The sequence below is a fragment of the Clytia hemisphaerica genome, unplaced genomic scaffold, assembly GCF_902728285.1.
Source record: "Clytia hemisphaerica strain Z4C2 unplaced genomic scaffold, Clytia hemisphaerica genome assembly, whole genome shotgun sequence".
In the NCBI taxonomy this organism is placed as follows: domain Eukaryota; kingdom Metazoa; phylum Cnidaria; class Hydrozoa; order Leptothecata; family Clytiidae; genus Clytia; species Clytia hemisphaerica.
In genome coordinates, this window is record NW_027103334.1 from 77319 (window position 1) to 138266 (window position 60948).

The 60948-nt window shown below is 35.4% G+C and overlaps 3 protein-coding genes across 5 annotated transcripts in view; 2 read left to right on the top strand and 1 right to left on the bottom strand.

Moving 5' to 3' along the window:
- LOC136816466 (multidrug resistance-associated protein 1-like) overlaps positions 1-13278 on the bottom strand; it is a 40359-nt gene extending 27081 nt beyond the window's left edge. For all 3 annotated transcript variants that reach the window (XM_067072815.1, XM_067072807.1, XM_067072798.1), the window contains exons 1-5: positions 12970-13278; positions 12550-12607; positions 12076-12137; positions 11612-11743; positions 1570-1875 (exon numbers count right to left, since the gene is read on the bottom strand). In XM_067072815.1, the coding sequence (XP_066928916.1) occupies positions 1570-1875; positions 11612-11743; positions 12076-12137; positions 12550-12607; positions 12970-13253 (842 nt within the window). In that variant the 5' untranslated portion in view covers positions 13254-13278. The remainder of the gene's footprint in view (positions 1-1569; positions 1876-11611; positions 11744-12075; positions 12138-12549; positions 12608-12969) is intronic.
- LOC136816487 (uncharacterized) lies at positions 6403-10462 on the top strand. Its single transcript, XM_067072827.1, has 4 exons — positions 6403-6572; positions 7373-8174; positions 8903-9138; positions 9262-10462. Exons 2-4 carry the CDS (start codon positions 7388-7390, stop codon positions 10363-10365), a joined length of 2127 nt encoding a protein of 708 aa, XP_066928928.1. The 5' UTR covers positions 6403-6572; positions 7373-7387; the 3' UTR covers positions 10366-10462.
- A 9636-nt stretch (positions 13279-22914) lies between the features above and the next one.
- Positions 22915-60729, top strand: LOC136816513 (centrosomal protein of 164 kDa-like). Its single transcript, XM_067072857.1, has 30 exons — positions 22915-23003; positions 41063-41160; positions 41389-41500; positions 41806-42001; positions 42239-42379; positions 42513-42632; positions 42911-42982; positions 43530-43619; positions 44519-44775; positions 45259-45291; positions 45512-45699; positions 46179-46231; positions 46558-46851; positions 47156-47335; positions 47906-48034; positions 48299-48442; positions 48706-49093; positions 49719-50011; positions 50311-50347; positions 51730-51798; positions 53526-53607; positions 53855-53948; positions 54194-54244; positions 54627-54689; positions 55134-55253; positions 55739-55992; positions 56186-56271; positions 56516-56582; positions 57338-57484; positions 59254-60729. The coding sequence occupies exons 2-30, from the start codon at positions 41091-41093 to the stop codon at positions 59366-59368; spliced, it is 3945 nt and encodes a 1314-aa protein (XP_066928958.1). The 5' UTR covers positions 22915-23003; positions 41063-41090; the 3' UTR covers positions 59369-60729.
- The last annotated feature ends 219 nt before the right edge of the window (positions 60730-60948 follow it).

A 60948-nucleotide genomic window follows, 5' to 3' on the forward strand; every position in this document is an offset into this window, starting at 1 on the left:
GGCAGATCACCTAACTAAGAAGGATAAAGATGAAACAACGTATGAAATAGAACTATAAATAGTAGGCTACCGACTTACAAAAGATAAGGCAACAGGTCAAACCTTTCGGGCAATAACTCAGGTTCCCATTGCCTGCATCAAGAAGAACAAGCTAGATGCTGAATGGACCTACCTGATGATGAAAGTTAGATAGCAATGCGAGGAGAAAAATGAAAAAAAATCAGTCAGAAAATATAGCGTTTAGCGAAAATAAAACCCTTTTTTGACTGATTTTTTTTCATTTTTCTATAGAAATATAAGGAAAAAATCCAATGAAAATCTGCAAACACGGCGATTTCCGGCATTTTCAACCGGAAAAAATTTTTTCTCAAAAATCGAACTCGGCCATGTTTTGGGCAATGTTAATACGCATCTTTGAGGAAAAAATCAGAAAAAACCAATGATAAAATCTTGAGAAAATGCCAAAAAAAACAGTTTTTCCGGCATATTTCCGGCATTTTCGGCCGGAAAAAATGTTTTTTGAAAATCGGGCTTCGTCACATTTCAGGTATTGTCATTTTGCATCATTGTGCAAAAAAATCAGAAAAAAATTATGAGTCAACATTGAGAAAAGCTATATTTTCTTATTTGGTTAAAGGGAATTTCCCCAAATTACGAAAATCCGTTTTTTAAAGCGAATAAGAATTTTCCGGGAAAAACCACTTCAGCCATTCTTTAGAGAATCTTGCCCTCAGTCTTTGTACAAAAAATCAGAACAACCTAATGACAGGATTTTGCACAAAGTCCAAAAAACCCTATTTTTAGGCAGCTTTTGGCCCAAACTTGCCCAAATATATTTTTTTTCGAAAATCGGGCTCCGTCACATTTTAGGCATTACCATTTTGCATAATTGTGCGAAAAATGAAAAAAAAAACAAGCAACATGCTGAATGGACCTACCTAATGATTAACATCAGATGAAAATAAGAAAAAAGTGACAATAATTGTACAAAAATTCAGAATGGAAAAATAAAGCTTGTGTGTTGAATAATGTAAAATGGTAAAAAGGAATTTCCCCAAATACGAAAATCACTTAAACCATTCAGGCTCAAAAAACCTTTTAAGCTGTTTTTGGCCCAAATTTGCCCAAAATAATTTTCCTAAAAAATCTGGCTCCGTCACATTTTGAGCATTGCCATTTTGCATCATTGTGCAGAAAATCAGAAAAAAATTGTGAGTCAACATTGAGAAAAGCTATATTTTCTTATTTGGTTAAAGGGAATTTCCCCAAATTACGAAAATCCGTCTTTTAAGGCGAATAAGAATTTTCCGGGAAAAGCCACTTCAGTCATTCTTTAGAGAATCTTGCACCCCATCTTTGTACAAAAAATCAGAAAAAAGTAATGACAGGCTCTGTCACATTTTGGGCATTGTCATTTTGCATCATTGTGCCAAAAATCAGAAAAAACTAATGAGCCAATCCTGAGAAAAGCTGGTAACAGACGGACGAACGGACGGACGGACAGAGGTTAATTTATAGGACCTCCAGGTAGGTCCAATAAGATAAAATATGGAAGTATAGAATACCTACTTCAAAAGGTAAGGTGACAGTAACAGAAGAACATCATGGACGAGTTTGTAGAGATGCGCTATAAAGGTGGCCATACCAAAACATCTGAAGAAAACTTTACTCAAAGAGGGTTTATACGAATATTCGACGTCCTCATCATCCTTCGGTGGTGCAGGTTGCTGAGGATCGGTGCTCGATGAGTGAGCGGACGACGTTCCCATGAGAGTGAGTTCCTCCTCTGTATTGGTAGGCTTCACTTTCTTATCTTTTGATTTTTTCGTCTTTTCTTTTGTTTTCTTTGACGGTTGTACTTTCCGCATCGCGCTACTGTGAGAAGTGAAGTGAAGTGGTTAAATCAGTGTTTTGTATTCAAATTGGACTAGAACATTTCGATAGGTTTGCAATTTGTGACAGGTTATTATGAAGTAACGAAATCGACAAAGTTTTTAAATAAAGTTAAGAACCCTATTATATTTAGAACAAGTTTTCAAACTTTTCAACTTTTCCTCCTGTTTTACAACCGAGGACAGAAATGTTGAGAAAAACACAACAGTGTTACAAGGTTACTAGCCGGTACCCGGCGTCGCAGGCCGGTTAAGCTGTAGCTGAACGCACTAAAAGTCCTTTGGATGTTGAAGGTGGCTTAAAAGCACGATCAAATATAAAAAAAGAAATCTCAAAGTCTGCAAACAAAATCTTCAAAGTTTGACTCTAGTCCTCCCTGGGTGGCTTATCTTTTAACCATATTTGGATTGTGTACTGTCCCCGTGACTTAATTTTTTGTTTTTAAATCTGCAAGTAGATTTTTGTCTCGCTTCGCTCGCGTTAAATATGCCGTCCAGGAAAAAGCGGGAAAGAAAGCCACAAAGAATAGTGAAACTCTTTGTTTTTATCAGATAAAAAAATAGTAATAGACAATATTCTAAATTGCTTGTCATATATCAACTTTTCGAATTTAGATATGCAAAATGTCGTACACACTTTTTAACAGTAACGACGACTTGAATGTTTTTATATGAAGAAAGAGGTGGACTATTTTTTTCTCTTGTTTTTTATCGCCCTTTGAATGATGTTGTTGTTCGACAAACTTTTTTATTTTTATGTTTCGATTTACATTTGAAATGTTCTTTTCTATAAAAGGAATTTCTAGTCCGACACTTTATAGTCCGACAACGAAACAGTCCGAATCCAGACGAAATGGAATCAACCTAGAGGTATTGCCTATATCTGTTTCGGAAAACTGGTGCAACCTTCAGATATTGTCGGACTGAGCGGTCGGGCTAAACCGTGTTGGCCTTCTGAAGACTCCCCTTATGGATGAAATACAGAAAGGTAAAATGATCAATTTGGTCTGTTACTTTTTTACCCTAATTTCATTATTATAAGCTAAATAAATTTTCCTCAGTATACTAAACTGGAAGCTACTCCATTCTTTTCGGTGATCATTTTTTCACTTGTCTAAAAAGGAGTATCTCATATTCGTCATACTTCAAGTTTGGAAGTCCTAAAGTGTTTAATTTATCTCAGGCCCGGGAACTCAGGCTAAAAAGGGAGCTGTGGTTGGCGACGTAATTTTAGTACAGTATTCAATTTACTTGCACACAAATAGTTCTGTCAATTTTTAGACAAATAAGGAAATGTTATGACTACAGTGAATTTCCAGGAAAAATAAGCTGTCACGCCATGTAGATCATATCACACAATCCAGCCTTCAAAACAAGATCGCGATTTCAACACTGTATTGATTTTCATAGCTTTGACTATCATCAAGTAGCAAAATGGTAAAATCAATTTTCGGATAAGTTTTTTCTTGTTTTGCTGAAATTGTCATAAGATCAAAGTTTAAGGTAGGGTCAATCACATGATTTTGGTTAGTTAGGGTGCCCCCAGAGTTGGTTGCACAATGGCAGATTCAAATGAAATAATGAGGAATGGATATATTAATATTTTCACAAAACATCTTTTCAATCAAAAGGGCCAAATCATTAATGGATCGTTTTCAAGTGATATTTTCTCGTCCCAAAATACCCTAAATGTATAATAATTTATTTTATTGATGATTACCTAAAGTAGAATTGTCAACTACATTAGCTGTCATATAAGAAGGCTAAAGTTGTGAAAACTCTTTACCCCAAAAATGAAATCATGTAAAATGGTTTAGAAAATTATGCGTGTCAAAAGTTTGATTTATCACAAATTGGGAAGTCAAAAAATATGTTCTTCGAGGGGGGTCTTTTGAACAGAAACTTCTAGGAAAAGAATCAACCTACTCTTTTTGACAACATCTCAAAATAGAGCTAAATAACATTTGTGCATGTCTCAATCAAACCTACTTCTTTGAAAAGGAGCTGGAACTATCGCCAAAGCGTCAGAAATTAGCTTAAAAGCTTTCAACTTTTTGAAATGATATCTAATCTTTAGAGATTCTGACTTTTTGTAAATCAATTGCTCTGAAAGACTATGAGCTCGCTCCATGAATATTTAAATAATTTTTAGAGACAAGATAAAATCCTGTTTTTGTCCATCGTATCGTGACGAAAGAATGTTGTGTCATGCACACATTAGAAGCATGGATTACTCTCAAAACATTGTCATTTATATCTTTTTTGCTTTTCACGGTTGTGTTCCGTCATCGGCATGCATGAACACAACAACCATACCGTAATAAAACCACAAGAATACGGAACATCCTGCAATTCTTCTCTAAACTTGGAAAAACTAGTTTTCAAAATCTTTTAAAATTGACTTAGTTGCAAAACATCATACTCAGGTTCAGGATTAGGAAATCTAATTTGTCTAATCACCACTTAAAATTCGCTAAATACCCTTTGTAATTTCGTTTTAATTTTTCCTGGATGAATAATGATTACAGGAATAGAAACTGGATAATTAGCAAGTGGATAAATCTTACAACAATTGCTTCTACAAAAAAAGGCTACATCATCTTCCCTCTTCAAATGCATTAATAAAGAAGAACAAAGCTCTAGTTTAGATGGCCCACTTTTCGCCCTGTCTATTCTAATTGTGATTTAAAGTTGGCATAAAGTGGGTTGTCTAAAGTCAATGCATTGCCATCTTTTGACGTCAATGCAATGTCTTCTTTCAATCTTTTCCAAGCAAAGGTTTTAACTTCCAACTTTGTGCCCACTTTCGGCCTATTCTAACAATTAGAATAGGCAGGGCAGAAAGTGGGCCGTCTAAACTAGAGCAAAGAGACTGCATTCAAATCTTCCTAATCATTGATACTCTTGATGATTCTTTCTAGTTCGAACTCGAACGGGGAATCTTATCGCACGGCTATTTTCATGGTGGTATTGAATAGGCTGTTCGACTATTATCTATACAGGGCATGGACAACCTTTTGAAGCAAAATATATTCTTAAAATTGTGCTAAAAAATAGCAAAACATTACAAAAACTCTTGGAAAAAAAATTATATTGCACTATGTAAACTGACGTCAAAAATGAAAAATGAGACAAATGATGTCATTGCAGTGTTCATTTTCCTTTGAAAAACTGACGTCACAATGAATTTTCCTAACGACGGGCAACTCTGTGCAGTGTATAGGCCCGTCGTCATGCGAAAAGAACCAATTGCATTGCGCCAAAAGCCGTGTAGCCCGCTTCAAAAAAGTAACCGGTTAGCTTTTCCCCTGGAAAAATGCTACATATTTCCTTAAATCGCCTAGAAGTTTTTCTTGGAGTACGCCCAGGAAATGATCGTCCACCATGCATAAATTTCAAATGGAATTTTATATTTTACATTTTTTAGAAATTGTGTACCGAAAGGAGAGTGTACTAAAGAAAATTATTCGCGGGCCCTTCCAGTTGATATTGGATGAAAAGGTGCTCCTTTTCAAACAAATGAGAACTTTCCTATTTCCGTGAAAAGTTTCGACCAGTAAAAGGATTTAAAAACCATCGAGGATGGTAGATCCCTTCTTAGGTGCCTTCTTGTAATAGGTGGGGCTTTTGATTACATTGTGTGAGGGGTTTCTCAGAAGATCTATAAAATTGACATTCCTAGCAGTCCCTATATAAGTTTGTTTTACAGTAGGGATGAAGTGTGAAAGGACATCTCCCCAAAATATTGAAACCTAAGTGAGCTATCAAACTCAGTTATTGGTGCTCTGGAACTCAATTCACACTTAGGCTTTTGATAAGTGTATCACTCATCATTCATTTAACAAATTATCAGGCCAGAAAATATAAAATACGTTCTGTTCGACTAATATTACTCTTTGACGTTGACTTAATGCTTTTTGTTTATTCGTCCAAAATGAACTTCAAAGATACAGTATGACAGAGACAAAAATGACAAAGATGACAGAAAGAGTATTAAATATAAAATATATATATTTCATCACGCTCGAGACGTGAGTTTCAGGATTCAAAGGTTTCCAGGAAAATTCACCAGCTGTATGTACTCGAATTTGACAATTGTGTAAAAATAGTTCACCGTCAGCTATTGGTGAACGTTAAGACTTATTAATCATTAAAATTTAGAGACATCGGGGAGTTTAAATAGAGATTTAAGAAGAATTCAAGAATGAGCAAAAAATGACGAAGATGTAAAAAAGTGTCAAGTTGAATCCCGCACCAGGTTTAAGCTAAGAGGGTTTCCAAGAAAATTCATTTAATACTTGGTATAAAAAACCAAAATCATTTTTGTCTCACTTGTAATTGTCTTTGTCCTGTGAAAAGACAAAAGAAGACGCCCTTTATTTGAACAATATATCTATCTATGCGTAAGAAAATACGTTTATTAATTTTTGCATAATCATGCGAATAAAAATATTGCTTTCTCACTGTTTGGCAGATTTGAATCAGACGAGATCATGCTGGATCATATGACGTCATAAGTGAACAATGGTCCGTCACGCCTATGAGGAGGTTCATTTTCAAGTGAGGTGTGGTGTATAAATAAGAGTTGGATGGAGATCAACAATCAGTTCGGCTCTGATCGTTCACTTGATCAAAAATCAACAAAGAGGAAAGAGCCTTTCATGATCGGACGTATCCGATGTAAGTTTTGTTTTATATTTATAAATAAGATGAGGGAAAGTGACCAGTCGTCTGCATCAATGGGCTTTTCCAGAAAAAAATCGTGCACCCCCTGTTGAGGAGGTCCATTTCCGTTCCAAGGGGGTAAGGTTTGAAATGCAGTGGAATTCCATAAGGGTAGACGAAAATCCGTCAAAAATAAGCGGAATTCCAAGGGGGTAATGATATTGAAAATTTGTAAAAATTCGGAATTCCAGAGGGGTATGATCCTAAAATTGCCTGGAAATCCAAGGGGGTAGGTCACAAAAGGTTGGACCTCCTCAACAGGGGGTGCACGTTTTTTTTCTGGAAAAGCCCAATTGACAGGGAAAGTTTTTGAGCAATTGATCTACTAAGCACCTCTCTAAAACTTGAAAATTATTTTGAATTGTTGGCTCGGACATATACGCGATATCTTAAAAACTTAGGGGCCACTCACAATATATCGATTTTTCCCACGGGTCCAAGACAGTCTAGAAACCAATTATTTTATGTGAAAAAACCATGAAAAATAGACGACAAAAGTATGCGTAGCAAGAGCAGTTAACAAAGTAAAAAAAAATATATGACTTCAATTCAATCAGCCTCGAAAATCGATGTTATGATTGATTTTTTTAGCGTGACCCATCGTCTCGCATCAATTTGGCGTTAGTCGTGGCAAGCATCGATATACGAGTGGCCCCTTAGCACAACCAACAGATAGCTGTAATACGAATGTGTCAATCATTTCATTGACCCATTCGTTTCAAAAGTTCACTTCGGCATAATTCATTCCATTTTAGCAAACAGAGATCAAAATGACACCACAACCGAAAATTACAATTAACACGACAGGGGAGCAACCGATGCTCGACAAGATAGGTGAACAGTCCAGATACGATCCTCTGGTCCAATCACAAATCGAACTTTCATCCACTGAAATCCCAAAATTCACCAAAGGAGAAAAAATCATTTCAAACTTATTCAAGAAGATCGACCAGAATGAGTTGATCACAACTCCTTTACAAGCACAACCTGAGACCATGCAATTCTTTAACAAAGTCTTTGAAAACATCGTCGACACAAACGACGTTGGACAACTTGATGGTCAGAAATGGGAAACTTGGAACGGTGAAACGAAAAATGAAGTGACAATTGAACGAGATTACAAAGGATTGGAGACCAGTGATAAATACACGGCACCGATGGATGTTTATGTGGGAGGCCCTGCAACTTGTTTTGGAGCTGCTCTTCAAGCCAACTCTAGTGAAGATGCAAAGAATATCTTGTATGCTCATGATGGATGCAGAGGAACCAGCAATTGGAAAGGAAGTGCAAGTTACCATCACGTTCATGATGCTATCCCTGTCTATTACTGGCCCAACAACCATGGAATCTACTCGGTCTACATCACAGCTAAACACCACCTCCAACGAAGATTCAATCTGGAAGGTTACAAAGAAGAACTGGCAACCATCCCACAATGGTGTAAGATCAGATGGAACCTTGGAAACACAATGTTCACCAAAGATGCTTGGAAGAATATCAAATTGTTTGCCAAGAATCAGAAAGAAGCTTTGGGAGACGTCGGCTTTTTCATTGAAGGTGTGTATGGGTTATTCTATTCTTAGAAAATTTGACATTTTTCTATTCTTGGCCATCCTTTTTTCATTCCACATGATAATACGCACGAAAGAAAGTGCTTCTTACAACAATCAGTGACAAAATATGTGGCAATTTCTTCAAAAATCCCTTCCCCCTATAATATCAGTGTAAATGTAAATTTCTGAGCATTGTGTCAGCCTTTCCACCCATCATACTACATACTAGGGGGGGGGGAGGGAATTCTTGCCACAATATTTAGTCACAGAATGTAGTAATACTTTATCGTCAATTCAATTTTCCCGACCAAGAATTTCAGGATTTTCGCTAATTTTCGAAAATTCACGAAATCAAATGGTCGCGTAAAAAATCAATATTGCTGGATGGCGAAAATAAATTCCAACGAAAAAAAAAAAATTCTTCAAATTCGGGAATTTCTTTTATTTTTGTCAATCTCATTTATCAAAAATTCTCTTTTTCTAAACTTTTCTAGCAAGGGACTTAAGCACTCATCAATACAAATACTTTCACTCTCCACTTTATTAACAAGGAGAAATTTTTTACTCCAATCCTCGTGATCCGCATAATGAAATTCCCACGAAAAATTTCATTAAGTCAAATTCGCGAAATGAAATTCCCGTAAAATACGAATAATTTCGCGAATGGCCCGACTCATGAAATTTGGTCGCGAATATTAAAATAAATTAATTTTAAAATTGTTATAATTGCAGGAACACAGTGGCGGAGGGACGAGGACACGACCGCATACACCACCATCCGGCATTCGGGCATGTCCGAGAAAATCATTGAACAACTCAAAGGATTAGAAAAACCTGTTCTCATCACAAATGATGATCGAGCCAAATGCACTTATGTTCAACTAGGTTCAAAACAAGGTTTAGCTTGGATCAATTCGACGTTGGATCGATTAAATCGAGTGGGTGGCGATTCAGTCGAGTTCTTCAAGGTAGGTTAATGAAAGTTTTGCCCCTTCCCCTTCCATCTTACAGAATATCAATTTTCAAAAGTGGTTTGTATCAATGTGACAAGTTTATTGTACAGCTCAAACTAACGTTTTCATCATTTATAGAACAGCGAGGAAGAGATTGAATCGAGAGGTTATCCAAGTGATTTTGTGATCCAACAATTAGAGTTTCCACAACATGGCTATTTCCCTCCATATGCACCAAACGAATTGGAGAACTTGGTCAAAACCAAAGGAGGCAAGGTTCGTGATGATATGCGATTGGAAAAACTCTTCGTTATGCCTTCTAGTCAAGATTATGATGACGTCACCGTCAACAAAGCACTGTTCCGTAACCTTAATACCGGACAAGCGGAAATTGTACCGGTCAAGTCCATCTCCATGTCGCTCGGCCCAAGCATGAAATCTTTGAAAGTGAACGGTAAAAACTTGTTGAATCACACCATGTATGCTAGTGGTGCTTCCACAGTTTTCATGGTCAAAGTGGATGAATCGAAAGTGGACCAATCACAGATGTTGAAATTTCGTGACAACATTGACATGAAGAACAACCATATTGTCCGTCTTGGTGAACGAGTCGTCAAAGATGCTGACTCAGCAAAAACTTATCGAATCTTTGTTTTACAAGTGACCGGCGGAGGACATTTCCCGGCACGACACGCTCACGCCGAAGCTGCCATCAACACTTTCAAAGCATGCACATGTAAACTGTTCAAATTGGACGGCCCGGATGTAACAGAGGGGATTGAGTACGAAGTTGTTCAAGTCAGATCATGTGCTCGAAGTGTCGGCTCGCAAAACGTGTTTCGCCTCAATCTCCCAGCAACCAATGCCGCAATGCTTTATGGGATTGGTGGTATTGGCATCACAACAATGGCCCCAAATGCACTTTTAATGAGAGCAGCTTTGGCGGAACGTGCCAAACTCGGGAACTCTCAACTCGGCTATAAGCCAGAAGAATACAAAAATAACTTGAGCCAGGGACAATTTGCTGAGATTCCTTTCTGGAATAAAGAAAACCCATTTGCAGGACGTGATTACGCCAGATGGGTAGATCATGTTGGCCAACCAAAACAGGTGGCTCCAATCTTATACCCAAATGCACCAAAACTTCCACAGTTTGTATACAAAAAACAATATTCAATGGCTGCTTCACAGATGACTCGGTTGTTTATGAAGTATAAAACACGTGTGGCTAAACTGATATAAGAACATGTGTTTCAGAACAAGCTGTTAATCAAATACTTTTTTAATATTGCCAAAAGATATATCTTGAAAGATAAAGCTATCATGTGATCACTATTTACTTCAATGTACATAAATTAAAGAAGTTTGTTATCATTATATAAGTTATTACTTCTCAACAATAAGTCTTTGAAAAGTTTTTCTCTTGTACTTCGAAAATTCGAAATTTTGGTGCTGAACAGTTCATGATTTTAATAAAGAAGATTTCTTGCTTCCTTCAATCCATTTCAAAAAAAACATGACAACTATTGTTAAACATTTTTTTTATGTAACATTATTCGTAATTCCTAGTTTATTTCAACCTTCATTTTTACCAAATTACTTTTAAAACACTTAAAAACAAATTCTGTCAGTCTCATAGTTTCCTGGGTGGTTCAAACCCCCCTATATAATCAAACCCCCCCTAAAGGCCAAAACCCCCTATATAAAAATTTCTCAGACCCCCCTTACCTTTAATAACCGAGGTCGTGAACCCTGGGATAAAATTTTAAGTAATAAATTTATTTGGTTAAAAAGTTTATATTATATACCCACTAAAAGGCCAAACTCGCCCTATTAATTGAGGCTTTTTGAACCCCCCCCCCATTACAGGATTGTCTGAGAATTTGAAGACCCCCTAAATTTAGGGGGGATGAAACTTTGAGTCTGGTTCTGTCTCAAGAGCAATACATGGAAATAGTATACACGTTTTTTTAAGAAACACACTTTTAAGAAACACGAGGCTCAGAATGACTAAAAACTAAGAAACATCTAAGAAACATGCTGAAACTGAGAATGAGAAAATAACATTTTTAAATTCAGTTTTTTTAAGAACCTTCCAATCAAAACAAATGGTTTTTTTGCATGAAAAATAGGCTAATCATGTCAAAAAGTTTAGAAACATGTAAGAAACATTTAAAACTCAAAAGGCCAATTTCTTAAGAAACATTGAGGCTGCTTGGTAAATTTCTCAAAAAAAAAAACGTGTAGTCATCTGTGGTTAAACTTATTAAATAGATAACCATTAAAAGCATTTCGATAAGTAAGACAAAGACAAAGATAAAGGTGCCACTCCCTTTTTGGAATCAATAACAAACCCGAAAACATATTAGTAAAGAGTTTGTTCAAATTCAAATGTGCCCATTTGCGGACTTTCAACCGCTCAAAGTTTCTCTGTTGTCCAAACTTGTGACAGTCTTCTGACACTGCAATACTAAACGAAAGAACTTACTTGTACATCTTTCGCATTTCCTTGTTCCATTCGTCATCAATCTGTTTGCTGATTTCTTCGGAAGTGTATTCTTTCCGTAATTCCCAAATATCTTCATCTTCTAAGGGACGTTTGAACCCAGTTACCACCAACCTAAAGTGTTCAAAAATATCTTCATTGTGATGGTGGTGGTCCTCATTCCTCCAAAAGGGAAGAAAACCTTTGAAAGGTTTTCCATTTTTTCAAGAAGATTTATGCACTTTTATAACCACAAATCCATCACCTACCTACCTATCATCTACCTCCCCTATCTGAAAAACCCAGTACACAACATTTTCTTGGGTTTTTTCAATAGTCATATTTATGCACTTAGTCATATTGAATATTTGTGCAAATATAGGTTAGCATAACCAATGAGCCAGTCCTGATGACAAAAGTCTTTAAAGGAAATCATGACAGGATCCCCCTCAAGAAGTTTTTCTTACTTTGTCAACCACCAGAAAGTCACCAAAGAGAAGATTCCAGCATTATCTTTGGGACATTTTTTCTAAAATGAAACCAAAAAAAAACAACCAATCAATAATCTCTCACTCAAAAAGCTACTGAAATTTACGTTTACAAAACAGAATCATTAAGTAAATGAAAAAATGGTTGCAAAATTGTACAAGGATGACCCACAAAAGACAGGTCTCAACTGCTTGATGCCAAACAAATGTGCTGTGTTTATTTTGAAACAAAACTGTTACTAACTGTTATCTAACACAGAGGTATGTCTAAAAATTCCTAATTTGATGCTCCTTTTTAACATGTTTTAACACTTTTCGTAAAAAGCTAGAAAAAACTTGAGTTATCATTTTTCTGGTGACGTCATAATGTCGTCATAATGACGTTATAAAACTGAAATCATGATTAATGGTTGGCAAAATTAAGTTGTTATAATAATTTCCACATTTTCAAACCTTCTGATGTAGCTTTGGATCATTGGGAAAGTAAAGTGCATTGCACAAGTTGACTTCACTATAAAAAAATAAAACGAAAATTCATAAATCATACATTGTTATCAAGAAAAGTTATCTTTTAATCCATCAAACAAAACTAAAAATCTTAAGTTTTAGTTTTTAATTTTTAGTTTTGTTTGATGGATTAAAAGATAACTTTTCTTGATAATTATATGGCTCTAGTTACCCATCGAGCACTCTGACACCATCGATTTGTCTAACCTTGATTAAATCATACATTGTACATTTGACTCAATTTGTTAATGAATTAAACGTAAAATATATGGTTCTTATACTTATTCATTAACATAAGTGCCTATTGAATAAACTGGTTAAAGATGGCATTTAAAAAAAGGCAGGACCGTAATTGAAAATTCATACCTGTTTTCTGAGAAGGGTGCTGTCAGCGTACTAAAGACATATCCTTCTTTTCCTGTTTTTGTTGATTTACACATCAGCCACCAGTCAAGTGATTCACTCATCACTGAAAGTTTATCTCCCCTCGACACCTTCAACAAAACTGAAACATCGGGCTGTGCTTGGTTAATTGACTCATTTGATGAAGGAATTTCATCATTAAAAGGGTCAAAATTGTACAAGGCAATCACATTAGCAGGAACCTTTGTGTTGTTTAACTTCTTCATTTTAGCTTTTTTAGGTTTCATGTTTGTAGATTTTTATTACAGTTCTAAAAGAAAAATTTGCTAAAGTTAAAATCCAAGGTGTTTATTAAATTTTTGGCTTTTAAGAGAGGCATTTATTCAAGGGCAGGCCTGCAAATAAATATTTTTAGTCATTCAGACAAAATCCAAAACTCAAAATCCTCTCGGTCATTCAATCTTCATTTTTCATATTATCATAATTTTTCAACTAGCATGATAATCTCACACAATTCGATAAAGGTGAACTTAGAAACACTCCTAAAAGTTACGAAGAAATCGATTTGATAAAAGTGAACTTAGAAATACTCTTGAAAGTTAATTTTTGATATAGCGACCCAAAAAGATTTCCTAAAAAGACAAAGAAATGCATTGAAGATAACTTCGCAAATGCTTTCCAAACAGTGGAAAAATTTCGCCTGCGACACTCCTTTTTTACCTCGCTTCACTCACAAAAATAGCAAAGTTATTAAAATTTATAATTCTAACCTTCATTCCAAAGAAAGTAATTTGATAAAAGTTTAACTTTCTTTAAAAGTTACAAGGAAAGCGATTCCATAATCAGCTATTGTAAATATTAAGCTTAGTCACTATTATTGTAATACCAAAGATCGCTCGCCTTTGCTTACCTCTTCCAACATTGTTTACAAGTTTAAATGTCCTGGATGTTCTTCCAAATACATAGGGAAAAGTGATCGTACCCTATCTGAGAGGACCAGAGAACATGCAACTGTCAAGGGATCTGCCGTTTACCGTCACCTCACTAAGTGTGAAGGCATTAACTATCTAGATTCCCTCTTGTAGATTGGCGTCACAGAATAATATATATTCGAGTTGTTGACAAAAGCGATAATTTGTCTGTTCTTTTGTTTAAAGAGGCATTGGCAATTTAAAGATAAATATCCAGAAATGAACTTGGGTTTGAAAGCCTCTTGAGACTTGAATTTGTTCTGCTAGGTGATTTTTGATTTTTCTAGAAATTTGTTCAACATTGTCAGTATTACTATCGATGCTTTTATTGTGAAGTGAAATATTAGTTTTTTTTCAAAAAATGAAAATTTTGTTGTTTGTGATCTGACTCCACATTAATCCATGGCAAAATCAATTTTCGGATTAAGTTTTATCTTGCTTTTACTGAAGCTGTCATATGGTTCATGAATCCCTCTAGAAGTTTGGCGGGCATTTTTTTGCTTGCGCGTCAAGTAAACGATATAGCGCTTTCACAGCATTAATCTTTGATACGTATTTCGGCGGAACGCTAGTGTGACAACTGAAAGTTCATGGAAAAATGAAACATTAGGTTTGACGTCAACAAAAGTTGTGCGTGACCGTGAGAGATGAATTACACACTACCTTGCAAAATTATATACAAAACAAAAGTGAATGATACTAAAACGATACCGTAAGTTGGTCTAATGTTGACATCCCTCCTCTAATATATAGAGAAATTATAATTATATGGAATTATAATTTCGACACCCTTAGGTCGATGGAATTGGATTTCAAGTTTACCATAAGATCCACTTTCAGAAAGTTGATTCAGGCGAGTTGTCATTATTCATCATTCATTATTTTACAACACACACCAAATTTTATGGGGATTAGGATTTTTAGATGACTCCTAGACTCTGACTTTATTTTATTTTGATTTCATATCTTTTATCACAAAAACAAAAAAGCAAGACAAATATTAATTTTGTGCAAAAGACGAAAGAAAAGAAAACATGCCATACGCAGCCATTACATATGACCTCTCGTGTGTTTTTAATCTATTCTTTGCTTTTTCTTTCTGTCCTAGAATTATACATGCAAAACGAACGAACGCGAACGAAATTTTCTCTCTCCTCATACGGGACAAAGGGAAAATAATGACAACTTTTTAAAAAAATCGCAAATAATGACAAGATCGAACAACATGTTTTTTAACTACACGGGGCAGCTTACGGTAAAAACATAACATTAAATTTCATCAGCCTTATTAGAGATGGGAATAATTAGGAAGATCGGAATCACTGATAGACAAAAGATTTTTTCCTCTCCGATTGCTAAAGAAAAAAGTTTCCATCAGCGATTCCGTCATCCTTCATATTAATTCCAAAAAGCTAAAACTCCTCTAAAGAAGGGTGTTTTCGTAGACTTATAAGAAAACAAAAGCGATTGATATTCTTCTAAGGAACAACCTATGCAAGTATGTAACAGATATAGACCTTTTCGGCTTTCCATCCGCCATATTGAATTGTATGCAAAAATTATAGTGGCTGAATTGCCGTGGTGAAATTCCCTTAGAAAGTATGCAAAACATATGCAAAAAGAAAGTATTAATATAAAACTTACATGCATATTGGCATTATATTAAAGTGTAATCTTGATCTGAGCCCGCTGAATGAGTGACATCATAATTACTGCTTTCAGTTTCGTGTTTTGAAAGTTTGATATGTGTGTACTCCGTCTTGGTGGAATTTTTTAATGGCATGAAAACAGAATATGCAATGTCTTTAAGAACAAATTTCTAAAAGGCTTTTGTTATTCTTTAAATAGTTCTTTTTGAATTTTAAGAAATTCCATCTTTTATTGTTCTAATGATTATAATATTTCTTTATAAGATGCTTTGTTGTCTTTTTAATTTTTGTGGAAACTTGCATATGTTTTGCATATTTTCCAACTAAATCCAACCACAGCTTTTTCGTTCCTCTATTTTTTCATACAGTGGTCAAAGCAGTTTTTTTCTGTGAGACGGAAAAATTTTTGATAGAGATAATTTGGTATACAGTGACACCTGCAGGCTCCACCATGGTTAGGGCCGAGGGTCAGAAAATTTTCAGATTTTTTAACCCCTAGATTGGGGTTAAAATGCCTATCATACAGCGAAAATATACATCTATCTAAAATAGGTTTAAAATAAAAATATATGAACGTCCTACTATGTATATACAAGGTATATACAAAACATGCTTGAAATCCAATTTTTAAAACTTTGATGGAATTATTCTAGAAAATAAAATCACTATTTCTCGCTAAATAACCATTTCTGACTTAGATGGAAAACTTTGACAACAATTTCTGTGAGACGGAAATCCGTCTGAGACGGAAGAACTTTGATCACTGTTCATACAATTCAAGATGGGGGATGGAAAAGCGAAAAGGTCTATTCTGAAAACCTCCCTTGTTGTCTATCTAGCTAGTAAACACCAGACGGTACTAATCAAACGTTCGATTGTGATCGAAGTAATCAATAATGATCGATAATAATCGTAGGTGGTCAGTGACCACCTGTCGATTTTATCGGTGATTGAATACTCACTCGACTCCAGATTATGGCATTTTCTTCCACCATTTTCGATTTGTTCAATCATTTCGATTACATTTCGATTACCTTCGATCATATTGAATACCTTTGATTGTATTGAGTACCTTCCAGCCTTCGATTTTATTAAATATGTTTCCAGTAGCAGTGGCGGCAATAAGTAGAGCAATAATCTGAAACCAAGTTTATTTCGGCCAATTAAAACACGCCATTTTTTTGGTTTTTCTTAAAGATATATCATAGTAATTGGTTATCGAAGTAATCAATTGGTTATCGAAGTTGTCAAAGTTATCTAAAGTAATCAATAACAATCAAAGTACTCGAACGGTTATTGATAGCGATTCCAGAAGTCATGTTTGTTGGCGTCAAACCAAATGTTTCATTTTTCCGTGAACTTTGAACCCTTTGAACTTTTTTTCTATGTATCCTAAAGCGTTCCGGTTTTTACTAAAAGAAAGCCCGTGATCTTAGCTTTCCAGCGGTATATAACACTGTGGACTCGGGTTAAGACGGCAAATTGGTAAAGTGCCGAACGTTTTTGCAACATTTTCAAAATTGTTTCCAACGAACTTTTTGTACCTCCATATTTCCAGAGGCGCCTTGAAAATGGGTCCTATCACCATTTTTGACTCATTTCAACTTTTTCCAAGCTACTTTTCTTCAAAAACAAAAATAAAACAATGCAATGTCTTCTTTCTTCAAAAAAAAATCTATATATTTCGTTATTTTCATAAATATACTAAATATTAATTTACAAAAATTTTTATATGATAATATTCTATATAGACTTAAACTCGTATATCAAGATTACAGGATTTCTACAATATTTTTATATGATAATATTCTAACAGTATAGACTTAAACTCTTATATCAAGATTACGGGATTTCGAGTACGGGCCAATTTTACTTTCGTTTTGAGTGGTTTCATTTTCGATTTCATACCAACATCTTAGCAACGGGGTGCTCGCCCATAGTTACAGGGGTTTGTGCAAAAACTAAACATAGAAAGATTTTCCAAATCCCCCATTTCGATTAATGCAATGAAAAATGAAACTTTTTTGCACCTATTCTTCAAACTGCTTCAAAATGAAAATATTTAAGATTTTAAGTTTTTCTTTTATTTAATGATTTTTTACGGCACTTTGTTGACAATCTAACTCTTGCATCAAATTCCCGCTTTTTTCAGTAAATTGAAGATGAGAAAAAACCTAACCCACGGATCACAGATTGAAACAAATATATTATGAAGGGTGGGATTTTACAGCCGCCTGTCGTGCAAGGCACTGAAAGGCCACGGGTGCCAAAAAGAAGGGCCATTTGAAATGCGGCAACCTCATTGGTGGAAATTTGATAAACAGCTGCGAAGGAGCGCTGGGAAGCAATCAGTAGAAGAGACCACTTTCGTTTTTGTTCCAGATTTCTATAAAAACTTCTCTCAGGGATAACTTGTCAATGTACATGTACACATGTGTTGTGTCAACTTGTCAGCATTGTATTGTTGTGAAGGAAAAGATAGAAGAGGTAAAACTAGCCTAGTTTCTAATCCTGATATAGGAGTTTAAGTTCAGACTGTCTAACACCATCAAAGAATTCTCCCTCCAAATTTCAGGTTTCTAGCTACACTAGAAAAAGAGATATAGTGTGGTCGTGTTACAAAAATACAGGCTGTTTGTAGGAAAAGAATAAGATCCAGCTGAAACTTTCTCCAGACCTTCTCTATAGGATGGTTATGCCTCAGGAAAAATTCCCCTAAAATCCCACTGGTGGAACATCCTTTTTTTGGGACATTTCTTTTTTCCCCAGGCAAAATCCTAAGGGCGAAATTTTTTGAAAATTTCAAACTCATTTTTAGATATTATCAAGTATACCATTCGAAAGCTCTCGAAAAGTTATATAGAAGACTTTTAAACGGGTATAGCCGATTTCCTCACCTAACTCGAGATATTTCATGCGGAAGTTCCACTTTTCGCCACATTTTGGTTATTTTGGTCTAAAATTGACCATATATAGCATCTTATGCATGAATTATCTTGACTTAGGTAATGAAATCGGCTATACCCGTTTAAAAGTCTTCTATATAGTTTTTCGAGAGCTTTCGAATGGTATACTTGATAATATCTGAAAATGAGTTTGAAATTTTCAAAAAATTTTGCCCTTAGGGTTTTGCCTGGGGAAAAAAGAAATGTCCCAAAAAAAGGATGTTCCACCAGTGGGATTTTAGGGGAATTTTTCCTGAGGCATAACCATCCTATAGAGAAGGTCTGGAGAAAGTTTCAGCTGGATCTTATTTTTTTCCCTTAAATTATGCTAGACAACCCCACTAATAATGCAAAATTAAAGAAGCATGACTGGGAAATATCTTATTTTTTCTTTTTTGACACATTTTTCGAATTTTTCCAAACTATTTTCCTAACCTTTTTTTTGACATTTTCAGTCAAATTTTTGACACTAAAATTTGAATAATGATCGAATCAGATCGAATACTCACCATTTTTTTGAAATTTTGGTACTCGAACGTTCGATTGTTAATTGATAAGTGGTCTCAGGTGAGTTAAGGCAAGTCTCGAACATATTTTGCGTGACGCACACCGCTTCCCATTGTTCCTTAACTTTCGTATATAGCTCAAAAGAAGCGTATCAAGGAGAGGATTTCGGAAAGTGCTGGGCCGAAAATTTAAATTAAGCCAATCTCAAGATATCGACCAAAAACTGATTTTGACGTTATGAAATACATCGAAAAAACACGTCATAAGTAAGATTCAAATGACGTCATTATTGAAAACAGCGATAACTTCAAGTCTATTAATGCAATCAACACCAAATTTTGACTGGAGACATAGATTAACGATTCTAAAATATTTGTTGAAAAATTTTTTTAAATTTTTAGATGACGTCATTTACTGTCGGTAAAAACTAAAATATGTCAAATAATGATGACGTCATCAAAACATTTCAAATTTTTTTCATGCATTATTTTAAAACCAACAATCAACAACTCCAGTCAAAATTTGGTGTTAAATGTAGTAATGGAATCGAAGTTATCGCTGTTTTAAAAAACAACGTCATTTAACTTGTCTTTTTTACATGTTTTTTCGACGTATTTCCTAACGTCAAAATCAGTTTTTGGCCGATATCTTGAGATTGGCTTACTTTAAATTTTCGGCCCAGCACTTTCCGAAATCCTCTCCTTGATACGCTTCTTTTGAGCTATATACGAAAGTTAAGGAACATTAGGAAGCAGCGCGCGTCACGTAAAATATGTTTAGAACTTGCCTTAACTCACCTGAGGTCGTTCGATTACTTCGATCATTATCGATTACTTCGATAATCGAATTTATCGATTACTACCGTCTGGTAAATATTATCCACCATTTCCTATAGCTATAATCTGCCTGCTGATTACTGATATATACAACAGCCTAGAACAATGTTAAATTTCGTTTCCCCGCAAATTCGTCACATTTTGTCTCGATAGCCTCATTCCTACGGAACTTATACTTAGAGGCAATCAAGCAAGAACAATAGAAAAAATCTTTATTTGGCTCTGTAGAAAAATTGGAAAATAGAAACTCGCTTAAATTCACAATACTGATTCTTTACCCCAAAACGAAACTTTTCTATTTTGTAAATCTTTCTTACCGTAGAGTCGTCTAATCTTGACATACGTCTTGCAATCTCGACACCGGATCTGTAAAATAATCAAAACAAACCTTGAATGAAATTCTTGGTATCATTCTTATCGAACAAGTTTATCCATCAAACTAGAAGTTCAGTAAACATTGCAATCCTTTCAATTAAAAAAACAGCCAAATTATAAGCAGTTTTACACAACACACGAAACGCTTGCAAACTTCCTCATAACTTTCTCGTGTCCATCATTAAAATTTTACAACTTTTTTACGCTTCAAGTCACGTGATAAAAATAATTCGCGCGCTTAGCCTGGTTTCCCCTTCCTTGTATATAAAAACACACGCTCTAGGCGCTAACAGGCCGCACGCCGTGATTGCCAGTATGGAAACCGGGTTCTTTTTATTATTTTCGGTTCACGGTAAAAATATCTACTAAAAAATTCCTCGCGTGCAAAATGTTGTGTTGTTGTGATTTGGACATCTTTGTTGAAAGTATGCTAATTAGTTTTTAGCGATTACTACATCGTTAAAGTTTTCTTTTCAAATATAAGTAATAACACTTCACATTTCTCATATTATATTAACAATCTGTGACGTGATAGAGAGAGAGAGTACATTTTAGTGATTGATTGATAACTTTGGTATGTATTTCTATTTGTTTATGTTTGATTTTTTATTTCGAAGACCAGCCTACAGCTATGTCGAGATTGCAAGACGTATGTCGAGATTAGACGACTCTACGGTACACTTCCCCATACGTAAAATATAGAGTACTTTCGTTTTCCCCCCAAACTTGCGAGGGAAAAATGTTAAGACCGCATGCTGTCATCGCGGACTTTCCCAGCGTAATTTATTTGTGTGATGGCATAATGTTATTGTTCTCTTCTCAGGATTATTACTGACGGCACTTCAATCGCTTATGGGATTGGACAATGGTTGACAATAGATCGTGACGTATACAACAATTCGATGACACGCGACAAATGAAAGCTCATTTTGGGTGGCTGGATAATAATATACTCGTAGTTTCTTTATTTTTCTAGTGTATTTTGTTTTTTTCGTTTTAGAAGAAGGACTATACGGTAGAAAATAAGGTTTTATACTATTATTTTTTAATTTGATATATTTTAAATGCCTATTTTAAGAAAAAAATTGTAAGTGGGCGGAAAAATAAAAACGCCTTTGTTTTGAACGCCCGACTGCCAAAATCTCAGGATTCTTGGACTTCTTTTGAGATGGGGTTAGACATGAAAACAAAGAACTAAGTAGAATCAACTTTTTCAAACTTAAAATACAATGTAAAGTATTTTTATAATCAAAAATTATATGTATATAACAAATATATTGAAAATTAATAATTCGTTATAAGGCGATGGGAATTTGATGTTCTGTTTACCGTCGCGTTTCAAAAAATATTTGATGCGGCAAAATTTCACTATTCATTATTCATTATTCCTACCTGGTGCTTCCAATCTCCAACGAAGTTGAATTCCACCGTGAAATCGAGCTGCTTTCACTTTCGGAATCAAAATGACATGCGCGAAAATTCAAACGCGTTCGAGACGCGTCTAAAACGCGAATTTCTAAAACGCCCTTGATGCCGCCCACTGCTTAAAAAAAATGCCTGCCCCATTCGTGGACGTGATTATTGGAACCATGTTTTTTACTCGAGGCGCACATTTTGTTAGCGAAGATGTTGTTTTTGATTCACTTTGAGTGTTTTGGATAGCTTGGCACAGGAAAAGAAGAAAATAATGAGTTTTTAAGAAATAATGAACTTTTTTGAGCGGCGGCTCAAGAGCATGCGGGCGGTCGACGGTAAACAGAACATCAAATTCCCATCGTCTAAATATAAGGAAAGAAATCTTGTGCGGAAAAGAAAGTCTCCATTTATTGACCCCTGGATTTTTCATTGCATAATTTCTACGAGAAATCGAAAGTAATTTCATTTGACTTGTGATGTTTGAGAGCTTGGATGTTGGGAAGCTGCAAGAATAAAGGTAAACAAAGAAAGAAGAATTAACATTCTGCTAGACTGTACAAGCTGTTATAATATCTAAATTCTACTAAAAATTATACCATCCATTCCCTAGCTGCCCGCGCAGTTAGTAATGATAATACCATCATAAAACAAGTGAAATCATACAACTGATACAAACTTGACAGTAACAGTGCTGCAAATAACGGCCGGTGACTGGTAATTACCGGTCATTTTTAAGCTAATATGTGTGTTTTTTCCAGTGAAATTTTTATGGTTTCATTATTAGTGCTTTCTGATTGAGTAATCACTGGCCAACTTGAAATTTCTTATTTGAAGCACTGCAGTAAGCCAAGGCAAAGGGGCTGTTGTGTAACTGTAGTGAGATTTCTGCTCGCCGACCATGATCTGCCATATTGTTACCTATTCTTATGCATATTTAGCAGATCGAACAGCGCACGATTTTTGCTTTATTATTCAAAGAATAAATGTCCGCTTTCCGTACCTTAGAAAATTAAAAGAAAAAATCGAAATTTACAGACTGCATTCAAATAAAAATTTTAGGTATTATTAGATTAAATATTGAAAATAAAAGCCTAAAAGTAAATTATTATAATTTTTAAAGTAAAATTTATATTATTTATTACTTTTCGAGGGTAAATAGCTTTAATTTTATTTAAAATAAAAGAAAACTTGAATCTGCAGTTTTTTTCTTCTTTACATTTTTTGTAAACATTCGACCAGTCGGGTCGGTGTCGGTCAGTTGGTGGTAAATCTCAGACCGATCTTGATGATAAACACAACCAGACAACACTGCGCTTCAAATTTCATGTTTTATCATTGGTAAGTATGTTGTTTTAAATGTTTTGTTTTCAAATAACTCCAGAGTGATGTCTTTTGCTTGCTCATCAATTTTAATTTACAAGCACTTTTCCATTGAATTGACACAGCCATCCACACCACTAAATCCAATTCTTCCGAATTATAAAAAATTGTTTGGTTCCCGTCATTCAATTTCGAAAAAGTGTGTCGGTGGGTTAGTGGTAAAAAAATTTGTTTTAAAAATACCAGGCATGATTATACGAATCGTCCTCATCGGACATCTTTGTCTTGTTTTTAAAAGAATAGACCCTTTTTCAAAGAGGCCACCCTGTTATGTTGAATACTTACTTTACTTTTGATACTTTTGATGGGTTTTTTGAGTCTCTCAATCATCCAATTTGGAAATCCGATGATTCACCATTTCTCTCACACTGTTTGAATCCGCTCTCCTGTAGGGATAATAATTCGGGAGCAGTGGTTCGTCCGGCAGTGTGGAAAGAAAAAGGTCAAGTTGTCTTTTGAATTTAATTTTTGTGCAGTTTGTGATATTACGAATGTAGAATGGGAGAGAATTGAAAAGCTTAGGTCCTTCTTCAGATAGTGAGCCTCTCCAAATGTTTTTGTGTTTAGAATTTACTTCTTTAAGGTGGCATTTTCGTCCGAGCCTCTGGTTTTCGTAGCAGGTGATACCCCCTTTGTTCTCAGAGTGGTTGAAATTTGGAGAAAATTTTTCTAAGATATACCAAGTATAGATGATTTGATATCTTTCTCTACGTCTTTCCAGACTGTATAGTTTTAGAGTTTTAAGTTTTTCCCAATAGTTCAGTTTTTGTAAAGAGAATATTCCATTTAGGAATGATTTTTGAAGCTGTTCTAGTCGTTGCATTTGGTGTCTCTTGGATGGTGACCATAGCTGTGAACAGTAATCAGTGTGAGGGACTGCCAATGTCTTCCATAGGGTCAGCATTACAGTGGGGTCCCTTGTTTTGAAAGTTCGATATATCCACGAACTGATGCCTTTGACTTTGTCGATTACAGCTTCTATATGATTGTCATATGTCATACCCACATCTAAAGTGATCCCAAGGTCTTTGACTGTAGTCTTGGTCTCTATCACCTTTTGGGTATCAGAAGTATTTGGAGAATTCTTTAAGTTCTTCATTTCTTCCATAATTGAGATGTTCAAATTTTAAGTCCATTCAATTTCATGTTATTCAATCCAGTCCACTCATAGACTGCGTTCATGTCATCTTGGAGCTGAATGATGTCAGCATGGTTTTTGATTTCTTTCATTAGACGTGTATCATCAGCAAATGATGATAAGAAAGAGTGTAATATCTTTTTGTCAATGTCTTGTATCATTATCAGAAACAGTAGTGGTCCAAGCACAGATCCTTGGGGAACACCAGAGATGACTTCTGACCTTTCTGATAGTGTGTAGTCAACAGAGACTTGCTGCGTTCTACCTGTTAGGAAGGATTTGATCCAAGCAAGCAGTTTGCCTTTGATGCCATTGGTTTTGATTTTGTTCAGAAGAATGGTATGGTCGACTCTGTCGAAAGCCTTGCTAAAGTCAAGGTAGATCACGTCCACATTATTGCCGTTTTCTATATGGTGGATAAGTCGTTCTGTGTGAGAGAGAATAATTATGTATGTAGTCCAGCATAAAAAAACAATGATAAAACCATGCATAATTATTACAATATGCTTGATACAGTAGTTATGCATGGCTCTATCATTGTTTTTATGGCTGGACTATATAATTATTCAACAGGACGTCCTCTTTGAAAAAAGGTCTATATACCGTCAACTGCTCTAAGGGGCGACTCACATATCGATTTTTCCCACGCTTAACGTCATTCCGACGCTATAGGGTGGGTGGGTTAGATCGAATGATGCTGAGAAAATCTACCAGAGATATCAATTTTCGAGGCCCAACAGATGTTCAAATTTCCATTATAACTTTCATACTTATTATTTTTCGGTTAGCAGCCTCTTCATTTGTCAAGATTCAACAAAACATCCTCACGTCAAATTTGTCTTATTAAATTTCACGGCATAGAGTATATGACTTAAACCGGTATAGTAAAATGCCAGAGATGCAAAAAGAATAGGAAGAAATTATAATCTGGATATGAACCTACAAAAGATCAAAACAATAAAGAAAAGTGAGTGGAAAAGAAAAGTGAAAGATGGAATCAAAAATGACATTGCAGCACAGTGGCAGGAGAAGACCAACAGCATGAAAAAACTAAGGCACCTTAAGGAAAACAAACATGAACAAAAAGACTATCTGAAAGAGACCACATCAGCAGAAGCAGCAGACCTGCTACGAATCAGGTTGGAAATGTACGATATTGGAAACAACCAAGGAAGAGCAAGGAAATGTACTTGTGGTCACCCTGAAGAGCTGGAGCATATTGTAATGTGTCAAAAAGTCAGAGACAGCATACACAGATGCTGAGGAAAGAGACGTGACAAAAGATGATAAGAGAGTGCTCACCAAGGTCAAGGCGTGGATAAAGGGATGTCTGGTCTGGAGAAAAAGCCACGAGGAAAAAGAATAAAGATACAAAGGAAAAAACCAATCCCGGCATCAGTCAATGATGCATGGTCGAAAGACCATAATGGGAAACTAAAGATTAAAGATGCTCATTATGTTAAAAAAGTTTAGGGATTTTTTTCCCGCGTCATATAAACTTATACGGGTCTGAGATGGAACCGATCTATGTAAAAGTCATATACCAAAACCACTACCTGTGTAGCTCTAAAGCTCTAAAACAGCATCTAATAACATGAAAACCAGAATATGATTCTTCAATGGGAATCAAAACTATAAAGTGCACTTACAAACATCAATATATCAGATCTAACAAAATTAATAGCGGCACTGTCATCATTGACAATAAAACAAAAGATTTTCTGTCAAGAGTCTTGTAAACATTCCAACAACTTCCATCGAAATGATCTGTCACAGCTGAGTCTACCATTTTTAACAAGGTCCGAGGATTTAGCCGAGAACGCTCGCAGACCGCTTGCAGAACGCCCGCGAACTCCTACGCGGGTGAAAAATTTAATCTGTCGATCATTTTCTCAAGCGAGGAGTACGCGAAGCGATTCTAGCTTTACGATGGCTCCTCGGATCATCAGTGGATAGTATTCAATTATCATTATCCTTTTATTTTCATTTCTAGAACTTTTGCAAAAAAAAAGGAAAAATAGAAAAGTTGTATTTTTTACTGCTCTATTCACATACTGAATTTGAAAGATCTTCTGTGTGGCGTTTTTTTGCAAACTGCAAAAACTTATTTTTATCCCGCTTTTCCGGGACTTCAGCTTAAGTGTTGGCGTGCAGCATAGGGTACAAAGTCCAAATATGTGTTTCCCGTAATTTTTGTATGAAGAGTTAGGTCTACACTGACTACTCGGAAAACAAGCGAAATGTACCAAGCAGAATGGGAAGCAACTTCTCTGGCAGTGGAACATCAATACCCAAAGTGAGAAAGGAAAAAAAAGGTTTTCATCGGTTTTCGGTATATTTTATTAAATATGACGCTAAGGGTAGGGGTGGGTGGTTTTTTTTATTAGCGTCAGAACGACGCTACTAAGCGTGGGAAAAATGAATATGTGAGTGGCCCCTAACTTGGGACTATCTGACAAAACATGGGACGGCAATTCGGCCACCATTTCACCAAACCTCCAAAGTCATTTAATTTGAGTAAATGAACGACGTATTAAAAAATACACGATTTCTCTTTCGCACCGAGTAGGCTTTTAAATTGAAATATGAAAAAAATCTGTAAGTGTAGTGGTACACATACGCGCAAGTGTCTGTGCACTCTAAGAAGAAGGAAGAAGTATGATTGATAAACTTGGTGGAGTTATCAAAACAAATTTGTTGTCAAAGAGATTTAAAAGTAAATGAAAATACAGACCAGATATCAACAGGTCCCATGTTTCGACCAATCGTCCCAAGTTAGAGCAGTTGACGGTAGACCTCTTCATAAATTACGTCACAAACATCACTTGCCTTGTATTCAAACAATTACCATGGCGATTATAAATGTCCCTTGAGACATTAAATGATTTTTTTATAAATAGAGAGTAGTTTTAATAAAATCCGCAGGGAGTTAATCACCTTGGCAATAATTTCAAAATGAGGCAAGTGTTGTTTGTGACGTCATTTATGAAAAGGTCTATGAGACGTCTCATTCTTTTAAAAACAAGACGAAGATATCCAATGAGGATGATTGATTCAAAGTTCTTCCAATCTTTGAAGAAAGCAAAAATTTGATGTGAGAGTTAGATGTCAACAAAGTGCCAGAAAAAATTATTGAATAAAAGAACAACTTTAAAATCTTAAATATTTTCATTTTGATGAATTGGTGCAAAGATATGGCATGCCAAATTAATTTTTATTACTAACTTTTTTTCACAGCCAACTTTGTTTCTTGATACCATTTGCCTTGCCTCGCCTTGCCTCGCCTACACAAATCCAATATTTTGCTGTGTATCTGGGGCTTTACAGTCTCCCGCTAATTTTCGACTGACAAGGACTGCACTTGACACAACAAGCGCACATGTACTTCAGGGAGTTCTTCTTTTCTTTGGCTGAAAAGGCAGTGAAATAAATTAGGTCTAAAACAAAGTAAATCCCACTGTACTCCCATTGGACATTATTCCATACAGCGGTTTCAAGGTTGTCGTGTTTGAGAAAAATTAAGGCAGAAATCTTTTAAAAGGCAATTTAGAGGTTGTTTTGCTGATTATGTTCAATCTAGCAATTTAATTTCTTCAAAATAGCCGGTGTGACCTTTCCATTGCTTTAAAAAAGTAAGTTTATTTAAATTTTTCTCGGTTTAGAGATAATCAAATGATACAGATTAACACCATAATGAATAATGAATAAAGAAATTTGGTCACCAAAAACTATATAAACTAGACTGACTATACAAAAAGTTATAAGCTCTTAGTTCATGTACGTTTTTGGCGGCTGAATGCTGGTGGCTGAAAAAATAGCATGTTTTTAAATCTTTACCATTTTTCTTAGGATAGACAAAATCAGATTTTGTTTTTTGCAAATGTAAGCTAAATGATTTAAATTTATTACTGGAACATTTTTGGCGGCTGACAAAGTATGAAAATGTACAAAAATGGCGGCTGTTTTACAGTTTCCTGTAATATAGGAAACCCACCATGAATCTTTGTTATAATATAGATTTATTTTCTCCAGTATACATTATTTTAAAATGTTTTTATATTAAAAATGTAAAATGTACATTTTTGGTGGCTGAATTAAGCTTTGAAAATGTTGCTGCCCAATCTGAGCAAACTAAGTATATTGTTACAAAGAGGGCTATTATATCAAATCTTGTTAATTTATGTGCCTATATATTTATGATTGAGTTTGTTTTATAAAATTAGAGGCTAAATAAATAAATTTATTACTGGGACATTTTTGGCGGCTGACAAAGTTATAAAAATGTACAAAAATGGCGGCTCTTTTACAGTTTCCTGTAATATAGGAAACCCACCATGAATCTTTGTTATAATATAGATTTATTTTCTCCAGTAAACAATATTTTAAAATGTTTTTATATTAAAAATGTAAAATGTACAATTTTGGTGGCTGAGTTAAGCTTATTGCAATAGTTGCTGTAGAATCTGAGTGTTACAAAAAGGGTTGAAGAGGGCAAAACATCAAGTCTTCTTTAGATTTTCGGAGTTCCATACCTAATTTAAGTATATTAACTTTTTTAATTTCAAGGCAAAACTTTCTGGTCATTCCATTGGAAGTCATTCCATTGGAAGTCATTCCATTGTAAGTCACACTAGAAAGTGCGAAAGTGTTCGAAAAGGACACGCGAACACGCGTATGTTTGTAATGAACACTTCAATGGCTGTTACAAGCACCCAAATGCTCGAAACAAACATATTTAAATCGTCGCGATTAGAAAACAATCGCAACGATTAAAAAATATTCGAGACTATGATTGAAATGCTCGAAGCAAGTAAAAAATGCTTGAGGCGATTATAAAATGTTCGAGGCGATTAAAAAATGTTTGAGACGATTAAAAAATGTTCGAGACGATTAAAAAATGTTCGAGGCGATTAAAATTTGTTCGAAGCGATTAAAATTTGTTCGAAGCGATTAAAAAATGTTCGATGCGATTAGAAGATGTTCGATGCGATTAAAAAATGTTCGACGCAATTAATAAATGTTCAATGCGATTAAAAGATGTTCGTTGCGATTAAAAGATGTTCAATGCGATTGAAAAATGTCCGAGGTGATTGAAAAAAGTTCGAGGCGATCGAAAATTGCTGAGGTGATTGAAAAATATTCGAGGCGATTGAAAAATATTTGACTCGAGTAACATCTTTTAAAGCAATCAAAAAATGCTTCAAACAGTGTAAAGATATGTTTAATAATGCGATGTAAAAACTACTCCGTGCTTGCACTTTCATTAGGGCACTTATTGTAAGCGACTGATTTTAGTTCGTCCACCCTCACTCACGAAGGCTTCTGAATCGAATTAGTCATGACGACCCCCTCTAGTTCTAGGTAAATTTACGCTGCATTTGCCATAGTAGATACCTAAAACTATGTCAGCGTGTCTTTTTTTTGGCGTCTTTTGATCTGGAAGTGTTGCTATGGTTTTGGTTAATACATAACAGATACATATACATAATCAGAGCAAAAGTAAAGCGTAGACCCTCAAAAAATAATTATGCTTTGAGAGGAAGGGACGTTAGGCTACATTACAAGAATGTTAAAGGCTCTCATTTTCTGACAAAATTTAAATGAAGTAAAGTGTTAATAGGGATAAGCGAGTCAAAAATTTGTTTCAATTCAATTTAAAAACGAGAATTTAATTACACGCTTTTTTTTATAAGAATAGTGTACTTTGGATGAGGGTCAAGTATTCTTAAGAAAGTTTTTTCCCAACCGTTCTTTATTCGTTGTTTGAATGATGGTTAGCGATCGGACTTTCTATGTATGTTAATTTATTCACATTATTCAATCGTCGTTTGAGTGTTGGTGAGGGGAGAGATTTTCCAAAACTTCTTTTCAACCTTTGTTCATGTGTTGTTTCCTTCGTCGAAAATATTCGAAAATAATCGAGTTGTTTTATTTCTCTACATTTCATGAAGTGGTTGAAACATAATCTTCATAAAACTCAAAATTATTATATGGAAAGCATTTGGAGTGCAAGACTTTCAGGACTTAGGGATAATCATCTACAAGATTTGAATAATGCAATACATGTTTTTTTTTATAAGCAAGTGTCTGCCCCTACATCAGGCAAATATCTGTTTTGATTAGTCAGTTGGAAGGATTTCCCCGAAATTAAGAACAGTTCCTCGTTTTCCAGGGGAGAAATTTTTACTTCCGAACAGTTATATTTTTCCAGCTAGGAGGTAAAAAAACTTTCGGAACAGGTACGAAATTACCAGGCGATTGATTTTACGCGAGTTAACTCCATAAGTTAATTCCATGACTATTCTTATCTACCAGGGCTGACAAAATCTTATAAGAACAGATCGCTAAATTCCAGCTCGACATTGAAGGACTTTTAAGAAAAGAAACTTAATTTCCATGTGCAATGTGCGAACAGATCGACAATTTCCAGATGTTTTGTAGAACGTAGAACAGATGGAGAATTTTTAGCTGCCACTACAGTCAACCACATTCAGAAGGACATTACAATGTCGTCAAACACGCAAAAGCCGTGATCCAACAATGCCATAGCCGTATGATGAAGCAGCCGGCGATGCAATCAATTAGAAATATGTTCTTATCTTCTAGAAGACTACATATTATTACCATTAATTTCTTTATACAAATGACGTGTTCTGATGTCTAGAGCCTTCATCGCATTATTCGCCTCCTAAAATTATTATAACTTTATGGTTGGACGTGTTCAGAAATCAAGGATAACCTTTTTCATGTATACTTCTGATAATTTTAAGATGTTTTTTTTCACAAAAGATGTGGAGCCTTCTAGGGTTACCTAGACAACAAGGACGCGTTAGATGACCTTGAATTATACCCCTGTCTCATTAGTCTCATTGTGTCATTTCTAGCTGGTTGATATACGAAACCTCCAGAACCTCGTACGAAACCATAATATCAGCTCGCTTTCTTCGTAATTTTACGAGCGTCTATTATGCTTAGCTTATCAACTCGCTTTTTGGTAACTTTTACGAGCGTCTCCTATGCTTAGTTTATCAACTTGTTTTCCTCGTAATTTTCACAAGTGTTTCCAAGGCTAATTTTGGAAAGGGCTCATTAATCTGTCTGTGCTAATTAAATAGAAACTATTCCAGTATTGTGACTAATTTCATCGATAAAGCCTTATATTGTTTTTAGCGATAGAATAATTTATCGATATCTTCAACTATAAAACGCGTTATCATATCGATAAAGACTTTCCAACGATATAATTTATCGCCACTACTGGAACGAAAAGCATTCGTCGTGGACACACGAACGGTCCACCCGTTCGTCACAAATGCTTTTCGAGTGACTTTCTTTTAAAGCGTTCGTCACAAACTCTCACTCTTTTTTCTTTCCTTAGAAAGACAAATCGTTGAAGCATCACGGCAAGATGCATAGTCTTGAGTCAATCGTTCTCGTTTGAAGATATGGAGTAAAGAGTAAAGAGAATTTTTAAAGACAAGTCAAAGATACGTTTCAGGGTTTCAGCAAGATGAGATACGAGCATTACAAAAAATTATTGTCTCGCAAATGAACTGAATACAAACTTGAGCAGTATTTCGGCTATTTTTTTATTAGTATGATTGAACCTTCCGGTGGGGGGAAAGGTACTTCGAAAAAAATATGGGCGCTGGGTATGACGCGTGCATTAAAGGTTGGGTCACCCTCCCAAAGTCTCTCTAAGGTTTACCAAGATCACGGCTTTGGGGAATCTCTTTTTTTAGTGACACTGTAATGTCTTCTTTCGAGAGTAGAGAATGTTGCAAGAGCTTGTCAATCAATTAATTTAGCAAATTTTCAAGGAAAAAAGCAAAGAGAGCTGATATCTAATTTAAGTTCAAAGAGAAGGAGATTTTTTTTGCCTTTGATTTTAATGGTCGAGCAACTTCGAAACTTATAAAATTACTTTTGTTGATATTTTTACCCTATTTCCTTAATTGCTTTATAAATTTGTGTATCGGTGCATCGTTAAGAATGGTTTTGCCAGTGAATGAAAAGAAGCAAACGTTAGGTGGTGGGACATCGGGGACCCTATTCTAAAAGTATATGTACACTTTGAAAACCCCCTTGCTCCGCCTACGCAAACTTTTTCCGTTACCCCCTCTGTATAACAAATATGTATTTTGAAAACGTACTTTTTAACTAACGAACCCTCTTTATTCCGGTTACATTTGGGCTGAAACTTCGAAAAAACTAGTGTAAGCTAAGTTTTTATACACCCTTGAAAGTTACGAAGAAAGTGAGTTGATAAAAGTTAACTTAGAAACATTCTTGAAAGTTATGAAGAAAGCGAGTCGATAAAAGTGATCTTAGAAACACTCTTGCAGATTATGGAGAAAACCAGTCAATAAAAAAGTGATCTTAGAAACAACGATTAATAAAGTTACCAAGGACGCATTCAATTAAAGCAAACTTTAGAATTATTCTTGAAAGCTACAAAGGAAGCAAGTATTAAAAGAAGAGTTTGGAAACTATTCTAGTCGCGAGTTAGGGAGTTGCTAGTTTCGAGTTGGGGAGTTAAAAAATTACCGGCTACCGAAAAAGAATAACATACATCAAAAGTACGATTTTTAAAGTATATGTAATATGAGAGTAATATATAACACATATAATACGTATAATACATATACCATCTGTAATATGCTGATTTGCCTTAAACACGTGCGCTGAGAGCATGGAAAGCTATTTTCTACTGTCAATTCATATCCATTTATATTTCCTGCATCACATTGAGTATAAATATAATTCTTGATTAAAGTGACTTTAGAACCATTGTATTGTGATCAAAATTTTTATTAAAAAGTGTCAATTCTAATATGATAAAATGACAAAAGAAAGTGTCATTATTTTTCTCTCTCTACGAATTTGTTGAGGCTAAGATGACTGTCAACTTATATCCTTTTATACAATAAGCATCACTTGCAGTATGATCAATATTTTTTGGGGAATTTGTTTGACAATCATTGTATTTAAAGATTTTGACAATATTTTTACAAGAACGTGTCATGTTGTCAGCATTATGACAACAGTGACAATGACATAACAGTACTAAGTATTTTGGCTTTGTTAGCCAGCACCTTACCATTTTCATGATCTTAAAGTCAATAATATGTTTGGTACTGGCTAATTTGAAATTTGTACTTTTGGGCTACATTAGTTTAAATTAGAAAATTTTCGGTCGCCGTAAAGTTTTACGAACTCCCCAACTCGAAACTAGCAACTCCCCAACTCTCCAACTCTCCAACTCACCAACTAGAACATTACCTAGACTCTTAAAAGAATAGGCAAAGTAAGAGACAGGTGTGTTGAGAGCTTTATTTTCAATTCTCAAGTTTTTATTGACTGGTTTATTCTTTTTTTCATTCGGAAATCATGACCGACACAAAAGATGTTCAGTCGGTCAAAAGGCTTTTTCAGTCGGACATTGACCGTTGACCGACGCTTATTTGCAGCCCTGAATAATAACTATTATTCATTTGCAAACTTTGTTGTGTTTTACAAGCTTTTTTGATCATTTTAGGACAACTAAGTACTACTTTAGGCGTACAGACTTGCAGAATTTCGCGAGCAGAAACTTTAGCGATTTTCAGGAATTTTATTTTAGCCCTTTTCGCTAAGGTAAATGTCTTTGAAAATTCTTAACAAAATAAAAAATCTGTACTTAAGACGTATAACTTAAAATAAAATGTATGTTTTATGGCACTTTTTAGCCTAGTCTCATAAGTCAAAAGACCAAAGTTTCTCCAATTCTAAAAGTATATGCTCGCCAAAATAAATGTCGTAATTTTCGCAATTCTTCGACCTCGCGAAACTTTGCACGTCTAAAGTACTAAATTACAATCCTTCATTTTCGACAATGCTGTAAAACTGAAAATCAGAGAAAGATAGTGAAGCACGTTTCTAAGAGCGTGGGAAATTCCTATCACGTAATAAACATTAGAATGTCTTCTTTTTCTTATGAATGTTGCAAAAAAGGAGAAAAAAATGTTGCTTAGTGGCGGCCTATTTGATCTTTACAAATGACATTGCAATATTTTCTTTTTCTTTGCAGAGAGCAGAACTGGGGGTGAGCGCAATGAATTACGCTACAAAGCGAATTTCCATGAGATTTCCATAAATGATGACCTTGTTGACATGAGCAAATGTATCAAATTCAAATAAAAAAATAATATAAAAAGATAATCAAGCATCATCTGATTATGGTCATTTCTCCTCCAACATGTTGCTAAATAGAGAGCCCTTTGATTTTTGTAACATTTTAATCTCCAAGAGAAAACGAATTTGAGCCTATAAAAGTTTTTCCACTAAATAAAGGCAAAGTACTGAGACATGTAAGAAAGGGAAACATTTATTTATTTAAAACTTTATTTAAGTAGATACCATTATTGGACTCGCCCACGGTGTTGACGACCTTTATTATGTTCGAGTTATTAAAGTCCCCCTTATTTATGAAAATCTAATTTTAAGAAATCTTTGGGCTTTTTTTATGGATTAAGTTTCCAAGATTCGAACTCGTATACTCTATTTTTGTTTTTGAGAGACTGGGCATAATGGGAGTGTACGATTAAAAGGACTTAACTGTCCGCAAATACCCAGTTAAGCTTGAAAGTCCATTTAGACACTAGACAGACAAATTTATATCCAACTTAATACTGCTGTGGTCTGAAGTGCCTATCCTAATTTGAAAATTAAATAATTTCGAGGGACTTATTTTCGTAAATCAGTCCCCCTTTCAATCAATTTCTTTCTTTATCCACGGGGTAGCAATAAAACTAGCGTTTTTGGCAACAATTGTGGTTTCAAAATTTTCGCGAGCATTAAATATCGCGAAGTTTCGGAAAAACGAAAAATAATCCTTGCGTAAATTAATCCACATTAAAGGTAATTTTGAACAAAATGTCTTTGACCTGCCGTAACTTTTTTAATTAACGCTTTAGACCTTTACAAGTATGTAAAAAATAAATTCAATTTCATATTCTATAGTAGTATAGATTATATTTCGAAATTATATCCTGAGTCTAAAGTGGCTAGTAAAACATTGAAATATGCGTAGTGGGAACTGATTTTGATTTTTGAATTTCTGCAATCTTTCAGTACTTTAAAATTTATACTTTCGATAGACCAAACCAGTTCTTTTTGATACAAAAAGTTTGTACTCGTAATGACTGCCTCGAATTTAGAAAATTATTTTATTTATTTCATAAATCTTTACTGAAAAAGAAAACAAAAACATACTATAATAAAGCCTCTTCTGATCAGGATGGTATCGGGGGAGGTATACTTGCTTCCCTTTTTACACCTTCCAACCAAGGGGGCCAGGTCTAAATTAAAGAGTGATCGTATTTAAAGACTTATGGATTGAACCGAGATTGAACTATACAAACAAGTAAACTTTAGTTAGTAATAATGTTGGAAAGCATCCACCGAGAGGGCTCTTTTTCAATTATCTACAGTTGTTGCTCACTAATTTGACGTTCTACAATTCGATACGATCCATACGCCATTATTTGATGAAAATTCAATACATTCTTGCGTCACAGACCCGGTGGGAAAATATCCTGGAATTTCATCCCCACTCGAAATTCAATGTTTAAAAATTGCACTCCAAAACCATCACCATGGACTTTTTACCTTGGAACAATAGAATTGCTATCCCCATTGAAATTTAAATTGGAATTATTATACGCTTAGGCATTCGTCATTATATCATAAAGCATTCGTGACAAACACCTTCCTGTTAAAGCGTTCGTCGCGAATAAGTCAAAATCTAAAAAGTGTTTGTGACGAACGCCTTAAAAGAAAGTCGATCGAAAAGCATTCGTGACGAACGGATAGACCGTTCATGACGAATGACTGACCGTTCGTGTATCCACGACAAATGCTTTTCGTTCCAGTGCATCTTATATACCGTCATTCTTCTAATTTAATCCTCCGGAAAAAATAATTATTTTGAAGGGGTCGTACTAATAATAAGAGGAAATAAAATACCTTGGAAATTGACGTTGATTGTCGTACTAATAATTAGAGTAAAAGAGATATCAAATCGTATTAAATTAGGGGTTGAAAAATTAAAAACACACTTCTTGGTACTTTTTATTTATTTTTTCTTTCTTTTTCAAACTCTTATTTTGACCAACTTTTCTCTTTTCTTCAAAAGTTTCCAGTTCCTTGAGAACTTTCTCTCTCATTTGACTGTAAAGTTTTGCATTGACCGTTTTGAAAATGAAATCAGCTGGTATCTCCATACCTCCTTGTCTTTGAAGTGTCTTTGAAACAAAAAAAATTCGTTTATTTTTACTATTCGTACTATAATTAGAGGAAAATTTGACCTTTATCGTACTAAATTAGAGGAAAATCAGAAATTCGTGATCATGGACTCGTACTAATAATTAGAGTTAGATAAATTATTTCATTTTGCCAAAATAATTAATTCGTACTAATTAGAGGACGGATTAAATTAGAAGAATGACGGTAGCGATAGAATTATCAATAGAACTCCCTTATCGATACAAACCAGTCTATCGATGAAGAATCTACAGTTATCGATAAAATTGATCAAAGCTATCAATAATTTTACTATCGAACATCGTTAGATAATTTACCTCTTTCGATTAAATGTATATTTTGATTACACTTCTGTTTCAGTGACACGTCGAGAACTCACTATCACATCACTCGTAGGGATAAACTGGGTGCTAAACCTGATGTGATACGAAGGGCAAACTTATTTCCGATAAGCGTCAGACGCTTTAGACAAGTGAGGTTTTCAAATTCTAAATTCTATTATTAATAGCTTGATATCCAAGTAAGGATTTTCGAAATTTGTTCTTTGCGTCTGGAAAAAGAATTAAATGTTTTCCTCCTTGACAAATGAAACTTTATCAACGTTTCTCAGTCGAGACGATTTTTTCTGTGATGTGCAATTCAAACAAAATTAGATTTCCCATTCGCTTTCGAGTTGAAATCGGCGATAAAAAAATTATGAAATTGTTTATTTCGCTTCCAGGCTCTAATGAGAGAGTTTTTTTCGGCCGGAAATTCCAGATACTTTAAACAACACATGAACAAAGGTTGAAAAGAAGTTTTGGAAAATCCCAAAAATCGCTAAATCTCCCTCTTTTTTCGTACCGATTTACCCCTCAAGAATGTATTCAACAAATCACCATGACTTGATTTAAAAAGGGTGGATCTGAAAAAGTCCTCCTCAACCGAGGTCTGCGGAAACCCCAATGAAATAAAAGAGTATAATTTTCTACATAATTTAATCAAGGAGATAATAACGATAGGTGAATGGGCGAATAGTGTTAAATGATGATCTAAAAAGATTTGTCGTTAAAAAAAAAAATCGTCACTTGCCAAAGATTTTGTCAAATTTTAACCGTTAAGGAATTGAATACTTTGTATCAAAGTGTGTTTTTGCTGAAAAGTGTGCCGTGCTTGGTAGGAGATCCTATTTAGGTCACGTGACATTATAATACAATTTCAGCGCTTGACCAATCAGTAGCAAAACATTTTTTATTTGCCTTGAACATTTTTTAAACGCTTCAAACAATTTTTGATCACCTCGAACATTTTTTAATCGCCTGGAACATTTTTCAATCGCTTCAAACAATTTTCAATCGCTTCAAACAATTTTCGATCGCCTCGAACATTTTTTAATCGCTTAAAACATTTTTTGATCGGCTCGAACAAATTTTAATCGCCTCTAACATTTTTCGATCGCCTCGAACATTTTTTAATCGCTTCAAACATTTTTTGATCGCCTCGAACAAATTTTAATCGCCTCGAACATTTTTTAATCGCTTCAAACATTTTTTGATTGCTCCGCGCATTTTTTGACGTTTCGAACACTTTTTAGTTGCATGGAACATTTTGTAATCGCCGCAAACATTTTTCAATCGCTCCGAACATTCTAATAATATTCTCGAATATATTTTAATCTGTGAGATTAATATTTAATCGCCACGATTAAAATATGTTTGCTTCGAGCATTTGGGTGCTTGTAACAGCCATTGAAGTGTTCATTACAAACATACGCGTGTTCGCGTGTCCTTTTCGAACACTTTCGCACTTTCTAGTGTCATTCCATTGGAAGTCATTATCGTATGACTGATTACAGCAAAGTACAGCATAATCGAACGCGAATGTATTCAATAATTGTACGTTTAACATAAACCAAAGTGCTTCTCCAAAGCCCAAAAAGAGAAGAAAGTGTGTTATATACAGTGACTCTGAAAGTTCCCAGTCGCAATAAACTTTCTATGACAATGGATTGGCAGTTGTTATTATATGAGTAAAGTGTTGTTGTTATGATTACGTTTATTGAAAACTTTTTGAATGAATTGTAAAATTTTAAAAAATATCTTGTTTTTTAGAGATGTTTCATTGGGTTAAAAATAATACTGTTTTAAAAATGATTCCAAATGGCATAATCGTGTCTCTATATTTTTCACTGTTTTCTGGAAACATTTTTCGGTTAAAGATTTTCGATTTATTTGTTTTTTTTCAAAAATTTATTTCATGTCAGTATTTCATACGATTAATCCGGAATAGTATGACCTTCAGTAATCCATAAGTTACTAATACTATTCCGGATTAATCGTATGAAATACTGCCATGAAATAAATTTTTGAAAAAAACGAGTAATAGTTCTTGACTTTCAAATATCGATATAAGCTGGCCTGCATGACACGAAGGCTGTCAGGTTCATATTCTTTACCATCCTTTTTCGTCAGTTCAGCGTAAAATTGAGACAGAACATCGTCCAATTTGTTTGCAGTATAATTTTCAAGGTCTGATTTCTTGTTTCTTTCTTTGGCCCATGATCGATAAGCATTTAACCAAGTCGATGTCGATCGTCTTGTATTCTTGCTCTCAGATTTCTCACTCAATTTCTGCAGCTCTTCTTCACTCAACAGTTTGAATCTGCCCTTCGCCATTTTGTTTTTATTTTGTTTGGTTTGGTAGTCACAACAAAAAACAATTTTTTTTTGATGGAACAAAAAACATTCGAAAATCTGAAAAGATTCGAATTCGAATCTTTTAGGCACTGTCTACATTTTGATAAGAATAAAATGCGGGCCGATTACAAGAGCGGGCAATTAATGATTAATCGGCCCTGCGAGCTCGGGACTTTTGTACTTTGCTGTAATCAGTCATACGACAGCAAAGTACAAAAGTCCCGAGCTCGCAGGGCCGATTAATCATTAATTGCCCGCTCTTGTAATCGGCCCGCATTTTATTCTTATCAAAATGTAGACAGTGCCTAAAAGATTCGAATTCGAATCTTTTCAGATTTTCGAATGTTTTTTGTTCCATCAAAAAAAAATTGTTTTTTGTTGTGACTACCAAACCAAACAAAATAAAAACAAAATGGCGAAGGGCAGATTCAAACTGTTGAGTGAAGAAGAGCTGCAGAAATTGAGTGAGAAATCTGAGAGCAAGAATACAAGACGATCGACATCGACTTGGTTAAATGCTTATCGATCATGGGCCAAAGAAAGAAACAAGAAATCAGACCTTGAAAATTATACTGCAAACAAATTGGACGATGTTCTGTCTCAATTTTACGCTGAACTGACGAAAAAGGATGGTAAAGAATATGAACCTGACAGCCTTCGTGTCATGCAGGCCAGCTTATATCGATATTTGAAAGTCAAGAACTATTACTCGTTTTTTTCAAAAATTTATTTCATGGCAGTATTTCATACGATTAATCCGGAATAGTATGACCTTCTCTGGCAATTTCGGGAAAATAGACCCTCGGTTCATTTTAACGTTTTTTGAAATCGCCCTCACTTCGTTCGGGCAATTTCAAAAAACGTCAAAATGAACCTCGGGCTATTTTTCCCAAATTGCCCTCAAAGTCATACGATTACTAACACAAATACCCTGAAAGCTACAAAGGAAGCGAGTATTAAAAGAATAGGCTAAGTAAGAGACAGGGGTGTAAGAGGTTTATTTTCAACTCTCAAGTTAATGGTTTATTCCTTTTTTCATTCCGGACATCATGACCGACACAAAAGATTTTCAGTCGGTCAAATGGCTTTTTCAGTCAAACATTGACCGATGACCATTGCTTATTTGCAGCCCTGCTGGCAGATCTCATTTTAGTTTTAATTATCAGGGTTCAAATTATTGCTTCGCACTTTGCAAAATGCGAAATGAATTTTAGATTTAGCGACCAAAAAAGATTTCCTACAGTAACACAAAAATGCGAAGTTAAAAATTTAAAGTTAAAAGACACCTATTTTGCTACCCACACATTTGTTTATCTATTGCTTTATCAGCTTGCTGCCTTGCAACTTTCTTTATTCATTTATCTATTGCTTTATCTACTCGCTACTTCGCAACTTCTTCATTCGTTTATCTATTGCTTCATCAAGTCGCTACCTCGCAACTTTCTTCAATAGTTTGTCTATTGCTTTATCTGCTAGCTACTTCGCTATTTTCTTCATTCTTTTATCTCTTGCTTTATCTACTCGCTACTTTATTCACTCTTTTATCTATTGCTTTATCTATTCAAAACTTCACTATACTTTACTTTGTCTACAACCACTTACCTCATATCTTACTTCGCTTTTCTTGAGAAATGCATTGAAGATACTTTTGCATTTTCTTTCAAAATACTAAAAATGCTTCGCAAACATTGAAAAAATTTGGTCTGCAATGCTTCTTTTTTTACCTTGTTTCACTCGAAAAAAAGCGAACCTTCTTAGATTTATAATTCAAACCCTGATTATTAAAAGAGTAGCGTATAATCCTATTTGTTTAGAAGGAGGAATGCAAAAATTGTCCTCTGAAGATGTCTAGATGTCTGTCTATCCAGTTAAATATTTATATATATTTTTTTTAATAACAGTTTAGAATGAAAAGAATTGAATAGCGGGATGGTGACCATCAACAATCAACTGATTTTAGATGAAGAGTATGATGAAAATTACATACCAACAGAAGAAGGTTAGATGTCTGAAGGCTTGCTGAAATCTTATTCGACATTCCAACTGACAAAATGGTAGTTTAGTTATGTGAAAGCTGTCTCTGACATCTCTACAATCTCTTAAATTATTTTTCTCCGTCACTACATTTGATTAGATCCTGATTTGTATGGAACAAACATATGTTTTCAATAGCTTCAATCAAAAAGTAGTTTACATAGAATGATCTCCTTTCTTTACTGTTCTTTAGAAATATTTGAATATGCCCGGGTCATTGATATTGACCCTGAGCGGGAACCAGAGTTGATGTACATTGCAAGGCAAGGTATTGTTGCGCCTCTGCCTGCAGATTGGAAACCATGGTAAAATTCTCAATTTTATTCACTTTAACAGAATCTACAATTACCATATGATAAGATAATTGACCTTTTTTGAAAAGAAGTCTTAACTTTAGCCCAGCTTACAATATTATCAATAGAAAATGACTTGATACCAATGATAGAGATTTCATTAAAAATCATATGTTTGTACGTGTTAAAAGTCCTTCCATCTTATACTGAACTTAACTCAATTTTTCAGTTACTGCAATATGCTAACATTTTTATGTATTAATAGCCTTCATCAACTTGATCAATATCTTTCACCTTAGAAGACTTTTCCCTTTCAGCCAAGACCCTAGTGGAGAGATCTACTACTTCAACTTTTCATCTGGTGACAGTGTATGGGATCATCCTTGTGATGAACACTTTCGTGAAATGGTCGCCAAAGAACGTGACATGGTAAAAAATAAGAAACAAAGCACAAAGAAACAAGGAAAAGAACCAAAAAAGAACAAAGACAAAAAAGCTAAGAAAGATGCAAAAGTAAGATTTAGAATTCCCTTAATTTTTTCTGAATTTATCTTGACACATGTATAGTTTTGTGATAGACATATCATAAGTTTTATTGTGGCTTGTATCTTGATATCAACACTTTTTTTCTAGAAACACTTTTTTCATAATCGAACACAAATATTTATTTACATAAATCTTGCTCAATTTTTCTTTATCTTTATGTACTATTGTATAAACAATTTAACAAAACCTTTTGTTAATAAACAGAATTCCGTGGTGACTTCAACACCCACACTGGGTCAATTAAAACCGATTGGAGGAAAACTGGTTGGGTTATCTTCTGGCAGCTTAGCTCATGTTAAAAGTGCAACTTCCAAACAACTTGGTCCTTTGACTGGATTGGATAAAGTACGACATTTTAGTTATATATTAGTTTTTTTTTAGATATTACTATATATCAGTACTATTATTATCACTCCTTGTACATAACCTTGATGATGAAATCAATACAACCATATGGTATTTTTTATTGATATTCCAGCCAAAAACATTGAGCACTGCAGTATCAACATCAAACAAGAAAAACAATGATAACTTTCAAATGTCAAGAGGAACTGGAGAAAAAGTGAATTTCCTCGAACAACTTTCTGATATGAGTGAGGTTGGTAAAAGATCCTTAATCCACATATTTTATCCAATGAAATATTTTTAGAATATTCATTTTATCATGATGATGATAATTTGGTACTATGACTTCTTCTTTTAACATAATATTAATAGTAAATAAGGGACAGACTTTCTCTGCTCCCAGCTCTACTGACAGACATTACCTTAAGGGATCTAATTTTCAGGATTTTGGCCAAAAACCGCAAATAAAACAATAAGTATTTTATATATTAAGGTAGAACAATTACTATTTAAGTACTCTTCTTTTAATAGTATTCAGATGGCAAACCAAAATTTACTTTAGATGTCGATGATAAATATGATATTGCCAACCTTGGCTTTGAGGTATTGCTTTTACATAAAAAGTATTTGAAAGGTACCACAATCAATTTTACTTATAGCTAAGGCGAAAATAAAAAAATGTAGTGTTTCCGGAAATCGGCCGGCAGAAAAAAGAAAATTTTCTGACCCGGCCGCAGACTATGGGTTCATCTATATAGTTCATCATAAAGAAAATCAAATTGACCGTTCAAGCTATCAAACGTCGTTTCGTTAGATATTCCCGCTTGCAAATCAAGTTTTGTTCGTTAATAGTTGATACATTAGTATTTAGGGCTTACTTCATACTGTTGTTACATAAAAGTTATCTTTAAATTTCTACTTCAATGATCTTAAGTTATCAAAAATAGCAACAAAAAAAATTTTCCGGCCGGCCACATGAGAGCTTTTTTCCTTCACCCGCATTCCGGAAATACTACATTTTTTTATTTTTGTCTTAAGATATTTAATGTGGTATTTAGTGTATTTATGATCAATCTTGTTTGAAGTTTCTTGGTAACTTTCATGAATGAATTGTTTGCAAAACTATAAAATGTCTCCCTTCCAATCATAGGACTCGGATGGAATCAGTGCAGACCAACCACCTGACTATTTGGACGACAAATCTGACGAAAGTCATGGCAATGAAGATGATGATGAACTTGTGAATATTTTATTCCTTTATTAGTTTGTTTCTTATGTTATGTCTAAGATTAAAAAGTAACATAGTGGGCAACACCCCTCCAACCCCCACCTGAAAAAGGTCACCCCCACCTACATAGGGTTACCCCCACCTGAAATCTCATATCAGCCCAACCCCCACCTTTTTCAGCAACCCCCACCTAAATTTGTAAAATACCATACTCCAACTCATATACGCAAAACGGCGCAATCGAATCACACCTTCGAATTTGGAGGTCTTGTTCCTTTTAGGAACACTAAAGATCCCAGTTAAAAGTCCTGAGGACTACAAACTGGAAAGGAAAAGACTGGAGAAAAATGAACTCTTTTTAACCTTCAGAACTTATGACAGTCATTTGTTTATATTTTTATCTAGTATATATGTGGAAAGTTGAAAAAGACAAAAAAGTACAAAATCAAACGAAGTTAAATACAGAAAACTTGACAACCCCCACCTGAAAAATGTTACCCCCACCTACATAGGGTTACCCCCACCTGAAATTTCTCATCAACCCAACCCCCACCTATTTCTAAAAATCTGAAAATCCTCAACCCCCCCCCAGAATCCAGGGGGGGGTGCCCACTATGTAAGTATGTCTGTAGATAAAGTTGATAGGTAGAGCATTCCCACTTTACCATACCAGCTGACGCTTGCAAAACATTGTAAACTTTGATGACAAAGTCCTTTTAATAAATACCAGTTTGCAAATGTTTGCTTTCTCATTTAATCAGAATATATTACTTCAGTTGATTGATTGAATGGAAAAAAATTAGTGGCTTTTGTACTCTAAACTACAATTCAAACTTTCAAGCAACCTTTAGGATGAGTATGGTTATTAACAAATTATCGTTTCGTTTTACTATAGCTGATTATCTTTTTAGGACTTTGGTATCAGTGCAGGGTTAGCAGCCCGTCTTGATGGGATGAGTATTGAGAACCTTGGTGGGTTCAATTCTTATCAAGAAGGGAGTGACGAAAGTGAATTTGACATCAAACAATCAAGTCGTGAAGATATCAACATGTTAAATATCTCTCAGCCCACCATCAACACATCTTTTGATCAATTGAAAGGAAGCAGTATTGATGTAGATGACGGCAGAAAACAAAGAGCTTCATTGTTTGCTGATGCTGCGGAAAAGTTTGTTTTCATAATATCTTTATTTCTACTCTGTTTGACTCCTTATTTAAAACTATGATACTACTCCACACACCAAAACAATAAAAAGCTATAATCATCTTCAATCGGTGACGAAATACTTGGCACAAAAGAGAAATCCACCGGGAAGTTTTGAAACCACAATCGATTTGTAAGTGCTCTAAAGTAGGTTCGAAGGGTAGAGTTTTAACGCTAGACTTAAGACTTAGGACCTTAGGATCTGAGGATCAAAAGTTGAAAAATGGTCCAATAAGGCTTGAAATATAGCCTAGAAACCAATAAATCCCTCCCAGGTCGAAATAATTGTTGAAATCAAGTTGGAGGCCCGAAATTGGCATTCTCGCTCGAACCTCAATTTTCGAAAAATGGTAAATTAGCCAAAAGTGCCAATATGTTATGGCACTGATTGTTGTTCAATGGTTGTATTTGATTTGTATTTAAACAGTTTTTTCTTTTCTCTTTAAGGAGAGTTTCAAACACCAGTGGTTCATTTGATAGGTAATTATTCCACGCTTCTTTTTAAAAAGTTGTTCCAATAACGCGTCCATATAATATTTTTGTTTCCAAGGAAAAACATTTCCGCTGCCAACCGGGTCACCCAGTGGTGGACTGGAAAGGAAAACATTTTTATCATGTAACTAATGAACCATATGACCCATCAAAGATTGGTTAAGATTGAAAATTGATATAATTACATTTTGATGGTCCTTTACTTCAGGAACACTGACAACGAAAGACCAAAAACATCAAAAGGAAAACAACAAAGTGCTGATGATGTCTATCGTCAAAAACTGGAGCTTCAAAACGAACAGGAGGAGAATTTGGAGAAATTTCAAGAATCTTTGAAAAAAGAGGAGACAGAGGAAAAGGCGAAAATGAAAGCGAAACATGAAATGAACATCAAAAGTAATTAATTTCTACCTGTAAATCCATCACTTTACAATCCTTTTTATTTATTTGGAAATCCGTCTAGTCAGGAATGTGAATCTCGTTTTGCTCTCTCCATATTCCTCCATTCGAACATATTTTCATAGTTCGAACTGTCTTCACCAGAAAATGTGTAAGTGTCTGTGAAACTACAAAAACTACTGGATAGTTCATAACTCCAAACTAAGATGCAAATGAAGAAAAATTACAATAGGGCGAAAGTAAAAAAATGTAGTGTTTCTCTCATGCGGCCGACTGGAAAAAAGTGGGAATATCTAACCGAACGACGTTTAATAGCTTGAGCGGTCAACTTGATTTTCTTTATGATGAACCATATAGATGAACCCATAGTCTGCGGGTAGGTCAGAAAATTTTCTTTTTTCACACGGCCGGTTTCTGGAAACACTACATTTTTTTATTTTCGCCTACTTTAATTTATTTCTTTTAAAAATGTTTAGATATAAAATCGTTATTTGAAGAACAGAAGATGGAGGAAGAAGCCAAACTAGAGGTATAATCAGTCTTTTCTTCTTGTTGTACATATCGACTGATTGAGGTATCATTCAGTCTTTCCTTCTTGCCAAACTGGAGGTATCATTCAGTCTTTCCTTCTTGCCAAACTGGAGGTATCATTCAGTCTTTCCTTCTTGTTGATATATCGACTGATTGACCTTTTGAATGCTTAAGTGAATGTTTTTTTCATGTTTTCAGTTTTCCACTTACGGAGAATTGGAAACCTTTTTCGAGAAAACTAAATTTTCTGCATTTTGATGGTTTATTGTCACTTCTTTGTATATGGTTATCAATGTTTCATTATCTTTTTGCCAATTAATATAGGAGGAGAAATCGAACTACATTCGCAAACTGAAAACCAATGTTGAGAACGAGAAAACGAAGGAGAGACAAGAACTTGAGAAACAAAACCAGAACGAGTTGAACAAAATTCGAAAGGAATTTGAAAAAGAAATAGAATCGTTAAGGAAGCAGCTCCAGCAGCAGAATGATGAAGAAAAGAAGGAAATTGCGGAGCGAATGAACAATGAAATGAAAGAAACAGAAACATCCATCAAGAAAGAAAATGTTAACAAATTGGATTTAATAAGAAACAACCTGCGCAAAGATATTGAAGAGGTGAAATATTGTTTTATTGATTGACATCCTCAATGTTGGTTAGAAATGCCACAGTCCTAGCGATGTTTTGTTAATTCCCCATGACTGCACCACATAGTTTACAGGTTCCACAAAAAGAAAAAGAGAAAGATGTGTCACCAAAAATCCAAATCAAGCAATGCTCCTACCGCTGAAACCTAAAATTTGAAAATTCCCAGCAGAACTTAAAAGGCAAAGACTTAAATCTTTTAATCCTAAAGTGAACTACAGTATAGCAAACTACTTTGCAGTCGAATTATAAAAAGTTCCTTGATTTTCTTTTCAGCTGACAGAAGACCTTCAGCAACAACACGAATACGAGCAACAACAATTACGTTCTGAACTTGCTGAAGAGCACGAAAAGAAGATGTCTTCCATGAAAAGAGAACTGGAAGACTTGAATGAGAATGAAGAATGCCAATTCATGGATTCTCTCAACGTCAGCAAGTTCAACATGACGGATGAGGTGAGAATATTGGGCCAATCCATCTAAATATCCGTACAGGGGAGGGGGTGGAGGTGGACGAATCTTTTCAAGTCAAGAACCATTATTGAGATTTGTGGTTATACCCTGGAAAATAGCAAAAAAAAACCTTGGGGGATTCTTTTCATACCTTAAAGTGACGGTGGACAAACTTCAATCAATCTTTTAGACCCCTGGCAATTCTGCTTGTATTACGCCCTTGGAAATGTTCGTACACCCCCCCCCTGTATAGATATAAAATGGAATGGCCCATTGCGCTTTCCTATTTCCTGATCCATAGAAAGGGAAACCGAACCCAAAAAAATTGGGGCCATCAATGCTAAAATGGTCTGTTACATGATTGGACTATGAAATCTTTGTTCAGTTAGATATTCTAATTTAGTCTTTTTTTGATTCAAAGTTTCATCTTTTCGTGAGCTTTTCTTTCCTCGACCAAGATGGTTTTTGTAGTGAAGAAAAACCATTCGAAAAATCCCTCCTTGATGTTTTTGATAGAACATAGTTTTGTGATTTTTAAAAGTTCACTCTCCGTAATATCTTTTCAACCAACAGTTACGACGTCGTGATCAACACGAAGAGGAGATCCGAAAATTGAAAGAAACTCACAATGAAGAGTTAAAGAAACTGAAGATGTCACTCGACGATGAATTACAAAAACTCAAACAAAATCTTCAAAAAGAGGTACTAGAAAAAGTTTGATCGAGAATCAAGTTAAGTGTTATTTTTGTTCGTTGCTTCATATTGACAAACAAAGTCATCATTAAATGAGCTTACCAAGTTACAGTATCTTTGAGCAACTCAACGCAACACCTTCATGTATTTGACGTCAAATTCAAACGTGACATTTTTAGGGTTGATAAGTATATTTTTGGAGGTTCAGTGACTCATAAGTTTAAGAGAAGTTTACTGACAACTGAGAGAAAGTTTCTCGTAATTCTTTTTCAGCATTCAGAGGAGAAATCACACCTTCAACAAGAGTGGGACGCAGAGAAAGAAGAAATCTTGATAAAACACGAAGAGGACTTGAAATCTGTCACTTCTTCAAAACTCGACCACACCAACCAAGAACAAAGAAATATCCAATTAGAGGTATTTGTCATAATTGACATTACGAAAACATTATAGCGTCCGGACTTTTTGGAAATTTGATACCTAGCGATCGCTCTGCTCACTGTGGGAATTGCATTTTTATAACATACAATGTTTTCGATGTATTCGTATTGAGTAAGTACCACTTTTCTAAAACTCAAAGCTAGTCAAAGGGTTTTAGATAAAGGTCAGTGGTTGGCAAATTGCCCAACCCCTAACCATTAACCAATCTTTTCACATTTAATGTGTCTCTTTTTCTCTAGTCTGAAAAACTGGACGCAGAAAAGAAAAAGCTGAAGAACGACCTCAAGTCAATCGAAACTCAAAAAAAAGAACTACAAAGCAGGGATCATGGAATCAAAACAAAAGAACAATCGCTATTGGATAAAGAAAAATCATTGGCTGAAAAAGAGAAATCGTTAAATGAAGCGGACAGAGCTGATTCCGCGCGGAGCGATGAGCGAACGAAACAGAAGTCGGACCTTGAGAAAGAGGTTGACAAGTTGCGAGCGACGTTTCAGAGTTTAAAAGAAGCGACAGAGTTGATGACGAGCACAAAAGTTGCAGTGCAAGAAGATATCGAACGATTGATGGAGAAGAAGAAGGAATTGAAGGGCGAAATTGATGACTCAGAATCCAATTATAATTCAGGTAATTTTTTGGACGATATATTTTCACTTCACAAAATGCTTTCTCTTTGTTTTCTTTCTCGACTAACCAAAACAAATAAATACTTTTAAATTTAATAGAGGGGATACCAAATGTTTAGGAGGCCTTTGTAGGAAGGGTATAAAAACTGGGGGATGGGAATGTAGAGGGGGGTCAATTAAGAAAGGGGGTTTGGAAACTTTGGTCAATCTTATCATATACAAATGGTCACATGGTTTGTTTTTAAGTAAAATATATGTACCATCAAAACACAAAAAGGAGTCTGTCATGTCATGTCAATAAAATAGTTGTATTGTTATAGAAGTGTGAAATTGTTGACTGGTGACTGTATAAATTTTGAACTCTTTGATCACTTTGGTGGTGCGTAGAGCGAGTTTCCTTGGAAGCAAATTTTCTTTTAAAAAGGGGGTGAGAATGAGATTCTATTACAGATGGGGGGATGGATATATAGGGTGGGAATAAATAAACCTTAGGGGGTTCACACCCCTCTGCAAACTATGAACTTCCCATGTCTTTATGTTGTCTTGCTCGAACATTAACGTGTGTTTTTGGTTTCGCTTCGAAATAAGAATCGAATGTATCACTGTTTTGTTTTATTTTTTTTCAGCGCGCACTGAACGCGAAACCCATCTTAACGAACTCAACAATAAAATCCAAGAACTTGAGAAACAAATCGAATCGAACACTAATGATCACAAAGAACAATCTGTACCGCAACCTGCAAATGAATCTGCTACCAACAAAAAAGTTGTTACTGAATCTATGGTCAAACCCTCTAAAGAAACGGTGGTTGAGGAACCAAAGAGGCGTGTGACCACGACAATTGATTTGGATGACCTGGTGGACAGTTCATTGGAAGACAGCGAAGAATTCAAATTGCAGAAAATCCATTCGAATCATGTAAGAAAGTTTTCTCAAATATAAAATGAATATGAATGAAATTATATTGATTCATTTCGAATTTTTACCAAGTTGACTATTGCAATCAACATCCTCAATTAAAAATTTTAATTAGAAGACTTCGGCTTTTTAAGGGTGTGTGTGTCCCTTAAATAGTTTTTGTTTTAGCAATATAATAAAGCATTAGAGGGGTGCTAGCAGCCTATAGCTTTTGGGAATGATTCTACGAGCGCCGGAAGGTTACAACGAAATTTACAGTGCTTAACTTTTACACAAGTCTACTTTGTTTTCATTTTCAGGAGACGAGAAAGAAGAACAGACCTTCCAACACAACAAGTAGGTTCCCATATTTTCATTATGTGTTTTCTTTTTTCTTCCAAAAAGGACAATTCAATATAAGCATAAGTTAATCGTTTGGTGCCTAAACAATGGCTCTTTTGTCTAAGAACAATAGAATGCTAAGTATTATAGCTCGATATAGGGGTAGACACTTTCTTATAAAAAAAGATGTATGTGTAACATGAAACTCGATTGTTCTCAACTTCAGTTGAGCTATAATCTGAGAATGTCTGTCCGTCCGAAAACTTTAGGGCAGGCTGGACACTTCAAAAAAGGTCGGATTTGGCTGAAATTTGGCACACTTGTTCCTTGGGTGAATATCTGGGGGTGTTTTTTTTCATTTTTTGAAAATTTTGATTTTTGGGGCCTGGGGACGAGTTTTTCGCCAAAACGAGGCTAAAACTTTGGGGCAGCCTGGACACTTCAAAAAAGGTCGGATTTGGCTGAAATTTGGCACACTTATTCCTTGGGTGAATATCTGGGGGTGTTTTTTTCATTTTTTGAAAATTTTGATTTTTGGGGCCTGGGGACGAGTTTTTCGCCAAAACGAGGCTAAAACTTTGGGGCAGCCTGGACACTTCAAAAAAGGTCGGATTTGACTGAAATTTTGCACACTTGTTCCTTGGGTGAATATCTGGGGGTATTTTTTTCATTTTTCAAAAATTTTGATTTTTGGGGCCTGGGGACGAGTTTTTCGCCAAAACGAGGCTAAAATTTTGGGGCAGCCTGGAGACTTCAAAAATTGTTCGATCTGGCTGAAATTTTGCACACTTGTTCCTTGGGTGAATATCTGGGGGTGTTTTTTTTCATTTTTTGAAAATTTTGATTTTTGGGGTCTGGGGACGAGGTTTTCGCCAAAACGAGGCTAAAACTTTGGGGCAGCCTGGAGACTTCAAAAATTGTTCGATCTGGCTGAAATTTTGCACACTTGTTCCTTGGGTGAATATCTGGGGGTGTTTTTTTTTTCATTTTTTGAAAATTTTGATTTTTGGGGTCTGGGGACGAGTTTTTCGCCAAAACGAGGCTAAAACTTTGGGGCAGCCTGGAGACTTCAAAAATTGTTCGATTTGGCTAAAATTTTGCACACTTGTTCCTTGGGTGAATATCTGGGGGTGCTTTTTGCATTTTTCAAAAATTTAGATTTTTGGAGCCTGGGGACGAGTTTTTTTGCCAAAACGTGGCTAAAGCTTTGAAGCAGCCTACAGCCCTCCAAAATGGTCGGATTTGGTTGAAATTTGGCACACTTGTTCATTGGGTAAATATCTGGGGGTCTACAATTGGGCCTATGAATAATTTGAAGCCACTGAAGTTGAGCCCAGTGCGTTGCGCACGTTCGACTATATTCTATGAATCGACGGATTATTTCGTTATTTTTCCAGTCAATGGATTCGATTCAATCTTGACATCAAAGAAGAAAATTGCTTGGCATCACTTGTCAGACTCTGACAGTAAGCTCCTTTATCACACTTTCGTCAAGTCTTAACCATGAAAGCTATTATCGAGGCCCCCAAACGGTTTTCGTGATGACGTGATAGGGACTAGCAGCGTGATTATGTGATTTGGATTTTTTATTCGTGATTGCGTGATGAGAGGTCAAAACGTGATCGTGATTTGAAAGATTTTTGAGCCGTGATGTGTGGTTTGGACTTTTTTCAAAGTGATGCATTATTTTCCTTTTTGGACCTACCCCGGTGGGCTGTAGGTCCTATAAATTAACCTCTGTTCGTTCGTTCGTCCGTTCGTCCGTTCGTCCGTTCGTCCGTTCGTTACTAGCTTTTCTCGGGATTGGCTCATTAGTTTTTCCTAATTTTTGGCACAAAGATGCAAAATGGTAATGCCCAAAATGTGACGGAGCCCGATTTTCGAAAAAAAATCATTTCCGGCCAAAAATGCCGGAAATATGCCGGAAAAACCGGTTTTTTGGCATTTTCTCGAGATTTCATCATTAGTTTTTTCTGATTTTTTGCACAAAGATGCGTATTAGTAATGCCTAAAATATGGATTAGTCCGATTTTTGAGAAAAATTCTATTCCGGCTGAAAATGCCGGAAATATCCCGGAAATCGCCGTTTTTGCAGATTTTCATTGGACTTTTTCCTTATATTTCGTTGTTTTTTCACACAAAAACATTATTGATAGCAATGCCCACCATCAAGCATGGTTTAATTGTCAATAAAAGTGATTTTTGAAGCCGGAACTTTCTAAAAATCGCCGGAACAGCCCATGTTCGCCGGAAAAACGGTATTTCTTGAATTTCTCGAGCTGTACTTTATATTTTTTCATGAAATTTTGCACACTGATGCAAAATGACAATACCTAAAATGTGACGGAGCCCGATTTTCGAAAAATATTTTTTCCCGGCCGAAAATGCCAGAAATATGCCGGAAAACCGTTTTTTTTTACATTTTCTCGAATTTTCATCTTTAGCTTTTTCTGATTTTTTGCAGAAAGATGCGTATTTGCAATGCTCAAAACATGGCCGAGTTCGATTTTTGAGAAAAAATTTTTTCCGGTTGAAAATGCCGGAAATCGCCGTCTTTGCAGATTTTCATTATATGTTTTCCTTGTATTTCTATGTTCTTCACACAAAAACATTATTGATAACAATGCTCACCATCAAGCATGATTCAATTGTCAATAAAACTGATTTTTGCGACCAGAACTTTCTATTAATTTTTCGCTACAACCCTTCCCTCTCCCCCCATCAACAATCAATGATGAATTTATTGCGTTATGCATTTTCGCTAAACGATATATTTTCTGACTGATTTTTTTCTCCTCGCATTGCTATCTAACTTTCATCATCAGGTAGGTCCATTCAGCATCTAGCTTGTTTTTACTGATTTGCGTGATCGTGATTGAAGACAAAAAATTGCGTGATATCGTGATCATAATTACCTGCCTCATCGTTAATAGAAATATTACAGAGTCTCCATAACTCTAGCCTTTATATCTCCTTGACTCGAATTGGCTTTTAGGTTCTTTCACAAAGTAAACGCTTCTGAAGTGATCTTTATAGCTGGATATTTTTGTAATTTGCGTTATCGAAACTCCACACTGTTTCATGTTGTGTGAGCAATGTAAGAAACACTCCCTAAATTGAAACGAACTGATTTCTAAACCTCAAAGCCAAAAAGCAAATCAAACACAAAAATATCCATCATTCATTTGTTCAGGCGATTCGCTGCTTTCCGAACCGAACCACCAACGTTTCAACGATTTTGATCGGTTCCGTGCAAAATACACACACCAACCAAGGTATGTTTTTCTCAAAAGAAACTTTTTCTTCTCAGTCGCATTTGTTCCGTTAGGGAGGTGTCAGCTTTAAGACATGCTGGGTATTTGTTTCTTTATAAAGCTTTGGTTGGTATGCAATATAAATTGTTAACAAAGACCGACGACAACGTCTCACGGGGATGACTTCCGGAGGTAACAATTTATACTTTCTCCTAAAATGTATCTTTATGTCTATATAATGGATAAATTTCTCGGTTCTTCTTTTCAGCTTTTCCGTGAAAAGTCTTCATCAAGAAGAAGATGCAATCGATCGAGCGAAAAGATTTCTTCGTAAAAATCGACAAGACATTCGTCAAAGACAGGTGTGTTTTCATCATACAGTCAACTCTATCTAATCTATATAATCTTTCTGTAATTCGGACTAAAATATTGGTCCCCTCAGCTAGAAATTAGTATAAAATACTTTCTGTAATTCGAATCTTTCTCTAATTCGAAGAAAACTCTTTGTCCCTTGAAGATCGAATTAGAGAGAGTCAACTGTATATGTCCTTCACACTGTAAACAAAGGAAGTGGTTTTACGCTTACTTTCTTTTCTATCCCATCCAGAGTGATTTACTCCACGCAGAAGAAGAATGGAGACAAGACTCTGTCAATAAGGTAACCAATAACGATTATAACATTCACCACCACCAGGGGCTTAAACTAAGAGCATTTCTAAGAATCTAAGGGCCAGGGCAAACCAGTCCATCATTTCATCCAACATGGTTTTCCAATGTTGGATGAAATTTTTGATGGAAAAACTTGCGTTGGATGAAGTGAAAATCAAGGCCGGGGCAAACCGATCCAACATTTCATCCGACATGACTTGGAAAAAATGAAAATTCAAAAAATAAAGAAAAAAGTACCACAAAACCAATCCAACACGAAAGATTGTTTTTTACGAAACAGACTAACTTTGTGCTTAAACATTTCTCAATCAACGTTGAGAACTCCGTGTGTTCCAATATTTTCTCATTCATTCAACTTTTATTGTGTTTAGGATGTTCAAGTGAGTCCTCAAGCGACAAGACTTTTACAGAAGGTTCGCCGAAAGCTCGATAAGGTATTTATTCATTTATCCATTTTTGTGTCTCACTGAAAGTCATCGTTTATTTTTAACGCTTCACTAGCTGAATGAATGATTTTTTTTTTGAATGTTGTTTTGTTTAGCGTAAGTAGTTATTCGTTTAATTTTTCAGACACGCTTCGTTCGTTCGTTCGTCCGTTCGTTCGTTCGTTCGTTCGTTCGTTCGTTCGTTCGTTCGTTCGTTCGTTCGTTCGTTCGTTCGTTCGTTCGTTCGTTCGTTCGTTCGTTCGTTCGTTCGTTCGTTCGTTCATTCGTTCGTTCGTTCATTCGTTCATTCATTCATTCATTCATTCGTCCATTCGTTCATTCATTCGTGCATTAATGTATCCGCTCATTCGTTTATCCGCTCATTCATTCATTCTTTCGTCCATTCATTCATTCATTCATTCATTCATCCATTCATTGTTGTTATATAAACAGGAAGAGGAGGAGATAGGGAGTGCGATATCTCAGATGATAGAAGGACAATCGTACGTCAACCAAAAAGAACGTCACCTCAGGTTGATGGAGAAAACTCTGGAAAACACTCATCTCGACCCCGTAAGTGTTCGCTTCTACGCTACTCTTATGTACCTAGTACCCCATTCGCTAATTAATTTTTCGAAAATTTTCCACCCAGGACATTCTTATTCCAACCCCCTCCCCCGCTTATTTATTAATTTTTGCCCTAGTTCTGCAGTATTCGCCTCCTTTTCAAAAATTTTCCAACCAGGACATTCTTATTCCACCCCACCCCCCGCTTATTAGGTTTTAAGAATTTTCCACCTATCCCGCTTATTTCAAACCCCCCGCTTATTAGGTACCCGAGAGTACTTTTATAAAGAAAGAGTTTTTTGATTTTGGCAACATTGAGATTTTCTCAACAGCCCAACAAATATCCGAGCACAGACTTTTACAAGTTTGATCGTTCTTATTCGTATTTCATATTTTCTTAATTCGTGTGGAAAACTTCCATATCTACAAAGAAGCAAATTAAAGTGAAGGATTGTTACAGCATTTAAACATAACAGATAATCATTTTTCAGTCGCTCCCGAGTGACGACGAAACTGAAGATGAACTTCGTTACAAAATTCGTCGTTTACGAGAATTACAATCGGTGAGAGGCGGTCGTTACGCTCACGACGATGACCCTGAATACGAGCCGTGGATTGAAAGAGTCGTCGGGAGTCGGCACGGTAAACATACCGAGGATAGACTACCGACGAAGCATTCGGCAGGGGATGAACCGAGACGAAGTAGAAGTGTGGATGATATACTGACTGAAGGGCGTCGAGATAGGTGGGTTTTAGATTGGTGATTTGTTGCCGGAAATCTTGGCGTTTATTTAATGAAAACTAGATGTGACTAGATATTATTCTAGGCTTCGTCTCCCTCCTACTCCTGTTACTCTGCATTAAACCCTCAAATTCTGCAATGAGAATAAATGAACACGGACTTCAAAACTAAACGAGCTCAATGAATCTTTTTATAGACAGCAGCAGCGACCAGTCTACGTACCTCCACCCAAACCCAACGTCGAAGAAAGATTGGAAAGCAAGTGGAAAGAATATTTCGGAGGTAAAACCATTGACCGATGTTGTGTTTTTGTAATCACCTGGTAAAAAAGCGTCTTGACTGAAAAGGGAACTCAATCTGAAGTATCTTCATCTAATGAGTTAAAAGTCTTCGTCACTAAGCTTTCGATTTTCTTTCAAACATTTTCTCAGATGAGAATGTCTTCTTTCATTTTAAATAAAACAACCAGCTAACAATAATTTTTTCAAGGTCAGAAATCTTTCTATTTTCCGTTTTCCACATTTAGATCGTCTTCAACCAACATACGATCCACCACAGCGAACACAAAGTGCTTGGGGATATGATTCTGCAATGTACGTTTTTTTATCACAGATTTGTAAAGCCCGAAGGTCTAGATCCGCGGCCTTTATCGAAAAGTGAAGCAAATTTTTGTAGGATTCCCTACTAAAGAAATCACGTGACTACAAGCAATTTAACTGATTTGAGAGATGCGAAATAGCGTTTGCCGCCAAACTTTTTTTATCTCGCGCTCCGAAAACAATTGAAATGTTAGATCCTTTCCATCGGTACGAAATTTAAAAAGTCAAATTTTTGCTTCACTTTTTTTTGATATGGAAAGCTTAAAGTTGCCTATCTAGCCCTTTGGGCTTTACAGATCTGTGGTTTTTATTCGTTTTTTTTCAATTCATTCCCATCAGTTTTCTGTGTTTTTGTTAATTCGAGGAGTATTATGAACCAATGGACGAAATGATGCCATAACTCGACCCCATAAAGTAAACGCAAGTTTGTTCGAGTTATAGAAATTTGAAGTTATGGAGACTGATATGATAGATTACTCCACACTGCAGTATATTACATGGTAATTCTAACGGACGGGTCTAGAAAACTTGTTCGAATTAAGGAGACGTTCTAGTTATAAAGGTTCGAGTTATGGAGAATCCACTATAATTGAACGGGTCACGAAAAGAATGGGGCTCAAGTTTACTCGAATTAGATTTTTTGATGGGCAGGAAACCCCGTATGCTGAATCCCATCTTTCCGGTAGTCTTTACCAAAGAGTTCGTTTCGCCAGGCTCTGAAACACTCATTCAATGTTTACATTTTCCAGGGAAAGTTTACGTCATTCAGCGAACGTGATGAAGGGGACGCCGTCTCACGGGAGTACGGAGAAACGTTTACAAAGTCATACGGAATGGTTGCGAAGCGTAAAGAAAGAACGTGAAAAGGACTTACTTCTCCCTACATCCTCCTTCATGTAAGTGCGAAACAGCCTGGTCGAAAGTGGGCAAGGAGCAATGGACGAGTGGTCAAGGTGCCAACGCCTCAAACCACGGGTTCGTTGTTCGAATTTCCGCTCTTTCTAATGTTCCGTTCAGTTCCTAGAAAGCCAAACTGAATGGTAGTGGACACCGTAAAGATAATCAAAAGACTGTTTAGAAGCCCTAGATTACTGCGCTATTCATGTAAAATATCGACTCTTACTTTAAGGGCAGAAAGTTTCGTGGGCAGAAAGTTTTGCGAAGTCAAAAAGTCGCGAAATTTAGCGAATTTAAGTTTCGTGAATTATGCTTTTAACAGAAATTTCACAGATAGAACTTTCGCGAATTCATATAAAATTTATCTTTTTGGTAACAAAAACTCATAAAACACGCAAAAATTTAGCAAACAGTGCAAAACTTTTAGCGAAAAAAAACTTTCGTGTTTTGAAGGTTTAATTTCTTACCTGGCAGAAACTTTCGCTAAAAAGGATCAAAATCGCGAAAAACGCGAAAGTTTCTGCCCTTAAAGTAATCAACACTTAAAGGGTTAAAGAAAGTTACCAAAATCAGAGTTACATGAAATCTACTTGTCAAAGTTTTTTTTCGTATGTTTGTCTTATAAAGCATACCGGATCCTAATACCTATTGAAACGTTTTCCTCGATCACTGTCTGTAGTGAGGTCAGGTAGCACATAAAAACGTAAGAATACCTCAGATGGTGATAAAAGCATGAAATTTGGCACAGATGATCCTTAGAGGGTCTAAAACTTAATTTTAAACAGTAACACCAAATTTTACCACCTGGCCACCTGCCAGATGACGTCATCAGTTGGCTGGGAAAAAAAATTTTTTTTGAAAATATTCAAAATCTGATGGTTCCAGCGGAAAGAGCACGAAATGCTGATAAAAATTGAGGTATAAAACATGCCTTGAAAATCTTCCTATCAAAAGTTATGGAGGTTGAAAGTTTTTTGATGACGTCATCATAAGCCTTTCCAGACAAAACTTAAAAACCTCGTAATTTTGGTACAAATTGACCAAATTTCATGTTTTATACATGAATTCATAACAAAATTCATTGCTCTTTCTGATTCTGATGTTCAAATTGAATTAAAAGCTCTAAATTGTACGGAATACTAAAACTTACATTTTGAGCTTTACAAGGCAAATCAACGCAGCGTTCTCCCTTCAGGAGCACAGTGTACAGTGCACAGTGTTTGGATGTTTTAAGCCTTCCTATGTCGTTAAGACCCAAGCACCAGATGGAACTTCAAATTTTGACATGGATTCATGTATGAAACACTAAATTTGGTCAACTAGTTCCGTTATTTACGGGGTTTTAGGTTTTGCCTGGAAAGGCTTATGATGACGTCATCACAAAACTTTCAACCTTCATAACTTTTGATAAGAAGATTTTCAAGGCATGTTTTATACCTCGATTTTCATCAGCATTTTATGCTCTTTCCGCTGATACCATCAGATTTTAAATATTTTCAAAAAAATAATTTTTTGCTAAGCCACCTGATGACGTCATCTGGCAGGTGGCCAGGTGGCAAAATTTGGTGTTACTGTTTAAAATTAAGTTTTAGACCCTCTAAGGATCATTTGTGCCAAATTCCATGCTTTTATCACCATCTGAAGTATTTTTGTGCTAACATACCTCACTACTGTTCCACTTTTACGAGTAGAAAAATCTTCTATTCTGAGGGAAACATTTCTAAAATTATACAATGAATTATGTCTAAACTTTTCATTTGTTTTGTAGGTCGTCGTCATGGAAACCTGATCAGTCACGTGGTTTGGTAACAAACCAGTCCATGGGAAGATACAGTCCCAGGTTTGAAGTGGGAAACAATATGGATATTCGTTTCGTCACTTGAGTATCCAGATTAAATATATAATTTTAAATAACGAAAACGTGCGTTTTGTACCTTAGACACCAACTTTCCAAGATTAACTTTCCGAATGCCTTCCCAAGCGCTGATTGGTCGATTTTGCTCCATTACTAATAGATAGTAATCAGGCGGATCTTGGAAAGGTGCGTGAATCTATAGTGAGCGTTTTCTTCTGTACGAGAATCCTTGTGTGTCTTGGTTTGATGTAAATTTTTGTTGGCAATATCTGTAAACTTCACCAAATTTAAAAGATGTTTGTTAACTATAAAGATAAACTGAAAAATCCCAGTTCTGAAAGTTTAAGAGCCATTTTTTTTAAGAGTCTTCAGGGTGTGATACCTCATCCTCTTGGATTTTGATGAAATTTTGACCAAATGATCCATCACACAAGAAAATAAGACCCTGAAAATTTCACCTTGATATCTCAAGTAGTTTTGAAGATACAGCGTCTCAAAGATAGGCTACTAAGCGGAAATTGACCCCTAAAAATCATGAACTCTGGTGGGGAGCAGATTTTGAAAGCCAATGAATTTTTATTCAAGTACATTAGAAAGCTGATTTACAGTGGATTTCAAGAACTTTTTGTAGGGAATCAGAAAAAATCAAATTGAGTCTCCAAAATTTTCCCCAAAAATCTCTAGCACCTCCTGTAGAGGGCTTCAAACTTTGTGTAATCTGGGTTTGGAAGCACTTTTAGCTGTCTGCTGATGGTCCTTGGAGACTTTTTTGAAGCAAACTTTTGACCTGGAGTGGTTTACTGGTGGGTTTTGGCCACAAAAATAACATTTTCAGGATTTCTATTTTTGCGTAACCGTCAAAAATGGCCGAAAAAATTGCTATTTTGGCTGATCTGGAGCAAAATTCAAGATGGCGTATCTTTTTGAACCCCCTACAAATTTTTTTGAAACTTTCAGTAATGCTTCCTTAGTAGGTCTAGTTTATAACCTCAAAAAATCTCAGTGGGGGCTTGAAGTCTCTTAAAGATATGATCAATTGAAAATTTGCTTAAACTTCGTTGTTTTTTCCCTCCTAAAATGCTAAATCAGGCCCACTTAAGGGCTCTAAAGGTAAATTTTTGTCAAAATATTGGTTGATCTTCTCTAGCCAACTAATCATTGGCATTAAGGGAACAACTGTAAAAAAATTCAGGTCATTTCCATTAACAGATGACATTTTATGACTGTTTCTTTATTTTTAAGTATAGAATATGTAAAAAAATGGGACTGACATCTGGCCTTTCCTACCATTCCAGGGCCTATATTTTCAGGAAAAGCCTCAACCTTTCACAGTTTGGTAAATATTATTCCTAAATATAAGCAGGTTACTTCAACTAAATGGGTTTAACAGTACTTAATTCCTATTCAAAAACTTTTTAGACTCATTCAGAAATCCTACTTTGACAATAAATTGCGCTTTACCGCAAAATTTCTAAGTCCAAGTGTCGTGATTAACTTTAGACTGTCCAATATTTCTTGTCCAGAAGATTTAAACATCATTGTTTGCAGTATCTCATAAAATATCACCCTAGTAATGTTGCTTAGTTATTTAAGAATCAACAAGTAAGG

Bases quoted from the DNA above. Each gene is read 5' to 3' on its own strand.
- LOC136816487 (XM_067072827.1), top strand. From the start codon at position 7,388: ATGACACCACAACCGAAAATTACAATTAACACGACAGGGGAGCAACCG. The intron at 8,175-8,902 runs GTGTGTATGGGT...TTATAATTGCAG, and splicing joins CGTCGGCTTTTTCATTGAAG to GAACACAGTGGCGGAGGGAC. The intron at 9,139-9,261 runs GTAGGTTAATGA...CATCATTTATAG, and splicing joins ATTCAGTCGAGTTCTTCAAG to AACAGCGAGGAAGAGATTGA.
- LOC136816513 (XM_067072857.1), top strand. From the start codon at position 41,091: ATGGTGACCATCAACAATCAACTGATTTTAGATGAAGAGTATGATGAA. The intron at 50,348-51,729 runs GTAGGTTCCCAT...TTATTTTTCCAG, and splicing joins CAGACCTTCCAACACAACAA to TCAATGGATTCGATTCAATC. The intron at 53,949-54,193 runs GTGTGTTTTCAT...TATCCCATCCAG, and splicing joins AAGACATTCGTCAAAGACAG to AGTGATTTACTCCACGCAGA.